This window comes from Eulemur rufifrons, chromosome 6 (genome assembly GCF_041146395.1).
Source record: "Eulemur rufifrons isolate Redbay chromosome 6, OSU_ERuf_1, whole genome shotgun sequence".
NCBI lineage: Eukaryota > Metazoa > Chordata > Mammalia > Primates > Lemuridae > Eulemur > Eulemur rufifrons.
Window position 1 is genome coordinate 12,049,057 of NC_090988.1, and position 72,089 is coordinate 12,121,145.

General features: G+C 38.0%; 2 protein-coding genes and 1 pseudogene across 2 annotated transcripts; all 3 read right to left on the bottom strand.

Annotated features, from left to right (window-relative positions):
* Positions 1-14,087: 14,087 nt before the first annotated feature.
* Positions 14,088-15,011, bottom strand: OR8D4 (olfactory receptor family 8 subfamily D member 4). The gene is given in 3 exon segments (XM_069470458.1): positions 14,088-14,143; positions 14,146-14,237; positions 14,239-15,011. Coding segments are annotated over 3 exon segments (921 nt in total).
* A 15,472-nt stretch (positions 15,012-30,483) lies between these two features.
* Positions 30,484-31,425, bottom strand: LOC138383735 (olfactory receptor 6M1-like). The gene has a single exon (XM_069468776.1). The coding sequence runs from the start codon at positions 31,423-31,425 to the stop codon at positions 30,484-30,486; it is 942 nt and encodes a 313-aa protein (XP_069324877.1).
* A 9,446-nt stretch (positions 31,426-40,871) lies between these two features.
* Positions 40,872-43,135, bottom strand: LOC138383736 (olfactory receptor 10D1B-like; annotated as a pseudogene).
* Between the last annotated feature and the right edge of the window lie 28,954 nt (positions 43,136-72,089).

Consider the following 72,089-nt stretch of genomic DNA (forward strand, 5'->3'; position numbering starts at 1 on the left):
ATTCTAGTACCATGATACATATATACCTGAATTGAAAAATTTAATAAATGAATGACACACATGGTGGGAGCCGTGTTTCTCACTGTTCAAGTTTGAGTTTACAGACAAGCAAGAGAAGATGCTAGAATGACCCATATTATAACGGAATAGAGCTGGCGACATCAATGTAAACTGATGTCTACCTTGATATAGATAAAATGGTAACATATTGAAATATTTATAGTTATATGTATACACATGGGTAAGTATGTATGCATATATTTCCTTGCTTTGCTAGCTGAAAGTACCTGGAAACAGTGAAATTCCAGGTGTGCAAAGAGCACTCCTAGCATTCATATTTTGGTTCCCAATACATACTCTAATAAAAGAAACCAGGTCTCCTTGGAAGAATAGCTGATTCTAGGGCTAAGGCAGAAAATATACAGGATGAGCCTAGAGCAAGTCACAATAACAGAAAATAAGGAAGTGTTCAAAAAACTAATGGGATATTCCAAAAGGACACAGGAATCACCGAAAGAGCTCCAATGGCCAAAGCTGAAGCAATTTGTGCAATGAAACAAATTAGCATTGGATTATAACCCATAGCATAAAATAAAAATCCATGATGTAAATAAATGATTGAATAATAAATAAGTGGGGGAGAATAGACTAATCTCCCTTACAGAAGAATTCCAAGTAGTTTAGATAGCCCTGTCCTCAAGGAGGTGAAGCAAATTCTCACTCCTTAAGTGCAAAGTGCACATAATGTTTCTTCAAAGAGTGTATTATGGGAAGTGGGGAAAAGATAGTAAATTTCCACTGTAGAAACCTGACAAACGCTACCTCGTCCAGGTAAATTGCAATAACATCAGTAATCATGTTGTGTTGGTAATATGTACCCTTGATATACGTGACATTTATATGACATATATATGATAGTATATCATAACAAAGTAAAATTTATCTCATAAATCAAGAATGGTTTAACACTAAAATGCAAATGATGGAAATTACAATAATAGAAAAAAGGAGGAAATTGTGTGATCACTTCAACTGATATAGAAAAAAAGCACTTGATAAAATTTAACATCTATTCATAATAATTAGGAATAGAAAGACATATCTCAATCCAATAAAAGGTACCTACAAACAACCTTATGTCTACCTTATACTTAATGGTGAAATATGGAATACTTTCTCCTAGTTCATAAACAAAGAAGTAATGGCTCCTTTTACCAAAATCAAAGAAATGAAATATGTAAAGGTTGGTAGGAAAGAAACTAAATTGTCTCTATTCACAAACAACATAATTATTAATGGATAAAATCCTAAACAACAAAAAATTTACCATTATAACTAATAAATAAATTTAGTGGGGTCATATAAAACACAGTCAACATTTTTAAAAGATATTTAAGTACCTTGATATTAGAAGCAGACACCTGAAAAATGGGATTCTAATAGTTTTCACTTAACAATATTCAGGAATGAAACTAACAAAAGACTTGCAGGACCACTACAATGAAAACTACAAAACATTGCTGAAAGACATTAAAAAGACCTAAATAAATGCAGAAATGCTATAGATTTTTAAGGTTAGACATAATAATTAATTATAATGATAGCTAAGTATTGAATATAAATATTGTTCTAAGCACTATGCTAAGATTATATATTTTTACATATATATTATAATATCATTTATGCCTCATAAGTTATAAGATAGATACTATTATTACCCCAATTTTATAGATATCAAAAATTGAGAGACAGAGAATCTGAGTAAGTTGGCTTAGAATCTGCCCCAGGAGATACAAACTTGGACCCAGGTTTATTCACTCTGCTTTGGGCCAGTGTTTCCAAAAGCAAAGGACAAGGATCGCTAGTGGATCACTTGATTATTTAAATGCTATATAAAAATTATTTTTATTGAATATCTGTATTATTGTATATTTGAAAAACATTAGTTACTATATTAAATTAATCATTTTAGAGGAATTAGTGCTTAAGACAAATCTAAAGTGAATAGTCCCATTGAAGTCCACTACAACCAGTACACAAAAATTACACGTGAGACACTTGGGCTTGTTTAGAAATGTTCTAAAATAACTGTCCAGAAATATGGAAGGTATACATCATAGGTCTGAGATCTTTATAGTCCTTGGGCTTCAGACAGGCTTTAAGTTTCTAAGTATGCCTCCCCTTGAAATTTCACAGGAGAAAATGGACAGCCCAAGGAAAAGATTTCTACTTACTGATATTTGGAGGTTCATGTAAAACTGAATCACCATCCTATCATTCAAAAGTGAAGCTTATTGGGGAGAACGCCAACCAAATTCACAGAGCTTCCAATCAGCTTTTCAGTATCTCATTTAGAATATAAACAGAGAGCCAAGGATCACTACTTGGGGAAACCTCCAATAAGAGAGAGCAAAATAAAAAAGCTGAAAAAGAAAATTTTGAGGAAATAGAGATAATGCAGCAAGAAAAAGGAAACTTCAAAAACGTATAATATCCTCAGAGAGAGTCAAGAAGAAATAATATCTAAAAATCAAGAACTGAATGTTATGAAAAATATCAATATTCTAACAAAGGCCTCTTGAACACTAAAAAATTGATAGCCATAATAAAAATTTCCATAGGAAGGTTAGAAAATAAAGTCAAGAAAATGTCCCAGAAATTTAGTGGAAAATAATAAAAGGAAAGATATGACAGAAAAGGTACAAAAATCATAGAATCAAATTAGGAAGCCCAATATCTGATTAATAGGAGTCTGGCAAGAGAGTATAGAACAGAGAATATAGAGGGAAAGAAATTGTTTTTACATGACACAATGAAAAAACAGAACTAAAGGAAAAAGATCTCTAGGTTGAAAGGGTACTCCAAATATTAGTACAATGAATGGAGAAAGATTCACTAAGTCATATCTCCATAAAAATTTGGAACACTTGGACTAAAGTAAAGACTCTTAAGATATCTAAAGGCAAAAAATACAGGAGCCTTGAAAAGAAATAAGAATTAGAAAGACTTTGGACTACTTCACAGCAACACTGGATGCTAGATCAATGGAGAATTACCTTTGACATTCTAATAGAAAATGACCTTCATTCTGAAATTCTAGAATTGGCCAAAATGTTATTTGAAGTGCAAGGTAGAAAAAAGACATTTCAGTCACTCAAAGTCTCAGAAAAATTTTCAAGAACCTACTAACACATGTGTTCCAGCAAAATGGAGTGACCCCCCCCCCAAAAAAAGGGGAAAATATAGTATATAAGAAAATGACTCCAATTCAAGAACATCCACTGAGTAGGCCTTGGGACCCAGGATTGCACCTGGGGTGTTGTTCAAAAGTGTTTCACTATAAAAAATGATAGGCTAACAAGGAGATGGATATATTAACTAGCTTCATATAATTATTCTACATTGTATAAATATGCCAAAGCCTTGTATTATATTCCATAAGTGTATACAATTATGATTTATTAAAATAATAATTGCGTTAAAAAGATAAGCCAAAAAAAAGTCCAGTAAGTAGGAGAGTCCATTATATTTCCAAATGCAGCATGCAAGACTCATCAAAAACCTAGGCCTGCCCTGGAGAAGGTGACATCTCATCAGAAAATCTAGATTCTCAGAAGTGCCAAACAGGGAAGTACAATCCAGATGGTTGATTGTGTATGTGTACCTGGCAATCAACAGCTCTTAGACTGCATCAACAGTGTTAAAAGAAAATCGTTTGTTAAAAACAGGGAACTGTGAGAGGAGCATAATCGTAAAATTGACTGACATACTACTACAACTGTACTTCTTAAGAAACAGAAGGGATAGAGCTTAGGTCCCCAACATGCACCTGCCCACCCGCCCGAGGACCAGTATTGGTCCTGGCATGTTAGAGACCAGCCGCAGAGCTCCCCCGCCGCCCCATCCCCCACCCTGTCCAGGGAAAACCTTGGGAAATGGGGGAGGGGGCAGGAGCAGTCCAGGAGGAGGTGAGCAGTGGGCAAGTGAATGAAGCTTCATCTGTATTTACAGCCACTGCCCGCTCCCCACCACTGGCAGTTGACATCATGCCTGAGCTCTGTTCCACCCCGACCCCCCATCTGTGGGAAAATTGTCTTCCATGAAACCGGTCCCTGGTGCCAAAAAGGTTGGGGACCGCTGAGATAGAGAACTGTAACAAAAGCTTTTGCGTTTATTAATAACCAAATATGGAGGTCATCCCTCAGACTGCAGTCTTTTCCTCTATACTCTCCAGGTGTTGGGAGTGTGGGAGAAGTGACTACTTCACAACAGTTGCAGTGAAGCAACACTTAGGAGAGAATATTCCATCTATTTCTCATGCTAAGCAGAATACACAGTTAGTAAAGAATTGTAAAAATTATCCCCCAAAAGAGTCTTTACCACATTTGGACAGCTTCTGCTGGATTGTGGAAACCACTTATATCACACTGAAAGAAACATTTTTCTCACTTTACATTCCATGATATATAAAGTATAATGAGTCTGTCAAATGCCAATGTTCAAAAGACTACGTTTATTCATAAAATTTACAGGAGCTCATCAAGCAATAGTATGGGCAATGAACATACTGTTTCTTGACAGCCAATCATGCTGAAATTTCTTTTCGGCTGATAAGGCAGGTCTCAAGCACTTGGGTATCTTCTACTCTCGAGGGAGACTGTAATACTCTACCCACAGTTGACTTTACCATGAACAATGAATCAAGACTTTTTAAAATTTTTTCTCTGGTGTGGTAAGTTGTATTTCTCAAGGAATTTTCCCATGTCATCTCAATTGTCAAATTTATTGACATAAAGTTGTGTATAATACACTCATTATTCTTTTAATGTCTGTAGCATTCTTTTTGGTAAGCCAGAAGTGTTAAGGAAAAATGAGTAAGTCCACCTGTGAAGGCTAATATTTCTCTTGCTTGATAAACAGAATGAGCTGATTTGGCAAGACAGGTTTCCCATAACATTAATATTCATCCATTTAAATAAAAATGGTGAACCCAAATGGAAGATAAAGTAAATAAAGTGCTGGCAAAATATTAAGCAAGAAAATGCTCAGAGAAGAAGTAATTGGAATAATATTAATTAACAGATGAAATAGGATTAATTACATATATTTTATCAACAGATATTGATAAAATATATTGTCTGACAAGAAGATCTAACAGTCTTGGAGACTTATGATCCTAACCATATAGCTTCAAACTATATAAAGAAAGGTGCATTAGAATTACAAGAAAAAATAAATAAGCCTAGGTGTCAGAAACTACCATATATTATAATACATAAACAAAAAACAAGGGTATGGAGAATTTGAATAACACAGCCAACTTGAACTAATAAATACATAAAACAATGTACTTCCTAAAACAGAAAGTAATTTTTTTTTCAAATATCTATGTGTTTTCCCCCCAAATTGCCATGTGGCATGTCACAGAAAAATTTGAATAAATTCTAAGTGGCAGAATTTATGCTATACCATTGGAAATTAGGAGTGAAAAAGTATACAAATAAATCATCCACTAAAAAATTTTAAAATATCTTTTAACTCTTCAGTTTAAAAAATTCAATTGTAAACTTAAAATATATTTAGAAAATAGCAGTGAACATACTATGTATCAAAATTTGCAGAAAGTAGAAAAACAGTAAGACAAAAATTAATCCATTAATTTGTGAATTGATTTTCATGAAAGCAGAGCCCTAATGATCCAATCACCTCTTAAAGGCCCTACCTCTGATTGTTCCAGTCTATAGCTGAGTTTGCTGAGGACCAGCGTATTTTTGGCAAATAATTAGACTGGCTTCCTGAAAAACCGCTTATCAGTAGTGATCCAAGTCTACAGCCCAGGCCTTTTGATTCCTAGGGTTTTTCCAAAAGAAACCTAGCATGTTCCTTCATGGGATTGTTTTAACAACATGAGTTTTCAGAGCCATGATTTTTCAAAAAATAATTAAGCCTGGCTTTTACCATGATATATATCTGAGAACAGGTTTCTGCCAATGGAATACTCTTATCTCATTGCAAGGACAAGACTGCCTAGTATAAGACTTAGAAAATTATTAATGTTTTATGCCACCTGTTTGATTCCTGCCTGTCTCCCACCTGCCCCAGTGAAATTCCTCTGCTAATGGCTCCAGAAGATCCCTTCAGCTCTATATTCAGACTCTTCTATGTCCAATCTTATTTCTGATCACCTCTGACTTACTGCCTATTTATCTCAGATATCCAGTTTAACCCGTCCCCCCTTCCCAAGAGAATATAACATAGAAAGGTCTTCCCCAACATATCTGCCAAGTGAATTTCAGTTTCTTCATGCATAACTTTCTGACCCTAGAATGCATAGCCTTTCTTGGCTAAATATGCAGCCCTACAAGCATCTCATTTAAACAGAGTCAGAGCAGCATAAACGGCATGTAGGGGCAGTATATGTTACATGCTTCAAAATCCCCTCTCTAATTGCCTAATCAATTTATAATAATATTTCAAACTGATGGACAAAAATAGCTACCACTTTATATAATATCTTCATGTAGCTTAATTCTTCATCAAATCATTATTCGAACATTTACCCCTTCCACCAGCCTCTAAAATCTTAAAGGTAGAGACTATGTCTTATTAATGTTTCTAACCTAGAATCTTAAATTCACATGACACATAATAGGAAATCAATAAATATTTGTTAAATTAATGAATTATGGAATTTCTGGCCTTGGTGGCTGGCCACGAGTGAAGTATTTGGACATGTTCTCTTCTTGTGACCTCTCCCATGCACCACCCATTTAGACAATAAGTCTTGCTTCCCCATGTCTGAGCTGAGTCACGCAAATCAACTGCATTCATTAATTAATCTTTAATAAGGTATTACTGAAAGGTTGTCCAGGATTTAATCCAACATTTCATTCAATCAGTCATCTAACCAGGTTCATCCCTAACATTTGCAGGCCCATGGCATGAGTACAAATGGAGATTAACATGGATATATAAATATTTAGTTATAACTCAAACTAAAAAACTGTTAGTGAAATATATTCTTGGTCAATTGATGAATATGCCTGCATAATGGCTCAGAAGGACAGATTTGATTATCAAATTCTTGGTCACCTAGGAGCTCTGCTCTGGAATATAACAAAATGGAAAGGAACAACTCAATCTTGCTTGCTTTCTCTTCACCCCAGCTCCATCCTGCACATAGGGGGCCTCTATTATCTGTGTGTGTGCACCCCAGTGTGCATATTCAAGCTCTGTCTCCTGCCCCATCACCCAGAAAATAGCAGCCATTCCTTGGCTAACCCTCAGGCATAGGAGGATACACACTTACATTGCCATGCATCTTTGAAAATGCAGTCCTGGAGAAGACCCTGGAAGTGGGGTCAGGACCATTTGGGCAAGGTCTCTAGTACTAGAAGCATGGCTTAGGATGTTGGTGGGGCTTGAGGGGGGTCCAGATGGCCACTTCATCTTGGCCCCTCTGATGCCTTGCCCCAAGAAGGGAAGTGGTTAGAGAAGGGTCCTGGGCAAGAGTCCTCTTGACCTGGATCTAAAGGTGATACTGTATCCAATAAACAGAGTGTTTACTTTACACAAAACTATGTTTTCTATTATATTTTTACAGCAAATATATTTTAATGACACTTGAAGAAAAATTAAAAGATATATTAAAAGAATAATGAAAAATGAAATACCAGAAAAGTTGCAGGAGATAGAAAACTCCTGGAAAAGTTAGCTGGAAAGCATTTACTATTTGCTTATATTCTACCTGAATGAAACACTTCGGTTCCAATCAGAATAATTTAAGTTTGTGCTGCCCAGTGCAGTAGTCCCTAGCCACATGTGAGAACACATAATGGGAAAAGGACAGTGTCTTGAATAAATGGTGTTGGGAAAATCAAATATCCACAGGCAGAAGAATGAAATTGGACCTTTATTGCACACCGTACACAAAAAACAACTCAAAATGGATTAAAGACATAAATGTAAGATGAAAGATGCTGTAAAACTACTGAAAGAAAAAAATGGAGAAAAATTACATGACATTGGTCTGGGCAATAATTTCTTGACCCCAAAAACTCAGGGAACAAAAGCAAACATAGACACATTGGATTACATCAAACTAAAAAGGTTCTGCAAAGCAAAGGAAGCAAATGAATGAAGAGACAACCTGTGGATTGGGAGAAAATATTTGTAATCCATACATCTGATAAGGGTTAATATCTAAAATATATAAATAACTCAACCTAATTAGCAAGAAAACAGATAACCTGATTTTAAAATGGGCAAAGGACCTGAATAGATACTTCTCAAAAGAAGACATTATGGCCAACAGACATATGAAAAAATGCTCAACATCGCTTATAATCAAAGAACTGCAAATCAAAACCCCAATGATTTCACCTTACACCTGTCAGAATGGCTATTTATTAAAAAGACAAAAGATAATCAAGGTTGACAAGGATATGGAGAAAAGGGAACCCTTGTACACTGTTAGTAAGAACTTAAATTAGTACAGCCATTATGGGAAACTGTATTGAGTTTCCTCAAAACACCAAAAATAGAATTACTGTATGATACAGCAACTATACTTCTGTACATACATTCAAAGGATTTTAAATCAGTATGTCAAAGAGATATCTACACTTCTATGTTCATTGTTCATTGTAGCACTATTTGCAATAGCCAAGGTGTGGAAACAACCTAAGTGTCCACCAATGGATAAATGTATAAAAAAAATGTGAGACACACACACACACACGCATATACACAATGGGATACTATTCAGCCTTCAAGAAAAAGGAAATTCTGTCATTTTCAAAAACATGAATGAACCTGTAAAACATTATGTTAAAAGAAATAAGCCAGACACAGATAGACAAATACTGCACGTTCTCACTTATATGTGGAATCTAAAACAATTGAATTTATAGAAGCAAAGAGTAGAAAAATGGTTACCAGAAGCTGGGGGAATGGGGGCAGGTAGATGTTGGTCAAAAGATACAAAGGTTCAGTTAAACAAAAGAAATTAATTTCATGAGATCTGTTGCACAGCATTGTGACTACGGTTAACAATAGTGTATTATATGCATATATCATAACATCACTTTGTACTCCATAAATATGAACAGTTATAAATTTGTCAATTTAAAATATTTTTTAAATTCGCTTAAATTTATAGATCAGTTTTTTAAGTTGCACTGGCCATATTCCAAGTGCTCTCAGTAGCCCTGTGTGACCAGGGGCTACTATCTTGGACAGCACAGATGTAAAACATTTCCACCATCACAGAAAGTTCTTTAGAATCACACTGGAAAAAATCAAGCTCCAGTTCAATAATCTTCAAGGTTAGTTGTGTTACAATGATTTGATGTCACTTTGAATTCTCTGTCAATGTCTCCCTCACAACAAACAGTTATTTGGAAAATCATAACATGATTCAAATAATCTTGTGCCTGATATGAAACATTTTGTAAGATCAACCATAAAACCTTGAATTACAGAGCAAGATGTCCTGTCTCAGCCACCAGAAAATACACTAATTTGGATTCAAGCTCCTTCAAATAGTCTCACAAAATCCTATGCTCATGGGAACTACATCAGAAGACTTGAATTCTCATTCTGGCTTTGCACTAAAATATATGTGACCTTCGGAATTTCATTGAATCTCTCTCAACTTTAGTTTTCCTGTTTGTAAAATGAAAATGATAAAAAAAAATGCACAATTTGCCTCAATGAGATATTTTTAGTATCAAATAATGCAAGATATGTAAAAATAGTTACACAAAGCATGATGTTTTTCCAACCTCTGTCAGGGTTTAAGCAGATTCACTGTTACAAATGAGACTAAAACAGGACAGAGTTTAGTCTATTTCATCATCCTGGAAACCTTTGTTAGATTTAAGGGAACTTTCACAGTAATATGTCTTCTCACTAAAAACATAAATGTAGATTTCATATTTTTAACTAACATACTGGGTTTTTATTCAATATACACTTTAAGGTATAATTCTGTATATACATGTGGGAATTTTCTATTTTCTCTAATTCAGTAATCATTTATTCTCAGAATATTTTGTGTAAAGCAGAGAGTACTAGCAACTATAAGAATAATAACTTAAGAGTTCTACCTTCCTGGATCTTATTATAGATGAAAAGATAAGGAAAATCAGTTTGTTAAATTAAGAATAAAATAAAACATTGAGAATAAATTTAAAATATGATAAATGTCTTTAAAAGATTAAAAATACAGTGCTACTGGGAGGAAGAAATGCCTTCCTATTGGATGCCTGAGGACTATGAGACCTCAAAGGCAAGATGTTTCCTTCATCTCAGCATCTCTATGCTGGGCACCTAGTAGGTGCTCAATAACCATAACATTTACTAACTCTACAGAAGCAAGCTTTCATAGAGAAGGTAGCATATGCTTTGGAACCTTGCACCATCTATACAGACCCTGGCTTTGGCACCCATTAACAGTGAATACCTGGAAACAGTCTCTAATTGTTCTGAATCTAATCTATACAATGTGGGGAATGGTGCCTACCTTGCAGTTTTCAAACGAAGAAAAGAATACTTACCAGTAGGGTTGGTTTAAGTATAAAAATAAGACAATACATAAAAAGAATTTAGTCTGGTGCCCAAATGTACTAATATCTTGAATATAGATATAAATGGTGGCTCTATCCTGAAATTTGGAAAGGATTTTTAACTGTCATAAACAGGATGGGACAGAGATGGTGCATTTTATAGGGAAGGGACAAAGTAATAAAATATGGGGAGATGTGGACAGTACAAGATATGTCTAAGTAAAGTCAAAAGGTCCAGTTTGAAATAGAAGTGATAGTGAGATATAATACTGGGAAAGTAGGAGAGAGGGCAGATTATGGCCTCAACTTTAACTGTCATATTAAGGAGTTCCTATTTTAGAGAAGGTTTCTGAGCAGGGAAGTGAGGAAATCAAACCTAGGCTTCAGTACTGCCCACCGGGGGCATCTGAACATTCAATTTAAGTAACGATTTAAAATTTTGGAATTTTCCTTTAGCTAGAGGAATTACAGATGCTTAAATCTTTTGTTTAATTAGTCTATTTAAGTGAACATGTATTTCAATATAAAGAGGAAGCCCTTAGTCTAGTTTTAAATCTTATTCCTCATCCTAAAATGAAGAGTTCATATTAGGAAAAATGATCTTAAACTCTATTATAGTAAAGTCAAGGCCCAGAGAAGTAAATGACATACCAAGTTCTCAAGGTCAGTTAGCACAGCCAGGACGAAACTTCACACTGTGTTCTTTCAACGTATAATATCAGGCTCAAACACTGCCAAATAAATGAGAAAAACCTTAAGAAATACATGAAATAGTTGTGGTTCACTCACCTGGAGCTTCTCTTTTAAGATATTCCTGTAGCAATCATAAATTTATAAATGCATGTCAACATATATTTAAGACTTCAAAGATTCCACCGGGCCCTTGAGAGGGACTTGAGGAGTTGAAGTTGGTGAGTTCTAGTGCCAAAAGATCATTAACAGAGCAGGAGGTAAATACCAGGCCTGGGCTAGGTGAACCTCTGAGCTCTCTAAAGCCAAGTGTCACTGGGGAGCACACCCAGGACCAGGGCCTAAAAGGGCAATGACCCAAGTAAGATTCCCCTGTAGGATAAATTAACTGCTCTCCCTCATCACAACATCACAGCCCCATAATTCAAAGATTAAATTTTTAATTAACTCCAAATTTTTTTATAACCATACCAAACTATTACTATATGGATTAAAGATTTAAATTCAAAAGGATGCACTGAGAAAGAAAGAATCCAGCCAACCACTTCAAACCTACACCTCAATTTGACTTTATTGCTCTCTACTAATTGCTTTTTGCATAATTGTTCTTACTGAAGATTTAAAAGGTTATTTAAATAGTGTATATTTGATCTATATTAATATGGTAAATTATATGCTGAAAAATCATTAAATTTGTTGATGCCTTAGACACATTCCTCAGAGATATGTAAATTCTACTGGATGCTTTGTAGGTATTGATTTTGAGAAAATTTATACAGTTTAGATGTATGTGAGATATCCAGTCTCACTACACTCTTGCCACCAATAAATATTGTCAATTTTTACATCAGTTTCAATTGAGTCTTCTAAAAATCTAATTTTAATATGCATTTTTAATTATTATTAAGAATAAACATTTCTTTTGCCTTTCAAAAATTCTTCCATGGGTTTCATATTGGTAGCAATCTTTTTTCTGTTTTTTCCTCAGATGTCCCATATATTTGTTTTTGCAGCGTTTGTTTATCTAATTTGTGAGTTATTTATATCAAAAATAGTAGCTCTATTTACATAGAAATAAACACATATTACATGTACATAAGTATATATAAATAGGTATATGTGCATTTAAATGTATGTGTTGATATGTCTATTTTTAGTTTATATACATTGTTATGTTTTTAATTGTTAGCACTCAAGAACCACTTTTTTCTTTAAAATATTATTCCATAATTTTTTTTTTATGTTTATAAAGGCCTCATCAATTGTAATACTTGTCCTATATCACCTAGATTTTATTCTAATTTTTTCCCTTATTATTTACTTTTCCATTTAAATTTATTAATAATCTGGGATTTGCTTAAGAGCTAACCTTTTATTTAAAAAAAAAAGCCAAATTTCCAAACTCTGTTTTTGTGTAATTTAGCCTTTCACCTTTGGTTTGAGATGTTTTAAGATGATCTACTAAGTTTTTCTGCAAACATAAAGATTTGTTTCAAGAATATTGATTTGATTCCATTGACAATTCTGTCAATTCTCCTACGAATATGACCTAGCTTGAGCAGGGGGGCAAAATGGTGGATGAGGAAACCCACCACCTAGAGTGTCTCTGCAAGAAAGATAGAATTTAGAAGAAAGTGGAAAAAAAATAAACAGGCAGACAAACATAGATTAGATGAGGATCAGAAGGAAGGGTGCCGAAAACTACAGGAGACTTGGCAGGAAGAAGTTGCTGAGGAGAACTGGAAGGAGAAAGGCCCTCGAGAGGCTTGGAGACCAGCAACAAGGGTAGGTGGAGCGGTCAAATTTCCACTGCTGGTGGGCTGCTGAGCTGCTGAAGAGACCTGCTAACACCATCCCAGAGATGGCTGCCTCTAGTGAGCGGTGAGCCTCTTGCAGACAGGGCACCACCAGGTAAGTTCATATCACTTTAACTTAAGTTGTTATAAATTTGGGATGCTAATTGTAATCCCATTGTAACCACTAAGAAAATATCTAAAAGTATATATACGAAAGAAAATTAAAATAATTAAAAAATGAGCACTGTGATAAATCAACACACAAAAAAGCAGTAATCAGAGAAATGAGATGCTTAAAAAGTATAAGTCCTACAGAAATAAAATTGAAAAATGACAGATGTCCTTTCTTCTTAGTAATTACTTTAAATATAAATAAATTAAATTGTCTAATCAAAAGGCAGATATTGGTAGAATGAATTAAAAAATACTTAACTACAGAGTATTCACAAGAGACTCAATCACAAAAAGTTTGAAATGTAATGAATGGAAGGATATTCTCCATGCAAATACTAACCAATTTATATCCATAAATGCCTACATCCAAAGGACAGAAAGATCACAAATAAACAATCTAATGAATTGTCTCAAAGAACTGGAAAAGGATGAGGAAACCAACCCCAAATCCAACACAAGAAAAGAAATAACAAAACTCAGAGCAGAACTAAATGAAATTGATAATAAAAATAACTATACAGAAGATTAATAAAACAAAAAGTTGGTTCTTTGAAAAAATAATCAAAATTGACACACCTCTTGCTAGATTAAGAAGCAGCAAAGAAAGGAATTTGTACTCCCATAATATGCTAAAATTAAAAAATTAAAAAAATTGATGTTCAATGGTATTAAACTTTAAATTTAAACATTTAATTTTCACTTTCATGCATATTGTTTTACATTTTATTAATTTTATATGTGTATATCTAAATTACTAAATACATCACATAAGATGTATATTAATTGAGTCAAGGACCAAATACGTACATACAAACATAATTATGAATACATAGATACATCTTAATAAACAGCATATTTATTATGGAGATATTTTTCTTCTTAAAAGTTTCACCAGTGCATTTTTCACTTCCTTGTCCTGAGACTGTATATCAGGGGATTCAACATGGGAATCACAGTGGTGTAAAATACTGAGGACACTTTCTCCTGGGTGAGTGAACTTCCGATCTCCAATGGACATTAGAGATCCATAAAATATAAGAACAGTAGTCAGGTGGGAGCTGCAGGTGCTAAAGGCTTTGGACCTGCCCTCTTTAGAGTGGATGCGGAGGATACTGGTGAGGATAAAAGCATATGAAATGATGATTGTTAGGCTGGTGGCTACCATGTTAAATCCACCAATGACAAAAATCAAAAGCTCATTAATATAAGTGCTGGAACAGGAGAGTTTAATAAGGGGGACGATGTCACAGAAATAATGTTTAATGATGTTTGATTCACAGAAAGACAACCTTAATATACAACCTCCATGGATCAAAGCATTGGTGAAAAATACTGAGAAGACAGCAGCCACCAGCAGGGAACAGACCCTGGGGGACATGATGACATTGTAGAGCAGTGGGCTGCAGATGGCCACATAGTGATCGTAAGCCATGGCTGCCAACATGTAGCACTCAGAAATGACAAAAACACAGGAAAAAAACAGCTGAGTCATGCATCCAGAATAAGAGATAGATTTATCTCTGCATAAAAACCCTGCCAGCATTTGGGGGGTAATGACAGAGGAATAGCAGAAATCTAGAAACGATACACTACTGAGAAGGTAGCACATGGGGGTGTGAAGGTGAGGACTCAGCCTAATTATGGAGATCATGCCAAGGTTTCCCATCACAGTAACTATATAAATCCCTAAGAAGAGCCAGAAAAGGGGCATCTGAAGCTCTGGTTGTTCAGTTAATCCTGAAAGAAGAAACTCAGTCACTGTGGAGTGATTTCTAATGCCCATTCTCCTCTGAGAAACCTGTAGAGAGGAGAGAGAGAGAGAGAGAGAGTTAGTTAAATTAGACTGCAGGATCCCAGTTTACCTCCCATTCCTCATAGCCCAGGTGTTTCTAGCTATGAAAACACTGATCTTGTGTTATGAAAACCAAAATGCCAGCACATAGACAAAGTGGAGTTGGTAAGCATCTACCTACCCACCCATGGATTTTAGGAAGCATATAAATACACTTCTCCATTCTCCTCCCGTGTCTCAAATTCTTTTACAAAGGTCAAAACCTTTCACTCCAGACTTATAGATTAGTGCTAAAGACCGTGCGGGAGGTTTTCTAAAGCAAATCAGTTAAAGAGGTGCATAAACAAGATGCTGGGGCTGTGAAAATACTTTTGCTAATGACACATTTGCCCACGGCTGACCCTGCCTACAAAATTTCCTATAGAGAAGGTATCTGATGTTAAGGTCAATGATTATTTTCTACAACAAGGTTTCCAAGGGTGTTCAGCAGAATATTAACTCCAGAGAGATGTTAAAAGGCATTACATGAAATAAGTAGCCGAGGATCGTATGATTTCAGACATGCTGAATTACACAGAGTTAAATAGTTTTCTTAACTGAAGGATGTTCTCTTAGAGGACTACATAACATACAATATTTACCAAACTTATTTGATGATAGATAAACTGCACACATCTTTTTAAAACATATTGTAGCACTAGTGTGGTGCAGAACATAATTTAGGACTATGTTTTCATTTGTGTGTTTGTTCTGTTTTTTATCTAATCATAAGTTGATTTCCAAGGAGGAAGTTTCTTCTTTACACTTCAGTAAAGCTGGGAGAATGGCAGATCTCCCAAAACTGTTTCTGCCTTCTGAATCTCTGATCGTCCTCTGGACTAAGTCTGCTCCTCTCACCAAGCTTGAGTACAAAATAATAATGCACCTGTGCTGCCACTATTGGCAATGCCAACAGCCCAGATGTTTGTGATTCTCCACTTGGATGCTCCCATGTACACTTCCTGTCTTACACCCACACCTCTCCTCAGGAGGGAGCAAAAATGGCACACATGCTGGGGTTGTTTGTTCTGGGGCCAACTATAGCCTTATCTCTGAGAAAGTTGAACATTTTCTTTTTTGTAGTGTTGGGCTACTCACAAAGCCCTCTCCAGACTCTCATGTTTGCCCAGAGATTATATAGAGCCCTGGTCAGATGTCTGGGTTAGCATTTTCTCAACCTGTTCAGCCCAGGATCTACCTCTCTCCCTGGCTCTTCAAGAACTTATTTATGTAGGCCAGGCGCGGTGGCTCACGACTGTAATCCTAGTACTTTGGAAGGTCGAGGCAAGATGATCGCTTGAGACCAGCAGTTAGAGACCAGTCTGAGTACGAGCAAGATCCTGTCTCTACAAAAAATAGAAAAATTAACCATGTGTGGTGGCACCTGTCTGTGGTTCTAGCTACTCAGGAGGCTGAGACAGGAGGATTGCTTGAGCCCAGGAGTTTGAGGCTGCAGTGACCTATGATGATACCACTGTATTCTATCCTGGGTGACAGAACAAGATCCTGTCTCAAAATAAAATAAAATAAAAAAATCACCACCACCATCAACAAAAGAACCTGTTTATGTCTTCTTGCTTCCAATGTCTTACTGCCATATTAGGACAAGGCAAATATCCTTTGGTAGCTTGAGTTCCCAGGATACAGGTGTCTCTGTCTTATTTCCCAAATCTTTTCACAGTTTGAAACAAAGAAGCTGCATGACACTGAACAGCTGTCCTCTGAGCAGGTTTCCAAATTCTGTAGAATACATGTATTTTGTATGTTCTCTTCTTCTTTCATCTTAAGCGATGAATATGGGGAATCATATGCAGAACAGCGAACGTCCAGTCACCCCTTGCCTGTTACTAAAATACCCTGGCGTCTTCCTTTTCCATCATAGCTCACCAATTGTCATGCATAAATGTAGTCTAGTCACAGAGATTACAGAAAGAGAAATATCAAATTAATATTCACGGAAACTCATAGGCTCAGTTTTTTGCCTTTAATATTATGGGGCTTTTTAATACATGCTTTATTTTGTCCTAACTGTTACAAACACACTGACCACTCTCTATACATATCTAATTCTCATGCATCTCCCCTAATTCCTGCTGGTTCTCCATCAAAGTAAAATGTCTCCCATCTGCCCATGTTCCTTGTTTTAGTCCAGTGTCCTGCATCCTTCTTCCCTCTACTCAAACCCATTAGGTTCCTATTTCTTATAGTCTCACTTCCTAAAACATTTCTGTGCTCTACTTGATACCCAATGTATCAAGATGACCAGTAGCATCAACGTCACTCAGGGACTTGTTAGAAACGCACACCATCAAGTACTCCCTCATGCCTGCTGAATTAGGAACTACACTTTAACAAGACCTCTACACGATTTCTGTGCGCATTAAAGTCTGGAGCCACTATTTTAGGTTACCTCTCCTAGATCTGGATGAATCTGTCTTGTTTCCCCCTCTGAACCTCTTCTTCTGCTCCTTTCTGTGCTGGAAAGCATTACATGATCATGTAAAGATTATCTTTGAAAACATCTTAAGTAAAGCCTCTATCTCTATTCTCAGGTGAAGAATAGAAACTGTACAATTTAACATTTCAGTATTTTGCCACCTATATGTGAACTTAGAGATCCCATGGCGGTGTAACATGTATGTCGAATAGCTTATTGCAACAAATTGTATTATGTTCTTGTGTTGGCAAGTGGAACTGTTATACAAATTACATCTTAATCCACATAAAAATGAGCAGTGACATGGCAGCATCTACTATATTTAACCAGCTTCTAAATAGTAAGCTCGACTAGGATAGAGATAAAATTTTGTTTGATTGTGTATCTGACCACTTTCTAAAATAATCTACTACATTGACTCAGACTTGATTCAGGTGTCATGTATTTTTAGCAATTTAAAAGCATTAAAAGGTGTTTTCAAACATTTCAATGTGTCACTTAGGATTATTAAAATTATGATTATTGAACGTTTTACGAAGGTAAAGTTTAGCTCAACATTGCCCAAGAGAAATATAATGCAGCCACACATGAAATTAAAAATGCCCTAGGAGCCCATTTTTCCAAAAGTAAAAACAAAAAATAAATTTTGATAATATATTTTATTTAACTTGTTAATTAAATAAAAGGTATGATTAAATACCTCAGTGTCCATGGAGGATTGGTTCCAGGACCCCAACAGATACCAAAATCCCTGGATGCTCAAGTCCCTTATATAAAATGGCATAGTATTTGCATGTAACCTAAGCACATCCTCCCATATACTTTAAATCATCTCTAGATTACTTGTGAAACCTAATATAACGAACATGGTATATAAATAGTTGTTATATTGTTTAGGGAATAGTGATAAGGAAAAGAGTCTGTATATTTTTAGTACACATGCAGCCATTCTTTTTTTTATCAATATTTTCAACTACAATTGGTTGAATCCACAAATATGGAACCAATGGATACAAAGAGTCATCTGTATTAATATATCCCAAACATTATCATTTCAACATGTAAACTATGTAAGAAAATCTAATGAGATATTTTAAATTCTTTTTTTAAAAGAATTTGAAATCCATAGTGTATTTCATACTTAACACCACATTTCAAATCAAACTAGACACATTTCAAATGCTCAGTAGCCGGTAGCTACTCAGTAGCTTTGTGTCCTGAAGGACGGGCCAGGTGGTGCCAAGAGGAGCCCGCTAGGCCAACCAGCCTAGCAGGTGTCAGCCTGTCCAGCCTGTCCAGGCCTGGGGCAGTGCTGAGGCAATGAGGCGCCCTCGCATTTGGGCGAACTTGGCCAGAACTTGGCAGAAGAGCGCACGGTGCGCAGGCAGGCGGCAGGGCTCCCCAGAGTGCTGCGTGGCGGCTGGCGCCCAAGCAGGTGTAGCCGCTGCCGCCAGAGCTGCAGCCCCAGCAGTGCGGGGTGGTCGTCTTCGTCGTCGCCATGGCCTGCTGGACGTCGACCAAGAGGAGGAAGTCCGCGGTGGGTGAGTGCTCGCCCACCCTAGTTTGTTGGGTGAGGCCCTGCCGGGCTTGCAGGGAGCCCGGCGGTGGATTCAGGCCGGCCAAGGGGTGCGCCCTGTCCGGCCTGGGCTCAAGGTGTTACCCTGGCGGGCCGGCGCCATCCAGGCTTAACTGCTGCTGCTGGGCTCCAGAGCCTGTGCCGGTTGGAGCCATCTCCCTCCTGGGAGCGCCCTTGGGGATGTCATCTTTGGTTTCGGGACTCTGGCTCAGAGTTCAGCTGGGCTTCAGGACCCTAATCGCGCGCCCAGAGCCTGAGCTCCAGCGCTAGGCAGGGTGGAAACCTCAAGGGAGGGAGCGCGCCTGACGCCCCGGGGGGACCTCGCGCTGCCATCCGCCTCCCGGGACCAGACCTGGAGCTGGCCTGCAGTTTCATTCAGGTTGTCTGTTTGCTCTCGTGGCAGTATCTTTGGCAGGGCAGAAGCTTTTTAATTTCATCAGGTGCCATTTCTTTATTGTTGTTGCTGTGATTGCCTTTGGGGTCTTCTTCATAAATTCTTTGCTTAGGCCAATGTCTCTAAGAGTTTCTCCCACATTGTCTTCTAGACAAGGATTTTCTTTTTTTTTTTTTTCCTTGTAATTATCTTTTATATTCTTATTTCAGTATATTGTGGGGGTACAAAAGTTTAGGTTACATATATTGCTCTTCGCCCCCACCCGCCTGAGTCAGAGCTTCAAACGTGTCCATCCCCTATACAGTGCATATCACACTCATTACGTATGTATACACCTATCCCCTCCCCCACCCACATCTCCCCGACACCAGATCAATGTTATTCCTAAATGTGCTCTTAGGTGATGATCAGTGAAACCAATTTGATGGTTTTTACATGTGGTGCCTATTTTACCATTCTTGGGATACTTCCCTTAGTAGAACGGATTCCAACTCTATTCGGGAAAATATGAGAGGTGCTATATCACCATTGTTTCTCATAGCTGAGCAGTACTTCATGGTACACATATACCACATTTTATTAACCCGCTCATGGATTGATGGACACTTGGTTTGTTTGCACATCTTTGCAATTGTGAATTGTGCTGGTATAAACATTTGGGTGCAGATGTCTTTTTTATAGTATGTCTTTTGTTCTTTTCAGTAGATGCCCAATAATGGGATTGCTGCATCAAATGGTAGGTTTACTTGTATCTGTTTAAGGTATCTCCATATTGCTTTCCACAGAGGTTGCGCTAGTTTGCAATCCCACCAACAGTGTATGAGTGTTCGTGTCTCACTGCATCCACATCAGTGTTTATTGTTATGGGACTTGTGGATAAAGGCCATTATCATTGGCTTTAAGTGTTATCTCATTGTGGTTTTGATTTGCATTTGCCTGATGATTAGAGGTGTTGAGCATTTTTTCACGTTTGACCATTCTTCTGTGTTCTTTTGAAAATTTTCTACTCATGTCCTTTTCCCACTTTTTGATAGGGTTGTTGGATTTTTTTCTTGCTGATTTTCCTGAGTTCTCAATGGATTCTAGTTATCAGTCATTTATCGGATGTGTAGCATGTGAACATTTTTTCTCACTGTGTAGGTTGTCTGTTTGCTCTCGTGACAGTTTCTTTGGCTGTGCAGAAGCTTTTTAATTTCATCAGGTGCCGTTTATTTGTTTTTGTTGTTGCTGTGATTGCCTTGGGGGTCTTCTTCATAAATTCTTTGCCTAAGCCAATGTCTGTAAGAGTCTTTCCTACATTTTCTTCTAGAATTCTGATTGTATCACGCCTAAGGTTTAAGTCTGTTATCCACCGTGATTTGATTTTTGTGAGAGGTGAAAGCTGTGTGTCCTGTTTCAGTCTTCTACATGTGGCTAACCAATTCTCCCAGCACCATTTATTGAATAGGGATTTTTGTCCCCAGAGTATATTCTTTCCTGCTTTGTCAAAAATTAGATGGCTATATGAGGATGGTTTTATATTTGGATTTTCTGTTGTGTTCCACTGGTCTGTGTCCCTGTACTTGTGCCAATACCAGGCTGTTTTAAGAACCACGGCCTTGTAGTATAGTTTGAGGTCTGGCAAATTAATACCTCCCATTTTGTTTTTGTTGCTTAAAATTGCTTTTGCTATACGGGGTCTTCTCTGATTCCATACAAAGTGTATAATTATTTTCTCTACGTCTGTGAAGAATGATGTTGGTAATTTAATAGGGATTACATTGAATCTGTAGATCACTTTGGGTAGTATAGACATTTTAAAAATGTTGATTCTTCCAATCCACGAGCATGGTATATTTTTCCATCTATTTGCAAGTTCTGCTATTTCTTTTCTCAGTGTTTCATAGTTTTCCTTATAGAGGTCCTTTACCTCTTTAGTTAGGTATATACCTAGACATTTTATTTTCTTTGTTGCTATTTTGAAGGGTATTGAGTCTTTAATTTGGTTTTCCGATTGACTGTTATTGGCATATATAAATTCCTCTGATTTGTGTATATTAATTTTGTAGCCTGAGACTTTGCTATATTCGTTAATCAATTCCAGGAGTCTCATGGTTGAATCCTGGGGTTTTTCCAGATATAACATCATATCATCAGCAAAAAGTGAGAGTTTGATCTCTTCCTTCCCTATTTGGACTCCCTTGATTTTGCTCTCTTGCCTGATAGCTCTCGCAAGGACTTCCAATACTATGTTGAAAAGTAATGGGGACAGTGGGCAGCCCTGTCTGGTTCCAGTTCTAAGTGGGAGTGCTTTCAATTTTTCCCCATTCAGAATGATGTTGGCTGTGGGTTTGTCATATATGGCTCGTATCATTTTTAGGTAGGTTCCATCTACGCCTATTTTGTTAAGCGTTTTTATCATAAAAGGGTGTTGAATTTTGTCAAATGCTTTTTCTGCATCTAATGAGAGTATCATATGGTTTTTGTTTTTGCTTCTCTTTATGTGGTGAATTACATTTATAGATTTACATATGTTGAACCACCCCTGCATCTCTGGGATGAAGCCCACTTGGTCGTGGTGGATTATTTTTTTGGTAAGTACTTGGATTCAATTTGCTAGTATTTTATTGAAAATTTTTGCATCTATATTCATGAGAGAAATTGGTCTGTAGTTCTCTATTTTTGTTGCGTCCTTTCCAGGTTTTGGTATCAATGTTATATTGGCTTGGTAGAACGTGTTGGGGAGAATTCCATCCTTCTCAATATTGGAGAATAGTTTATGTAGGATGGGCACCAGTTCTTCTTTGTATGTATGGTAAAATTCAGGTGTGAACCCATCTGGACCAGGACTTTTCTTTTTGGGAAGGTTTTTTTATTGCTGTTTCGATTTCAGTTCTTGATATTGGTCTGTTCAGGTACTCTATTTCTTCCTGGTTGAGCCTGGGAAGACTATGTGTTTCTAAAAATTTGTCCATTTCCTCCACATTCTCCAGTTTGTGTGCATAATGATTTTTGTAGAATTCATAGATGATATCTTGTATCTCTGTAGCATCGGTTGTGATTTCTCCTTTCATGTTCCTAATGGAGGTTATTAGAGATTTTACTTTTGTGTTCTTGGTTAGTCTAGCCAGAGGTGTGTCTATTTTGTTTATCTTTTCAAAGAACCAACTTTTTGTTTTATTAATTTCCCTTATAGTTTCTTTGTTGTCCTTTTCATTTAATTCTGATTTGATCTTAGTTATTTCTCGCCTTCTGCTGGGTTTGGGGTCGTTCTGTTCTTCTTTCTCCGGTTCTTTGAGTCTATTCGTTAGGTTGTCTATTTGCAGGTTTTCTGTCTTTTGGATATAGGCATTTATGGATATGAATTTTCCTCTCAGGACTGCTTTAGCTGCGTCCCATAGATTTTGATAAGTTGTATCTCCATTGTCATTTAATTCAAAGAAACTTGATTTCCATCTTGATTTCTTCCTTTATAGAATAACTATTCAGGAGAAAGTTATTTAGCTTCCATGACTTTGAGTAAGTGAGGGTTTCTGTTTGGGTTCATTGTTACTTTTATTCCGCTGTGATCTGAGAAGATGCATGGTATAATTTCTATTTTTTGAATTTTTTAAGACATGCTTTATGTCCTAGGACATGGTCAATCTTAGAGAATGTCCCGTGAGCTGATGAGAAGAATGTATATTCTGTGGACTTTGGGTAGAATGTCCTATAGATGTCAGCCATGCCCATTTGTTCTAGCATTCTATTTAGGTCCATTATGTCTTTGTTTATTTTCTGTTTGGAGGATCTGTCCTGTACTGTGAGTGGGGTGTTAAAGTCTCCAGCTATTACAGTATTGTTATCTATCATTTGGTTCAGATCTAGTAGGGTTTGCTTTATGAATCTAGGTGCACCTAGGTTGGGTGCATATATATTGAGTATAGTCATGGCTTCTTGTTGAATTGTGCCCTTAACCAGTATGTAGTAACCATCTTTGTCTTTTATTATTTTTGTTGGTTTGAAAGCTAAGTTATTACAAATTAAGATTGCCACACCAGCTTTCTTTTGGTTACCGTTTGCTTGAAATATCGATTTCCATCCTTTTATTTTCAGTCTAAATGCATCTTTGCAGGTTAGGTGAGTTTCTCGAAGACAGCAGAGACTTGGATTGTGTTTTTTTATCCATTGGGCCAGTCTATGTCTCTTGAGCGCGGAATTCAAGCCATTCACATTTATTGAGAAAACTGATAAGTGAGATAGTTTTTTGTTCAGCTTGTTGGGTAGAACTTCATTGCGATGTTTTCTCTCCTGAGCAATTGTGGTATCTGGAATTTGATCTTTAGCTCTTGAGTAGTTTTACATTCATGGATCTTTCATATGCTGATCTGTGTGTAACTCTCTTTTGAGTATTTCTTGGAGGGCTGGTCTCATCTTGGTGAATTCCCTCAACCTTTGTTTATCTGAGAATGTCTTAATTTCTCCTTCGTATAGAAAACTTAGCTTAGCTGGGTACAAGATTCTAGGCTGGGCATTATTCTGTTTCAGAAGCGTGAAAATGGGGCCCAACCTCTTCTTGCTTGTAACGTTTCAGCTGAGAAATCTAGCGTAATTCTGATGGGTTTTCCTTTGTAAGTTACTTGTTTCTTTCTCTTTAAAGCTCGAAGAAGGGACTCTTTAGTGGATATTTTGGTCAGCCTGATGACTACATGGCGTGGTGTTTTCCTATTTGCTATGAATCTCCCAGGGGTCCTTTGAGTTTCTTGAATCTGTATGTCTAGGGTATTAGCAAGCCCTGGAAAATTTTCCTCGATTATGTCTTCAAATAGCTTGTCCAACCCTTGCTTATTATCTTCTTCACCCTCAGGAATGCCAATAACTCTCAAGTTAGGTTTCTTCACATAATCCCACATTTCTTGAAGACTCTGATCATTTCTCTTATTTCTTGGATCTATCTCTGTGACTGACTTATTTAGTTGGAAAGAGTTATCTTCAATATCTGAGATTCTTTCCTCTCTTTGATCCACCCTGCTCTTGAGACTTTCCACAGTGTTTTGTAGCTCTCTGAGTGAATTCTTCATTTCTAGGAGTTCAGTTTGGTTTTTCTTCAATATTTCAATTTCTTTAGTGAATTTTTCCTCCAAATCCTGTATTTTTTTGGTTTCTTTGTGTTGGTTATCCATTGATTCTTGTATATTATTCAGCTTGTTTATAATCTATAATTGGAATTCTTCCTGTGACATGTTGGTGTTTTGAATCTGGTTTGTGTCAAATGGTTGAGAGCTGGTATTTCTCTTTGGGGGTGAGCTTTCCATTTGATTCTTTGTGCTCCCCGTGTTTTTTCGCTGGGCCCTTCCCATCTAGATTTATCGTTGGATCTTTTCTTATAGATTTAGTCTGGTTAACAGCACTCTTTGTACTCTGTTCTTAGGCTGTGAAGCATTCTAGGTATGTTGCTTCCTTTGGCAAGAGGGGGAGACTGTTGTGTATTGTTTAGAGATTTTTCTATTTCAGTTGGGGGACTGCTTCTGATGGGTCCAACCCTAGAGGATTGGAGTGATCCAAGACCGCTTTGGCGAGTTAGGACACTGTGTTGTCTTTCAGAAGGCAGGCAGGGTCGACACTAGTAGTAGACCGAAATTCTCTTTGTTTGTTTGTTTCCCTTTGGTTCTAACTCTATAGGGGTGGTTTCTGTCTCTATCCACAGGAAAGATACTAGCTATGGGGAGTGGACGGTGCCCTCGCTCGCTCAGCGCCCCAGTTGTTGCAGCTCCCACGGGCAAAAGTCTGCCTTGGCCTAATGTCCCGAGGGACCAGGCTCCACATTCTCGCTTCTGGAGAAGTATTCAGTGTTTACACATGGGCGGGGCCCCTATATAAGGTCCATGGACCAGAGGAGGGGGCCATCTAGGCAGCCTCTTGGGACCCTATTGCTCCGCAGTGACTTGGCTGTGGGCCCCAAGATGGCGATTGCACGCCTGCAGATCGCCAGTGCTGGGGGTGACTGCTCAGGTTCTGGTATGTACCAGAGCCAGGGGCCTGGCCAGTTCTGAAGCTCACCGTGGCTCCCCAGCTAGAAGGCAAAAAGAGAGAAGAAAGAAAAAAAGAAAAGAAAAGAAAAAAAGAAAAGAAAGAGAAGAAAAAAAAGAAGAAAAAGAAGAAAACAATATATATATATTAAAAAAAACACACAAAAAACCAAACCAAAAACACCAAAAACACAAACAAAAAAGAACAAAGACAAAACTACACACCACCACACCACACCGCAAAACGGAAAGATACACAAAAATAAAGTATATAGTTCGGGGACTCTATGTTTTTTTTTTTGTTTTTACGCCTTAGAGCAGCTCCGCCCCTTCACGCCCACTCGGCACCTTTTGGGTCCTGAGCGGTTTCGCTGTCGATTTCAAGATGGCACCTGCACACCCGCAGAGCTCCGGGGCTGGTGGGGATCTAGCTTCTGCGTTCAAAAGGCACGGCAGCCAGAGGCCTGGAGGGCAAAGGTGCCTGCTGAGGCTGTCCGGCTCGTGAGCTGCCGCAAAAAAAACCAGAAAAAATACACCAAAAATAAAATATGTAGTTCGGCGACCCTAATTTTTTTTTTCCTTTCTTTTTTTTTTTTTTTTTTTTTACGCCTAAGCGCAGCTCTGCCCCTTCACGCCGAGCGCGGCCCCAGCGGAGATTCCCCTAGGGTCCAAGCTGTTCACCCGTTATTGTCTCCTGCCGAGCGTGCTCATGTATATCTTTCACTCCTGGCGTGGGTTCAGAGACCAGCGGAGGGCACCGGGCAGAGAGAGCCGCTGGGCACCTTATGGCTCCCGAGTCGTTTCGCCTTTGCTTTCAAGATGGCGCCCGCATGCCCGCAGAGCTCCAGGGCTGGAGGGGACCGGTGCCCCAGCAGGCAGAGGCTGCTGCTGCCAGGGGGCTGGTAAGCAAAGACGCCCATTGGGGGCCACCAGCTGGAGAACCACCGAAAAAGGCAGCAAGGAGGTACAACGCAATTCGCCATTCAGGGATCCCCCGGGCTTCTCCACCCTGGTGCAGGTCCCTCCCTCCTCGCCAAGCACGGCCTCAGCTGAGACCCCCCCAGGTTCTAAGCTGTTTTCCCGAAAAAGCCTCCTGTCTGCATTGCCCCACGTCTCCCTCGGTGATTCTGCACTGGCTTGAGGCAGGTCTCTAAATAATTGGGAGTGGAGGTCAGTGAGGAGAGCAAGCCGCTTTCCTAGGAGGCTGCCCCCACCCCGCCTGGGGGTGGGTGTAGCCGACCCGCGCTCCGCTGGCTACTGTCTGCCCCACATTCTGCAGAATTTCGTGATCTTATTTTTCGTTCACCTCAGACCTCACTCGCTCTGTTTTTCCCACATTGATTTTCCGTGGATTCACACTGCTGTTTTTGTGTGGGAGCGGTCCTCTAGCGTTGTGGCAGGTCCGGATCCATGACTTCCTCACCAGGAGCGCGAATCCAGGCAGTCACAACCACTCCGCTATTTTCTTAAAAACAATGCTCCAGGAACATCTTTGGCATATTTCTTTGAGCAAATTTGCAAGTGATTCTCTTCTTCTTGGATGCTAGTGAGGCCCTTCGCGGGCCAGTGCAAAGAAGCCGAGTGCTTGCTGGGCGGCGGGGAGCTCCCTAGGAGCAGGCCTGAGCTCTGGGCAGTGGGGGAGTCGCGAAAAAGATGCCCATTCTTGCCACTTCTATTCAACATAGTACTGGAAGTCCTAGCCAGAGTAATTAGATGAGAGAAAGAAATAAAAGGCTTCCAAATCAGAAAGGAAGAAGTTAAATTTTTAATCAAGAGTCTGTGGTCTGTTTGCAGATGACATGATCTTTTATATGGAAAACCCTAAAGACTCCACCCAAAAACTGTTAGAGCTAATAAAAAATTAGTAAAGTTGCAGGATGCAAAATCAAACATTTGAAAATCAGTAATGTTTCTATACACCAACAATACACTATCCAAAAAAAAAAAAAAATTAAGCAGACAATCCCATTTACCATAGCAATGAAAAAATACTTGGGAATAAATTTAACCAAAGAGGTATAAGACCTGTACACTGAAAACTATAAAACATTGATGAAAGAAGTTGAAGAAGACAGAAATGAATGAAAAGGTATCTCATATTCATGAATTGGAAGCACAAAGATTGTTAAAATGCTCATACTACCCAAAGCAATCTACAAATTCAATGTAATCCCTACCAAAATTCCAATGAAATTTTTCACAGAAAGAGAAAAAAATCAAAAATTTGTATGGAACCACTGACGACTCTGAAGAGCCAAAGCAATCTTCTTGAGGAAAAAAAAAAAACAAAAAACTGGAAGCATCATGATCCTTGACTTCAAAATATATTACTACTACAATCCTATCGTAATCAAAACAGCATCGTACTGACATAAAAATAGACTTACAGACCAATGGAACAGAATAGAGAGCCTAGAATTAAAGCCATGCATTTATGGTCAATTGACTTTCAACAAAGATGCCAAGAACACACAACGGGGATAGGGCAGCCTCTTTGGTAAATGGTATTGGAAAAAGTATATATCCACATGCAGAAGAATTAAATTGAACCCTTATCTTACACCATATGCTAAAATCAATTTGAAGTAGATTAAATATTTAAACATAAGACCTGAAACTGTAAAATTCCTAGAAGGAAATATAGGGAAAAGCAACTTCAATTTGGTCTGAGCAATGATTTTTTAGATATGACATCAGAAGCACAAGCAACGAAAGGAAAATTGGACAAGTGCAATTTCATCAAACTAAAAAGCTTCTTCCCAACCAAGAAACAGTCAAGGGAGGGAAGAGAAAACCTATAGATTGGGTGAAAATATTTGCAAACTGTACATTTGATAAGGGTTTAATATCTAAAATATATCAGGGACTCAAACATTCAACAGTAAAAAAACAAATAACTCAATTAAAACATGATTAAAGGACTCGAATAGACATTTATCCAAAGAAGATATACAAATCGTTGACAGTTATATGAAAAGGTGCTCGACATTACTAATCATCAGAGAAATACAAGTCAAAAACCACAATAAGATCACCTTATGGTTGCTAGAATGGCTATTACCAAAAAGAGAAGAGATGAAAAGTGTTGGTGAGGATATGGAGAAAAGAGAGACCTGGTATACTGATGGTATAAATTTAATTTGGTACAACCATTATGGAAAACAGTATGGATGTTCCTCAAAAAATTAAAAATAGAATTGCCATATGATCCAGCAATCCCACAATACCCAAGATATGGAAACAAACTAAGAGTCCATCAACGGATAAATTGATAATATAATGTGGTATGTAAATACAATGTAATATTACTCAGCTTTAAACAAGAAGAAGATCCTGATTTTGCAACAAGATAGGTGAAACTGGGGAGTCTTATGCTAAGAGCAATAAGCCAGCACACAATGACAAATACCACATGATCTTACTTATGTGGCATCTAAAAATTTTAAACTTACAAAAACACAAGAGTAGAATGGTGGTTGCCAGGGCCTGGGAGTTAGTTAAATGAGGAGCTGTTGGTTAAAGGGTACAAAGTTTCAGTTATGCAGGATGAATAAGTTGTGAAGATCTAATGTACAACGTGGTGACTATAGTTAATAATATTGCATTTTGTACTTGAAATTTGCTAAGAAAGTAGATTTTAAGTGTTCTCATCACACACACACAGGTATAAATGGTAACTGTGAGCTGATGCATATGCTAATTAGCTTGACTGTGGCAATCATTTCACAGTGTATATTATAGCAAAACATCACATTGTGCATCTAAACTATATACAATTTTTATTTGTCAATCATACCACGATAGAGTTGGAAAAAAATAACTGGGAAAAGCACAGCAAAAATTCTTATTTTATATCCTTATTTTTGTGTGTGCATTACCATACCTCTTAATTTACTTAATTGTCCTTTATCTTTTCATCATTACATTTGTGTATGACAGTACAGTGTGCATCAGTGTCCACAGTCCCAGTAAATTTTCTTTACCACCCCCAGGCCAGTTTACCTATGCCCATGCAGACTGGCTCTGTTCTCCTGCTGTATTTCGTGCCAAGAGACCCTGGCCCTCTCATCATTCACATTCATAATCCTCCCCTTTACCTCACACCATTTTGATCAGCACTTTATCTCCACATATTGTAGATTCCTCTTTTTTATGTTCAGTCTTTGAAAGCATATCAAAGCTAGTATAAATTGAGCAAATCTATTATGGCCCTGTTATAGTTTGAGGAGTTGGTGGAGCATTGGGACCACTTATAATGAACCATTCAAATTTTAGTAGATATGCCATCAATCTCTGCTTTTTCATGCCATTTTTAATTAACAAAGATTTAAGAGTCCTCCCTTGATAGTTGTCTAATTTTAGCCTTTTTTATTTATAGGGCTGACTTGTTCCAAAAGGTGCAATTCTTTCAGGCTGCCTATTGGAAATAGAATCCTGTATTACTTTTGGAATTTTAAAATATGTATCAACACTTTATAAGTTTGCCACATATTTTCTCCAATACAGGAGTAGGAATGTGACCATTAAGAGAATGTTCTATTCACGTTTTCTCTGGACACTTCCCTCAGTTTATGTTTTCAAATTGATGACTTCAAAAGTGTTTGCCTTTAATTATATGTGGCTCCATTTCTTAAACTGTCTTAGTTAAGCCTACAACAACAACAACAAAAAGTACAAAAACTTTCCCCCTTTAAAAACTAAAGTTCAGATAGGCTAAGTGTTGCCTGATAAAAACACAATAAAGCCAGACTTAAAATTCAGATTTTCTTACTTCACTTCACTATTTGTCCTTAATGATATTGTGTGTGTGCACGGTGGTCCAAGAATAGAGTTCAGAAAGTGTTATTTTTTTTCTCTCTGAATTATCTCCTCTGAACCATAGTCAACTATGATACTTTGTCTCTGAGGTGGCACAAAGCCTATTCATACTTTCCCATAGATCTTTGATTTTCTGGTCTTGAAACATGTCCTTCTCCATGCTGTCAAAGAGTTGAAAATACCTGTTCTAAGCAACAAGCTTTGTTTAAGTTTCAAGTTATCCTGTGCAACAAGGACATAATTTTGTTGATTGCTTCCCTCAAGACTTCCTTTACCTTTTCATTTCTTAAACTATAAATGAAGGGATTCAGAAGAGGGGTCACCATTGTGGTGAGGACAGCTGTCACCTTGTCAAACTTCAGTGTGTGACTCTGGCTGGGCCTCACGTACATGAAGATGTTGCTCCCGTAGGCAATGGAAACAACGGTGATGTGAGAAGCACAGGTGGAAAAGGCCTTCTGACGTCCTTGAGCTGAGGGGATGTGCAAGATGGTAGAAATGATGTAGGTGTAGGACACAATGGTGAGCACCAGTGAGGTCAGGAGGACGAGAGAAGATAAGAGGAAGTTTATCATCTGGATGAAATGAGTGTCTGTACAGGCTGCCTGTAGCAGAGGAGCAATGTCACAGAAGAAGTGACTAATTTCCTTATAACAGAAAGGCAATCTGGACACCACAACAATTGGGCACAACACAGACAGGAAGGCTCCCACCCAGCAGCCCAGGACCAGCAGAAGGCAGACTCTGCTGTTCATGATGATAGTATAGCGCAGAGGGTTACAGATGGCCACGTAGCGGTCAAAGGACATCACTGCCAAGAGGATAAACTCCACCGTCCCAAAGAAAAAAAAGAAGTATATTTGGGTGATGCAGCCAGCAAAGGATATGGTCTTTCTTTCCTCTAGGAGACAAGCTAACAGCTTTGGAGTAACTGAAGTAGTGTAAAAAATGTCCAAAAATGATAAATTACTGAGGAAGAAGTACATTGGGGTTTGGAGGCTATTATCAGCCCATATTAGGGAAATGATGACAATATTTCCTGCTAGAGTCAGCATGTAAGTGAACAAGAGGACCACAAAAAGGGCAGTCTGAAGTTTCTGAAGAACAGGAAAGGCAGTCAGGGTAAATTCAGTCAGCATGGTCTGATTTTGCATGTCCATTGCAGGCAATGCTTAGTGGGCAGCAAATCTCTGAACAAATAACAAAATAATAGAGATGAAAGTCAGCTTAAGGAAGTTTCCAACTCCTAATATCTGTCATAAGAGTGAAGTAGAAGAAGCTTTGTGTGAGGAGTCAAGAGTGATTTGTTCACAATCTTCCTCTGACCCTGAAAATTTTACCTTGGGTAAATGATATTACTTCTTCCAACTTCACTGTTCTCATATTTAAAGTTTTTGGTTGAACATAATTGTGTCCATGGTCCCTCCAGTTCTAGTCTTTATGATTTAATCTCTTTTATGCAATGCTCCTTCCTGTCTCTTCTGCTCTTCCTGACCTACTGTTTCACCAGGTAAGTTCTGTGCCTAAGAAGAGAGACAAACTTAACTGAGAATACATTAGGAAAATGGAGAAAGAGAAAATTAATAAAACTTGAGTTGCTTTTCTCAAAGTTATTTCAACTTTGAAGGTAACTTCTAAATCAAAGACCAGGAACTATGAAAAGTGGCCCAGACAGTCACATGAGAGAGAACCTATATTTGTTTCTACTCTCTTTTGTTATTGGTGCTATGTGTTGAGTATTAATATAGTATGCAGTTGCACACACATTATTTTGATAAAATAGCAATGTTTTCCCTAAACCTATATAGTTTTGTTTTTACTTTATATAATGATATAGAAGTTTTTATGTCTATACTATTACAGAATAAGTAGGTCCATGATATATAATTAATAATTTGCATAACTTATTTTATATAGTTTGAAAAAGTCTTTATGGGAAAATGATTAGTGGATTTGTTTTGTTTTTGTTGTTGTTCCTTTACATGTTCCATCTGTGGCAGCATCCAGGATAATAACAAAACTTTCCCCTCTCATTCCCCAACTGAGTCTTACAAGTTCTCTCAAATAGTTCTCTTGTACTTTGCATTCTTTTGAGCCATTTGAAGAGAAGGTTATTAACATCAGTGCAAAACTTGGATGCTGATACATGTGTTAGAAACACTCAAATCTCTGAATACTGCTCAACTTTGCTGACCATCTTCTATTGCATGTCTATATATTTCAATTGAAGCAGTGTCCTTTGGTGTATTATTCTGTGACTTCCCCTAGTTTCAGTTAAAATGGCAAATGTATGAACCAGGAACTAGGCAATTTCTTGCCTTGGAGCCCACCAAATTCCCATTCAAAGGAGGTCATTTTCCTGAGCCTCTCTATCTGGGAAAAGTGAGCACCAGCAGCTAGTTTATTTTTATTATTATTTTAATTTATTCATTTTTTGGTCAACCAGTAGTTTTTTAGCATATGCCATGCATCATCCAAAGTTTCAGTGATGGAGCTATATCAATGGAAAATAAAAAATACAAAGCAAAAACAAAACAACATCCACAACAGAAAACTTCCCCTACGAAGCCTATAATGTAGTTAAGGGAGATGGTTAAATAAATAAGTAAAATAAATGCTATGAGCTTGACTGTGATAAGTCTCACAGCTAAGACTTTTTTTTCTAAACAGATTTTTCATCTGAAAATTTAGCTATGACTTTTTCTGGTTCCTGTAGTTGCCTCTTTATTTTTATTTACCACTCATTCATCTCATGAATCAAGGTATCCTAATTATTTTAGTAACAGGGCTTTTGTCTTCATCTTCTCTGTTCTAGACAAGGAAATACTGGTTTCTTAGAATTATTTAACATTTCTGGTTGTTGGTAAGTGAACTCCTTTACAAATGCATAGTGGCATTTGTTCATCTAAGAGTAACTTTCAAATGCAGTTGGAGTGGAGTAACTTGACTTGCTGTTAAATTTAGCAACAGGGCTCTTTTTACTTCCTTGACATCCTTGATCCTGGTTTCTACATCTGTAAAAGAAGGATATTGATCGTCTCCATATTTCTTCTCAGTCTAAAAATTTCTTTTGTTTTCTTTGAGGTCAAAAATTCTATCTTTTAATTCCCCATTATTTGAGCACAAGAGGTATTCATTTTTTTCTAAAAAAATAAATCCGAATTGGGGAAGTGTCTTCATTCAACATAGGGTTTCAGCTGTAACCTACACTTTCTTGGCATGTTTTACTTTTTCTAGTTGTTATTTGGGATCTACGTAGTTTTGGAAAGCTGATTGCTGCAATATTAATGCTGGGCTTGGGAAGGGACTCAAACACCAAAATGCCTAATAGAGCAGATCTTTCATGGTTTAGAGATGGGAGGGTAACAAGAAAGGGAACGTCTAGGATAAGAGAGAGACATTTACAATAGCAGGGTGCATTATTTTATTTCTTCCGTAATTTTTCAAATTGTTACAAGGTAGGCTGTTTAATCATCTTTTAAATTATCAAAGAATTTCAAAAGGTCATGTCTACTGAAATACGGTGTTTATACCAGTAGGAACTTTTTTTCTACAAATACTCTAATATTCTCTCCCTTCCTTACTGCTCCTGTGCCCAGATAATAAACTTCCAAACTATTTGCTACTGCACAAGGGTACTATTATGTCTGATTAGACAAGTAATAATGTTATTGAGGTCTAACATGAAAATAGAATAGAACACACTATGTAGACAAGTCGAATCGCTTTAGAATTCCATGCATTTCCCCCTTCCTCTCTTCTTCCCTGGTAACACTGGAAATGAACAGGTGTCTTATGGCAGAATAATGTGGATCCTCATGCAGCTGTCTATCTTCTGTCCCATTGTTCCTTCCATTTGTCTAGTTAGTTGCTTTGCAACATTGTTAATGTCCTATATTTTCTTCTTGCCTCTGTAGTCTTTTAGGTCCATAGTAGGAGCTTGATTCCCCTCTGGTATTGTAGGAGTTGGACAATTTGGGATCTTCAGAAGCATTATGCCATTTTTTAACATCAAAATCTGGGATAGTCAAAAACACATAGAATTGCTATTTGCCATGTTTGTGTTAAAAATTTTATCAGGATGGGGAAAAATGATATTGAGAGCTTTTTATTTTGCTGTATTTGGGTCAAATATAGTCCTCTGAGAAGGACTAAAGACGTACCATTACTGTCCCTAGTGGAGTCTCTTAACCTCATGAAAATGAACAAAACAAAACAAAACAAAACAAAAACAACTGACCTTTTTTTAGATGATCTCAGGGCTTCATCATGTCTAGGAAGAAAGGCCCTGGGCCCTCTAGACTACAGCAATCTATGTGTAACAGTTTAATTGTCACCTTGCCAAATTAAGGCTTTCATTTTTAGGGGCATTTTTTTCTCATCAGCATTTCTGTGAATCCTTAGAAAATTGAATAAATTGCACAGTTCAAGATTCAAGGATTAGGAAAATGTGGCATAATGGACAAAGTATCGCAGGATTTAGAATCAGAGAACCTGTGTTGAATTATTTGTTTGGTCACTTGTAGCTTTGTGATCTTTTAATAAGGGCCTTAAGCATCCTGAGTCGTATCTTTCTCATCTCTATGGTAGGGACAATCATGAGGCCAGACTCAGGGTCCTATGACAGTGCCACCAAAGTGATTAATACCTAGCTGATTTTCAATAAATGTTTGTTAAGAACATCGTGTTGGGGAAGGGTGAATAGAAATGGAGTAAGATGTGGTGGCAGTTGGGGGTTGGAGATAATTTCAGATCTTTGCTGCTATCAGGAAAATGTGAAAAAAATTAATTATCACTGAAGTATATTAAAAGCATTTAATTACATACTTAAATTTATAACATTTGACATCTGCTCTCACTAAAATTTTTAACAGATCAGTAATTGCACTTTAATTTATAAAATACACATGTAAACAAATTTAGGTAAAACAGACTGTTTAACATATAATATAGACCATTTCCTAAAAAAAGTGTACTTACATCACACTGATTGTAGAACAAATTGGTATTTTCTTCATTCACGTACGTTATGAAAGTTGAACTTGGAGTATTTTTTTCCTGCTGTATACCATCCACTATTCTTGAAAAGTTTTTATTACTCCAATTTTGAGTTCTATATAAATCTGTCTTATCTAAGACTCTTTACCATATCATACTTAATCTCCTTTCAAAACTACACCCAGAGGTTATTCAATTTTTCCTTAAATACTTCTTCTTCCCTTTATTAAAAGACTATCTTTTTGTAATCCCTGATTACTTTTTTCAGTTCTTTCTCTTTCTTTGTCCCACTGAAGAAGTCAAAGTCTTGACTTAGAATAAATCCCAGTATTATACTATCATTTAACCCTCAACACTTCCAGTATGTCTTAATCTCAGAACACTGTTCTGAGTTTCAAGCAATATACATTCTGGATGACATTTTTGTCAAGAGGGGCAGGATGGTTAGGTTTGGTGATGAATCAAGAACTAAGATACAACTGAATTAAGCGTAGGCCCTCTCCCTTTTATTTTAGATCCCTGGTAACTTCTCAACTCTCAGATTTTCTTTTCACTTGTACGAATGTGATTTCCACTCTATTCATTCACTTTCTATTTCTTTAGTGGATCCAACCAGAAAATTGGAATTTTTAAAAACCATAGAATTTCAGGTTAGAAAAGAACTTAAAAGGTTTAAGAGCCAACCTGATTCTAAAATAGTCTGCAACATCTTCAACAAGTTGTTGTCCAGTGATGTTAACCTCCCCATTCCTGAAGAATCTCATTTTACTTTAATAGTCCTGATTGCTAGAAAAATTTGTATTTGTATTCACTGAAATATCTCTTTAAAGCTTCATGATTTTTTAGACAATCCTGTTTATTCACCGGCCTTGTTGTGAATTGATTGTAGATGTATCCACCTTATTTGCTTTCTCCTGAATATAATATGACCTTGCCTAAGTCAAACTGATTGCAATTGTAATCTCTAAGAATGTTTTTTTGTTAACCATTAGAGATTTGGTTGAATGGCTCTTGGGACTATTGCATAAAAAAATTAATTATTATTGTAATCAAAGAATGTTAGAATTGAAGTAACTAATCACAATTACAAAGTTAAGGTCTTCTGGAAGACTCTCTTGGGTGCTCTATTTTGTTTAAAGAAAACTTGAGAGACTTGTTTCAAAGCCTCAGGGAAACAGAAACTTGGAAAACTTAAAAAAAAAAAACTGAAGTCTGGTAGACCTATACCTCCAAGTTTGTTCTTTTTACTTAAGATTCCTTTGGCTATACGAGGTCTTCTCTGGTTCCATACAAAGCATAGAATTATTTTTTCTAGATCTGTAAAGAATGATGATGGTACTTTGATAGGGATTGCATTAATTCTGTAGATCACTTTAGGTAATGTAGACATTTTAACAATGTTGATTCTACCAATCCATGAACAAGACAGATTTTTTTCATCTGTTTACATCTTCTACAATTTCTTTTCTTAGTGTTTCATAGTTCTCCCTGTATATGTGTCTCACATCTTTCGTTAAATATTTTCCTAGATATTTAATTTTGTTTGAGGCTATTGTAAAAGGTATTGCATTTTTGATTTGCATTTCAGCTTGACTGTTACTGGTATATATGAATGCCTCTGATTTGTGTGTATTGATTTTGTATCCTGAGACTTTACTGAATTCATTTATCAATTCCAGGAGTCTCTTGGTTGAATTCTTCGGGTTTTCTAGATATAATATCATATCATCGGCAAAGAGTGAGAGTTTGATCTCATCTGCCCCCATTTGGACGTCCTTAATTCCCCTCTCTTGTTGAGGGGAATTATTCACTATGTTGAATAGAGGTGGAGATTGTGGGCAATCTTGTCTGGTTCCAGTTCTAAGTGGGAATGGTTTCAGTTTTTCCCCATTCAGTATGATATTGGCCATGAGTTTATCATAAATGGATCTTAAACTAAGGTATAAGCTGCTCTTTGAACCAAGATGATTTACATATATGTATATGTCTCTGTATATATTTTAAAATCCATTTTATTGAGGTTTCATTTATATACAATAGGCAATTTTAACCATATAATTTGTTGAATTTTGAAAAGTGCCTTTAATCATATAACCACCATCATCATCACAACAATGGTTTACATATTTCCATACCTTGAAAAGTTTCCTTGCACTCCTTTGTAGTAAATGCTTTTCTTTCTCCACCTCATCCTCTACAATCATAGATATGCTTTCTGTCACAGTAATTTTGAATTTTCTACAATTTTATATAAGTGGAATCCTATAACATGTAGTGTTTTCTGAGTGACTTCTTTCCCTTAATGTGATGCTTCGAGATTAATCCAAGTGTTTCAGGTATTAGTAGTTTCCTCCTTTGTATACTGAGAGTTACGAATTGTATAGATTGTATGGATATACCACAGTTTGTTTATGTTTTCACAAGACAATGGACACTTGAGTTTTAAGTTTTGGCTATTGTAAATAAAACTTTTATGAGCACTTGGGTTTATGTTTTTGGGTGAATATTTGTTTTTCTTTCTCTTGGATACATTCCTAGGAGTAGAATTAGTATGTTGTATGGTAAGTGTATATTTAGCTGTATAATAAATTGTTAAATTGTGTCCCCCGAAGTCTTTGCATCTTTTTCATTCCTGCCACCAATGTATGAAAGTCCTCTAGTTGCACATTCTTGCCAACACTTGGTATTGTTAGTCTTTTTTATTTTGGTCATTTTAGTACATGTATAGTGGAATCATCTAATTTTATTTTCACTTTGCATTTTTTAATGAAAAATGGCATTGATGATCTTTTCATGCATTTATTTTGTATTTGTACATTATCATTGTTGAAGTATCTTTTAAAACATTTTGACCAACTTTTAAAAATTGCATCAGATTATTTGTTTTCTTATTGAGTTGTAAATGTTTCAAAATATATTTCAGATGCAGCCTGATTATCAGACACGTTTTACAAGTGTTTTCTCTAAATATGTGTCTTTTTTCATTTTCTGAAAATTTTCTTAGCTATGATTCCACTGAAAAGCATTGTTATTTCATTATATTGATGACATAAGGTTGATATCTCAATGTGAAGATAAAATGAGGACTGAGTTACAAATGGTGTTTTTTTTGTTTTTTTGTTTTTTTGTTTTAAATCCAACCAAGTTTGTGTTTATTGCTTGTTCTTTTTTTTTTTTATTTCATCTTATTGTTATGGGGGATACAGAATTGCAGGTTACATACGTTGCCCACGTACCGCCTTTCCCCCCAAATCAGAGCTCCAGGCATGTCTGTTCCCCAGATAGTGCGCATTGCACACATCATGTAGGTATATATCCCTCCCTTCCCCATCCCCCCTTCCCGAGTCAGCACCTTCAAGCGTTACCATTCCCCAAACGGTGCGCAATGCACTCATTGTGTAGGCATACACCCATCCCCTCCCCCACCCCCACCTCAGTCTGATATCCGATTGGTGTCGTTCCCAGATGTGTATTTAGGTGATGATCAGCGAAACCAATTTTCTGGTGAGTACATGTGATGCTTGTTTTTCCATTCTTGGGATACTTCACTTAATATAATGGGTTCCAACTCTCTCCAGGAGAACCATAGAGATGAATGGGACATGATTAAATTAAAAAGCTTCTGCACAGCCAAAGAAACAGTCTCGAGAATAAACAGACCACCTACAGAATGGGAAAAAAGTTTTGCATACTACACATCAGATAAAGGACTGATAACAAGAATCTATTTAGAACTCAGGAAAATCAGCAAGAAAAAATCAAACAACCCTATCAAAAAGTGGGAAAATGACATGAATAGAAACTTCTCAAAAGAAGATATAACAATGGATAACAAACATAATGAAAAAATGCTCAACATCCCTAATCATCAGAGAAATGCAAATCAAAACCACAATGAGATATCACTTAACCCCAGTGAGAATGGCCTTTATCAAAAAAACCCAAAACAACACATGTTGGCGTGGATGTGGAGAGACAGGAACACTCATACACTGCTGGTGGGACTGCAAACTAGTGCAACCCCTGTGGAAAGCATTATGGAGGTATCTTAAAAAGATTGAAGTAGACCTGCCATTTGATCCAGCAATCCCATTATTGGGCATATACCCAAAGGAAAAAAGGTCATTCTGTAACAAAGACACATGTACCCGAATGTTTATAGCAGCACAATTCACAATAGCAAAGATGTGGAAACAACCCAAATGTCCATCAACACATGATTGGATTATTAAGCTGTGGTATATGTATACCATGGAATATTACTCAGCTATAAGAAATAATGAAGATACAAATGGTGGTTAATCATATGACTAGGGAAGGAGTGGCTGATTAACCTGGCTGAAGTATAGAACCCAGTAAGGCAATAAAATTCTGAGAATTGCTTGGGCCAGAGCCACTAGAGATATTCTTCAAGAAACTATGAAATAAGTGATTGTTTCTGACAGCTCCAATGTCAACACAAGAGGCAAAAAGATTGAAGGGTTGTTTGGTTTCTGGGGAAATTGCACTACATCTGAGAATTTTGTTAGTCTCTATTAACAAAATTAGCAGGAAAAAAAACCTAAATTTGATTGGGGCTGTAATTAACAGCATTTTGTATTGTTGCTCCACAGAGCCACTTGAGTCCTTTGGCACTCTGCAATCCGTTTGCTCAAACAATATTAGAAACATCAGCAGTATACACTTAAACAGACCAAAACTTTACAAAGGCCTATGGCTGTCACCTAGAGATAATGACTTCAATGTTGGACTTGAATTACGTGAGGCTGCCTTCAGGTTTACTCTCTTTGATAGGTAATTGTTGATCATCAGTTAAAATTATGTATTGGCTTTAATTGAAACTTCTATTACAGCGACATCTAAAATTATTTTGAGAACTCATGGTTTTTATAGGAACAATATTCCAATAGAGACATAAGTGCCCAAGGACGTTACTTAATCAAATAGAAATGATATGTTACAAAAATATGCAATGAGGGGACCACTGTGGGTAGCGTTGAATATATGAACAGGTGGTTTCTATTGCTTTAAGCTCTACTTTGGATAGCCCTGATGAGTTATCTAACTCCAAAACTAAATAGAACCCTCCTTCTGATCAGTTATCAGAGGATGCCAGATAAGCAACATGGTTTACAGATAGTTCAAGGGTGGAAGATGAACATTCTATCTGGAAGGTAATTACATTGAACCTGGTTGATGGCTTTCTTAGGGTGTCATTATTATAGAATATTACTGAGCCAAGAGTTAAAGTAATATTTTAGACAAAATGTAAAATATAGAATGATAAATAATAGGGTGCACTGTTTCTCACTAATTTAGCATTCCAATAATTACCATATTATTTCCCCTATTACCATAAGTGAACTAAGACAAAATATAATAATCAGTGTAATAATGCTCTTCTCTCAGCTTGAATGATTACTTTTGTAAAAGTAACAATACTGTTGACCAAAAAAGTAAAAAATTGCAAATTGAGAGATTGAAACCATTATTTCTGACTGATTATTTATTCTTTCAATCAATTTGATGTAGAACAAATCAACAGGGTCCAGGGAGAGCAGGGAATAAACAGAATAGGCCTTGACCCCATGAACATGCTTTTGAAAACCCCCTTCACGATCCTCCCAATGCCATGTCACTGGCCATCTTCTTCATTTCACTTTCAGTGTGCATGTTATAGGTTTCAACTTGGGATGTTCCCATGCTGGCTTTGCTCTCTGCAGGCACTATAGGTAAAGGAAAACAAATAAGTGAAATTCAGATTAGGTACTGGTTCTGTAACACATTCAGAAAGGATCAACAAGAAATAACTGGAAAATACAGGGATATTTGCCAGAAATTTTGGAGGGAAACAGAGAAGCCTTCAAAGAAATCAGAATCCAGCTGGAGTTGGATCTTAGATATCAAACTCTTTTAGTAAACAGAGAAGCCAAGAACACACAACAATGACAGCTTGGACCTAATACTTTCCCCTGGTTGTGCAGAGCAAGACAATGCCAAGTGCAAACTTTCTAACACAGAATCATAGCACAGTCACTACTCCATGGATTCCCCCACCTACCTTCTGTCTTGACTCACATGCTGCCTGTTCACAGCCAGGGACTGTTTCCAGCTCTAAGCCCAATGGGCAGGGTTTAGAAGTGACATAGCACATGTACCTCTGGTTTGCCTGTAGGAGACCTGCCTCAGGTACTGGGTAGAAGTCTTTCTCTTTATAACATTTTATGATATAGAAGTAACAGGATACCATTTGAAGCCATGGGGATGCACTTCTCCCACTTTTTCAACAACTCTGAGAACAATAAGATGAGGGTTTATCCAATGCAGGCATTTGAAGACACAATAATGCAGAAGAGGAAGAAGTTCCAGTGTGGGGTGGGGAGAGGAGGAGAGGATGGAGGAGGATGAAGAAAATTAAGAAGGAGAACCAGAAGGTCCATGGGAGGAGTCCCATCCCTCCATCTTGAGCACTACCTTGTCCTCAAGAGAGCGCAGTCCAGAGTCAGAAAAACAGTCCGAGAGTCTTCATTTTGCCATTCGGTCCTTCAGAGTCCTTGGACAAGTTACATTAACTCTTTGAGTCTTAGTCCCCACGTTGTAAAATGGAGATAATAATACCTGTGTTCTCAAGCTCAAAAATATTTGTGAGAATAAAAATGTTTCCCAACCTACAAAGTGTGGTAGAAGTGTAAGCTACTCATGTGTCTGTACAACTGCTCAGGAAGGAAGAGCAGTTGATGTAATACTTTCCTCAGCAATGATTTCAGCCCTTTAATCCTCAGGCTGTAGATCAATAGGTCAGCATGGGGGTGACCAGGTTATTCAGGGTCTGAACAGCTGCGTGCAGACAGGGGCTTGGGGTTGGCCTCTGGTATATGAGGACCACTAGCAGGTGGAAAAGCAGGATGGCAGTGAGGTTGGCACTACAGGTGGAGAAAGCAGCGTCAGCCCTTGGCAGAGCAGACCTGCAGCATGGAACAGATGATGTGACTACAGGAGGAAAGATTAAGAAGAAAAGAGCCGAGGGGCATGAGGCCCATGTTGATGAACCCCACCATCTTCAGGGCTGACATGTCTGCAGAAGGCAGCTTCAGCATCATTGGAATATCAAGAAGTAATAGTCCACCTCATTGGGGCCACTCTGGGGCAATTGGAAGGTCAGAGTGGTGAGAAATGTCCCAAGGGGAGGATGGTGCTCACTCTGTGGCTCATGATGATGGTGTAGTGTAGATGGTGACATATGGCAACAAAGAAGTTGTAGGCCATCACTGAGTACAGGAAACTCTCAGTATAGCCCAGGAAATGGTGAAAGAAGAGCTGGGACCTGCAACCTGCATAGCAGATGGTGTGGCTGTTCCCTGAGAGGTAGAGCAGCATCTTGGGGGATCTCACAGAAAGGAAAACTATGTGAAAATAGACAGCTTGCACAGGAAGAGGTATATGGGAGTGTGATGCTGAGTGGAGACAAAGCCAGTAGGATGGGCAAGTCCACACAAGGGTGAAAATGTAGAAGGACAAAACAAAACCAAAAGCATCATCTCCAGACCCTCTATGTGCAGGATGCCCAGCAGGATAAACTGAGTCACCACCCAGAGCTTTCTCAGAGCTGTGAGAATGTTCAACCTGGAAACCCTCGAAACTCAAGACACCAAAGTCTAAATACCAGAATAAAGTTATCAAGCTTTTTGCTGATGACTGCACTGGCTGGGTTTTCAATAACCAACAACCTACTTTCTTTTGAAGAGGAAAAGTGAGATCATTATAAAAATATCAGGCAATAAGAAGTTTCCGTTTCAGAATCATGGTCTGTTCAAGTGACGAAAGGAATGTTTTATAAAGACAGATGTTTTCTATAGCAAGATTGAAAGTTTAGAGACATTCAAAGCCATCTCAGGTTAAAAAAGTTTTCATCATGGATGTATTCTGTTTGAGCATATTTATATTTTAAACACCCATGTCTTTATGTAACAAACTCCCATATTTTATGAAATGTTTTTTAAGTAGGTAAAAAAATGCTACTAATCCTTGGAAGACTAGGATATCTTGAGCAACCATTTTCTTTTTCTCACATTTATTTTTCCTGAAGCCTTTGCAAATGACTCCATCTCTAGTGAGAAAAAACAAATCAACAAATACAGCCAATGAAAAAACCTGACATCATGCTACCCAGCGTTCTTTAATCACTATTTTCTCCACTCTGGGTGCATGAATTGGCTGGTTCCTGGAATGATTCTGTGAGGACACGTGACTGTAAAATGCCACAGAAATGGCCCCTAGCTTAGATTTAGAGAAAAGTCTCACATGATTTTCTTCATTACTAGACATGCTTTTCTTCTTAATGCTTTGATTAGTAGCATCTTTCTTGGCTGCTTATTAAAATGTGGATGGTTTCTCTGTACAACTTCCTCTCTCTCCCCATCCCCTATTCCTCATTCATGACATCCTGGTCCTCTCAAGACACTAATCTCACAGACTATTCACATAAGACATGCTTCCTCTACAGAGGATGTTTTCTCTGGTCCTCTGCAAGTACCTCTAAAACCACAGGACAGGACCAATCCCATGGCTTAACAAGGATAACCTCTAAGTACTTAAGTAACAAATATTTTTTGGCATAAAATTTTTGTAAAATCATTTCAATAAAGGTAATTATTATTTCTTCTTGCCATAAGTATTAACAATAATTATCCTTATGCTACCTCTCCCAGGTATCTTATACAAAGGGGTCATAATAATTATTATCTTTAGGTTATTATTGTCTCATTTCCTGTTCTTGTGGACATCAGTTTCTTATCATGTTTTTTTTTTTCCAGCTCATTAAAGGGGTACAAAAGTTCAGGTTATATATATTGCCCATGCCCCCCATCCCCCCGAGTCTGAGCTTCAAGCGTGTCCATTCCCTAGACAGTGCACATCGCACTCATCATGTAGGTATGCACCCATCCCCTCCCCCCACCGCCATCCCCCCCAGTCAGAATTTCAAGCGTGACCATTCCCCAGGCAGTGCCCATCGCACTCATCAAGTAGGTATACACCCATCCCTTCCCCCAGCCCCCACCTCTGTCCGATACCCAATTGGTGTTATTCCCAAATGTGCACTTAGGTGATGATCAGGGAAACCAGTTTGCTGGTGAGTACATGTGGTGCTTATTTTTCCATTCTTGGGATACTTCACTTAATAGAATGGGTTCCAACTCTCTCCAGGAGAACCAAAGAGATGCCATATCGCCATTATTTCTAATAGCTGAATAATGTTCCATGGTATACATATACCACATTTTGCTAATCCACTCATGAACTGATGGGCATTTGGGTTGTTTCCACATCTTTGCAATTGTGAATTGTGCTGCTATAAACATGCGGGTGCAGGTGTCTTTTTTATAGAATGACTTTTGTTCCTTTGGGTAGATGCCCAATAATGGAATTGCTGGACTGAATGGTAGGTCTACTTGAATCTGTTTAAGGTATCTCCACATTGCTTTCCACAGGGGTCGCACTAGTTTACAGTCCCACCAGCAGTGTAAGTGTGTTCCTGTCTCTCCGCATCCACACCAACATGTATTGTTTTGGGACTTTTTGATAAAGGCCGTTCTCACTGGAGTTAAGTGATATCTCATTGTGGTTTTGATTTGCATTTCCCTGATGATTAGAGATGTTGAACATTTTTTCATATGTTTCTTAGCCATTTTTATATCTTCTTTTGAAAAATTTCTATTCATGTCCTTTGCCCACTTTTTGATAGGGTTGTTCGATTTTTTCTTACTGATTTTCCTGAGTTCTAAATAGATTCTTGTTATCAGTCCTTTATCTGATGTGTAGTATGTGAAAATTTTTCCCATTCTGTAGGTTGTCTGTTTACTCTCATGACTGTTTCTTTGGCTGTGCAGAAGCTTTTTAATTTGATCAGGCCCCATTTATTTATTTTCGTTGTTGCTGTGATTGCCTTAGGAGTCTTCTTCATAAATTCTTTGCCTAGGCCAATGTCTATAAGAGTCTTTCCTACGTTTTCTTCTAGAATTCTAATAGTTTCCGACCTAAGGTTGAAGTCTGTTTTCCACCATGATTTGATTTTTGTGAGAGGTGAAAGCTGTGTGTCCTGTTTTAGTCTTCTTCATGTGGCTATCCAGTTTTCCCAGCACCATTTATTAAATAAGGAATCTTTTCCCCAGAGTATGTTTTTGTCTGCTTTGTCAAAGATTAGATGGCTACATGAAGATGGTTTTATATTTGGATTTTCTGTTCTGTTCCACTGGTCTGTGTCCCTGCACTTGTGCCAATATCAAGCAGTTTTTATAATCACAGCCTCGTAGTATAGTTTGAAGTCTGGCAAATTAATACCTCTCATTTTGTTTTTGTTGCTTAAAATTACAAAAGCCATCTTATCATGTTTAAATGTCTGTGGTTCAATGTTTGTCCCCAACATCACAGACAACTGTAGGCCCTGAGTTTGGGCTGGCCACAGAATCCACAGTTGAAGAGCTGGCTGAGGCTCCTCCACAAGGCAGAGAATCAGAGGAGCTGTGGCCACCATGCTCTACTTCCTCCTGTGACTTCACGCACAGCTTGAGTTTGCTTTCCACCGGGCTGAATTTGGAGCTACAGAGTCTGTCTGAGTCCTGGCAGGGAGAACTACAGCACTGGGCTGACAGCACAGCTCCCAGTCCCTCCGCTGTCCTTAAGGGAATGTCATTCTGTTCCTCTTGCCGTGAGTTTTCTTCTAGAACACCAGAAACATTTGGAGGTGGCTCCAAGTGTCCTTCCACAGGACCTGTCTTCTTTTCCTCTGGTCTGGCTGCCTTTGCCTTCTTTTTGAGGGATCAGTTTTTCATGCTGGCCACACCATTTCTCAACCATGTGGTGGGATGAAGAGTTACAGAATGTGTTTATGAAAGCCACTCTTTGGTGTCCTTTTTTGTATAAGCCGGGAAGCTGCTGGCCTGCCCTGATGGGGGTCGAGGCATTCCAGAAACAAGGCCAGAACTGCTGCAGTAAGAAGAGAGCCTTTTGTGTTTTCTTTGGCCTGAAAAGTGTGAGCTATTGGAGAGGAGTTTCACTGGGTATAAACATAGAGTGTTCAGAAATCTGAGAAATAGCACTGTCCTAGAGCCCACTGGTGCGCCCGATGGGGAAATACCTGGAGAGGATAAGCTGGGATGGCTACTCCGTGGGCAAAGGATTAATCTTGGGTGTAAAATATTCTCAGTGTTTTGGTTGGTGGCACTACTCTTGTCCACCTCAATCCCCATGACCGAACTCTGATTAAAAAGCTTTTGTCCATCTATTTGCAAAGACTTATATAGTTTGAGATAGTCCTCCTCTTCATGAAAGAGAACAGATTCCTGGAGACTTTTATGCTGCTTCTTTAAACAAATACTCCAGAGAAAGGACAGTTTGCCTCTGCAGTCATTTATATTGTGCTCTGAGCTGTGCTGCTGTTTCCTTGACCTCTTGAAGGCATCTGTTGCCCATGGTGGGAAGTTTCTAGTTGTATCCAAATCAAGCAGCTGTTCCTGCAGTGATTCTGTGAGGACACAGAAATGGCCAATGGCTTGGACTTATGGAAAATTTTCATACAATTTCCTTCCTTACCAGACAAGCTTGTCTTCTTCATGTTTTGATTAGTGGAATTTTTTTTACTTATATCAGTGCTTATGAATAAACTCTGTTTTAAAACTCTCTCTTACCCCCCTGCATGGAGGGGTTAATTGTGCTTCAGATAGTCCTCATCTTTTTGAGACAGAATAGCATCATAGCTGGACTCCACAGCTTTTTCTGATAAAACTCCCTGAGATAGGGAAGCTATGGATCCAGACAGTAGATGCTGGGCTTTCAGCAGCACCAGTTTTGCCTCACATTTTTGCTGCTTCTGCTGCAGCTATGGACAGGTGACGGGGTGTGCCAGACAGGGCCTCGGCGGGATCCCGCAGCAGGACACTTGTGCGCACTGCAACATTGACTGCCTTGGCTTCACAAAGCCGGACCATTTGAGCATCTTCTTATTCAGGATGGTCCACGAGGAAGTCATTGAAGGATGAAGGGTATTCCACCTTCCACCTCTGGTTGGTCAGGGTCACCACTGAACATTGAAACAGAGTCTGTACTTCTTCTCCATTGGCCAAGTTTCTTTGCCACATCACTGCATGGGGGTATAAATGTCCTCATTCAGTTCATTATCCAAGCTTTTCATATGAAGAGGAGTGCCTCAGTTTGAAATGAGAAATATCTGTGAGAAAAAAATCAAACCATGATTAATACTTTTACTTAGTAGAAATACAGCCCATACTGCCTTAGAAACAAACTGTGTTGCTTAGTTTATTTCTGTTTTCCTGTGGAGTATTCAAATTCCTACTCTTTAGAAAGAAAGTATCTTTTACAATCTTGCCAAATGTTAGAACAGAATAAAAGAGGAATCACCTGTTGGGGTATACTAGATTTATCTCAGGTCCTGATGAATGGGCTATGAATTTCTCTTTTACAAAGTTCTTTAATATCCATGATCTTATTTAATAGTTACAATAACCACAAAGACATTATTTTTATCCACATTTCATTAATGAAGATACTGATGTTCAGTGGCGTAGAATAATTGGCCAAAGATGACACAACTAGTACCTGGTGGTGCAGGAATTCGTATTGTGGAAGGCTGTTTGTCTTTCAGTTCAGTGTTTCCCTAACCCCAAGTGATGCAAGTTGTTTTCAAAGCAGCTCATGGCACATTAGAATTTGGGGAAGTTTCTCAGGGACCAGTAAAAGGAAGGAGAGGAAGAAAAAAAAACCAGGTCTGTCTCTACTACGTCTGAACTTTTTATTCCAGTTTCCACCATAGCACATTCTACTATATATATTCGGGATCCTCAAAGTTTCATTTCAAAACAGGTTGAAACCATCACATTATATAGCACACTGCCAACAATAACTTCTTGAAAGCTGGGACCTCATCATGCACGTTTCTGAAGCCTACAGAAATATTATCATGTCCTGACCTATGGGCAGTTCTTCTAAGACAGGATGAGCAGCCTGGGGACCTACTGACCCACAACAGAGGCTCCTTCATGTCAGCTGCCAGGGGCTCCAGGAAAACCTCTGTCCCAGCATCTTCACAGACATATGTCTATTTTTCACCAAAAACAATCCAACTATTGACAATACCTGAGGCATTTCCTCTAGTGCCACATGTCCCCGAAACCTCTCCATATAGCGAAGTGATTTCTTCTCCAAATACCCTGTGGCAATTTTGTGTCATAAATTGCAAGAGCAGGGTGACCTGTACAAAAATAGACAAAAATGAACTGTTAGTTCTCATATAACATGTTAATAAATCACATTTCATGTGTGAACATATATAATATCTCCAAACATGTCATTAACTTCTTGTACTATAGGACTGTGATTTTAAAGTGAGTACTGTATTATTACAACTTCCACCTTTTTAGATGAAGACACTGTGGGTCAGTGTCACGGAATTTGCCCAAGATCATGCATAGGAGAAGGGGGGATGGGGCAGAGAATTGAACCGTGGCTTGCCTAACTCCAACATCTTTTTTGTTTGTTCATTTTACCTCATTTAAATTTTAGAATCTTATTAGCTAATGTCTTCTCACTCTGTGTCTGAAGCCAGTCATTGTGTTTATCCCCCTTAAAGTGAAAAGAGAAGTAAATCAATTGCCATTGCTTCTCTGCTTGACAAATCACTTTCCTATAGTCTACCAGGATAGAATAAAACACCCCATAGTTAGTAAATTCAAATTTATAAGGAAGTGTAGTTAAGTTATTTAAAAAATTATCTTTCAGAATTAATACCTCAAATATAATTTTCAATATGGTGATTCAGTCTCCCAGGGCATACAATGAAACACTTCATTATGTTTTTGTAGATTCTTTTTCTAGTTCTGGGCTGCAGGATGTTTGAGGCCAAAGAACACTTGGAGTGATACATATCACTAAATTAAATGTATCTATCTGATTGGATGAGGAATGTTGCTCAATGTTGTGTAGTAATCCAAATAATCCAAATAGATATTGTAGAAGAACAACATTGGCTCGTGGAAGCTGATTTAATAGCTACAGCCACCTAAAGGTCTACTTCATCATGGGCATTTTCTTCTGATGGCAAGACATGGTTCTTAGACTTGGCTTCTTGTTCCCCAACCTTCTTGGAGGCTTCTGTCCTCCATATTAGAATCTTACATTTAATTGGATCTGCTTTGTTTTGATACAGAAGCATAAAAGACTGTACGTAGGGATTTCGTCCCATTCCCCAGCAAAGTGACAAAACAAATCTAACTGGAGAATAGGATTGTAGCTCAATGAGCCATTCAGGGGCCATATTTACCCAGACCCATGAGAGTACTAGAGCCAGGCAGTATCACAGAGATACACCACTTTTTCTTCATAGGCTCATAGCCATATTCAGACCAGTTTGTAAAAGACCGTTGGATCAATTTGTTTTTGACAAAGTTGGGACTTGTTCACATGACCAAACTTTAGTTGCCCCATAGGCAATGTCGTGAAAACTATGGACTAAAATTTTGGGTAAAGCAGCTTTCATGGCAGTTTGAGTTTTTTTAAAAAGGCCTCTTTAACTTTTTTTTTTTCCTTCACTTTCCAATGAGGAACTGACTGTTCCCAACTGGCCTTGCATTTGTGATAATACAGTTCAATGAGCTCCATCTCAACGCCTGTAACTTAGACCTCATGGCTTTAGCAGGAAAAGATAGACAGTTTAAGAAACTTTGCATTTTAACTCCATAGTGCCAGATCGACCATTTGAGCTCTGAAATCTTCTTGATGTAATTGGCCCATCAGTTCAAACATGTGCACAAGAACAGAACATAGTATGTGGAGACCAGCTGGAGTCCTAGAGAACTTGGCATCTCTTTAAACTTTCTCATAGACAGTACATTTCTATGTCACATACTAATATAGATAAACATTCAATTACAAAGTAAAATTTAAAAGGTTTCAAACAGAAACCGGGAAAAACACATCAGACAAAACAAAAGCCAAAACAAATACCGTACTTTCAAACAGAAATTTATAGAAGGAGACTGGAGAGACATTTTGAAGAATCTTATCTGAAACCGTTACCACAAACAACCTGTTTAGGTTCAAATGGCATGAAAGCCCAAACGGCAGGGACAGAGGATTCCCAGGTCACAACTTTTACATTTACGGATGGAATTGTTATTTACCATATCACACACACAAACACACGCCAGATGGACTGCAGTTCCAACAAATAAGCCTGAGGAGTGCCCAATACAAACAGTCACAGGTCCTACCCTGCTGAGTAGTTGAGGCCTGCAGCCTAAACAGGAACTCCAGAGGAATCTCCCAAATGGAGAGAGGAGTTTTAGGTCCTACTCCCCCAAATGGCTGAGGCTCCCCACCCAGATGGGAATTCCAGAGAACCTCCCCAGAGGGAGAGATGAGTTTCTCTGATGTGCGGTACCTTCAAAGAGCTCTCACCTGTCCAGATGCAAATGCCAAAATCCAAAAGTCAAAGGTCCATTCATCCCTGACAATCAGGAATGCATTTGGGGCTGACAACAGGGAAATTAGTGGGAGAAACCCAACCAAAACCAACCTCTGCAGAAACTCAGTCAGGCAGCTGCCATGGAGGCTTTAAAGTCTCTTCCCACTCCTTGGCCACCAATCCATGAGAAACGGATCCTGGATGAGTCCCCAAGTGGGTAATGAACCCACAAGGGGGGGTGTCGATGTTGCCTGCCACACAGTAAGCCAGTTAGTGGGATAGCGAGGATTGTTAAGGAGGAAAGGATTTATTGCAGTGGACATGTCAACTGGGAGGGAGTTATGAACTGCCTGAGCTGAACCTTCCCAACCAACATGTTTTTTCTAGAGGTGAAATGAATAATGCAGGAGGGGTGTGAGCATCAGTGCATGTTTGGGGTGGAGTGCAGGGCATGCAAGTGCAGTGAGAAATCATGCGAGTACCTAGGTCCTATGATAAAAAATGGCAGATAAGCCCTTCCCATGGTGGGGATTTTAGTATCATAATAAGCTAGGGGTTTATATCTGTGGTTCTTTCAGCCTTGTGCATGGGCTCAGTGGGTCTTTGGGCATGGACTGTGGTGGAGTATTACTTATCTTTTCTTGTCCAAACAGGTGGTGTGAGGCTTTCTAGAAGGTAAAGAAAGTCAAAAGAGAATATGTCAGTGCAACAGAAAGTTACAAAGTTCTGGTCAGTAAATTTGACTGTTCTCTGCCTATTTTCTGCCTATTTTGAGACTGTAGCTGTTAAGCTACCAGGGCTGAGATAAATCCTACTGTCAAGGTTAGGATTTATCAGCTGCCAACCCCAGCCATAATGTGAACATTGAAACTCATTTGAAATATGAGGAAACTAAAAGTATTATTGAGAAAAACTTTTTCTACCTTATGGATCCAGTTACACTATTATTTCCCCTCTTACCCGGTACATGAACTATCAAAAAATTTAATAGTGATTGTAATAATTTTATTCTCTCAGGTTGGATAATTATTTTTGTAAAGGTATAGCCAATATTCTTAACCAAAAAAGAAAAATTGCCAATTGAATGATTGAAAAATATTATTTCTGACTGGTTCCTTATTCACTTAAATCCATTTGATTTAGAATAAACCATCAGGGCCCCTGGAGATCAGGGAATAAACAAAATAGCCCTTGACCCCTGTGGACAGGCCTTTGAAAACCCCCTTCACAATCCTCTCATTGCCATGTCCCTGGCCATTACCTGAGTTTTAGTTTCGCATGCGTATCACAGGTTCCCACGTCGGATGCCCTCATCATAGCGTTGCTCTCCAGAAGCACTGTAGGGAAAGCAAAACTTATAAGTGAAATCCAGAACAGGCATCAGTTTTGTCACACATTCAGAAAGGAGCTAAAATACATGATAACTAGACAATATAGGATGCCTTGCAGAAATTTTGAAGGGGAACAGAGAAAACTTAAAAGAAATCAGAATCCACGTAGGGTTGGGTTTTGGATATCAAACTCTTTTAGTAAACAGAGAAGCCAAGAACACACAACAATGACAGCTTGGACCGAGTACTTTTCCCTGGTTGTGTGAAGCAAGACAAAGCCAAGTCCAGCTTTTCCAACACAGAATCACAGCACAGTCACTACTCTGTGGGTTCCCCCACCTAAATTCTCTTCTGATTCACATGCTGCCTGTTCACAGCCAGGGCCTGTTTCCAGGTCTAAGCCCAATGGGCAGGTTATAGAAGTGACATAGCACAAGTACCTCTGCTTTGCCTGTAAGAGACCTCCCTCAGGAACTACCCAGACGTCCTTCTCTTTACAGCACTTTATAGTATAGCAGTAAAAGAATTCCATTTGAAGCCATGGAGATGCACTTCTTCCACTTTTTCAACAACTCTGAGAACAATAAGATGAGGGTTAATCCAATGCAGGCATTTGAAGACACAGTAATGCAGCCAAGAGGAAGAAGTGCCAGTGTGGGGTGGGGAGAGAAGGAGGGGATGGAGGAGGATGAAGAAAATAAAGAAGGAGAACCAGAAGGTCCATGGGAAGAGTCCCATCCCTCCATCTTGAGCACTATACCTTGTCCTGAAGAGAGCACCGGTCCAGAGTCAGAAAACCAGCCTGAGAGTCTTCATTCTGCCATTTACTTTTTATGTGTCCTTGGACAAGTTACTTTAACTCTTTGAGTCTTAGTCTCCATGCCATAAAATGGAGATAATAATAATACCTGTGTTCTCAAGCTCAAAATATCTGTGAGAATGAAAATGAGGCATGGCTTTATGAGCCTCATCCACTTGAGCAACTTCCTATTCAGGATGCTCCAAGAGGAAGTCGTTGAGTGATAAAAGGTATGCCAGCTGCGCTGGGTCAAGGTTATCGATGTCCATTAACATGGACTGTATGCTTGTCTTCCAGTGCCCAAGGTCCTTTGCCACATCGGGGAATGGAGCATAAACATCCTCATTTAGCTCACATTCCAGGCTCTCTACTGAGGAGGAGTCACTCAGTTCAATGCGAGAAATATCTGTGACAAAATCAAACCATGATTAACACTGTTACTGAGCACAAATACAGCCCATACTGCCTTAGAAACAAATTATGGTACTTAGTTTAATTCTCTTTCATGTAGAGTATTCAAATTCCTTTCTTGAATACACTCTGAAGAAAGAAAGGATCTTTTACCATCTTTCCAAATGTTCGTACAGACTAAGAGAAGAAACACCTGTTGGGGTATACTAGATTTATCTCAGGTCCTGATGAATGGGCTTCCCTTAAGTAAGATTTTCTCAAAGCAATGAACATGTCATAAGGCCAAGAAATGGTGAAAAATATGAAGGAAGTAATGCCAGATATGCCTAGATTCTGGAAAGACTCTGCCTTTTAACATGGATTGCTGGTTGTTATACATAATTAACCTAGTCTTGGGGAAACCATTCACTAACCTTATCAATTTCTCCTTTACAAAGTTCTTCAACACTCATTACTTTATTGAATATTTATAATAACCACAAAGAAATTTTTATCCACATTTCATAAATGAAGATATTAATTTTCAGAGACATAGAATAATTAGCCCAAGAAAACACAACTAGTAACTGGTGGTACAGGAATTCGTATTGTAGAAGGTTTGTTCGTTGTTGAATTTAGCATCTCTCTACCCCAAATGATGTGAGTTGTTTTCAAACCATCTCATAGCACATTAGAATTCTGAAAAATACCTCAGGGACTAGTAAAAGGAGGGAAAGCAAGGGGGGAAAAAAAAAACCAGGCCTGCCTCTACTAGCTCTGGATTTTTTATTCCAGTTTCAACCATAGCACATCCTACTGTATATATTGGGGACCCTCATAAAGTTTTATTTAAAAAAACGGTTAAAACCATCATACCATTGCATGCTGTCACCAATAACTTCATTATATACATTTCTCAGCTCTACCACAATATGATGGTGCCGTGACCCATTATCAGGCCTTTTAGGAGAGGATCGGAAGCCCTGGGCTCTACTGACCCAGGACAGAGGCTCCCTTCACCTCAGCTGCCAGAGGCTCCAGGAAAACCATTGCCTCAGCAGCTTCACAAACATATGTCTATTTTTCACAGAAAACAATCCAATTATTGGCAATACCTGAGGCATTTTTTCTAGCGCAATGTGTCCCTGAAGATTCTCCGTACAGGGACATGACTTCTTCTCCAAACACTGTTTGACATTTCTGAAGCATGAATTGAAACAGCAGCGTAACCTATACAAAGATAGACAAACATGAGGTGCCAGTTCTCAGATCACATGTCTATAAATCCCATTTCATATGTGAATGTATATCGTATCTTCAAACACGCCATTGTCTGCCAGGCACTATAGGAGTGAAGTTTTGAAGTGACTGTTGTGTTATTACCATTTCCACGTTTTTAGATGAGGACACTGTGGGTCAGTGTCACTGAATTTGCCCAAGATTATGCATCCGGCAAGTGGTGGGGCTGAGAATTGCACCTTGGCTTGCCTAACTCCAGTGTCCTTTTTGTTGGTTTTGCCTCATTTAAAGTTTACAATCATACCAGCTGCTTTCTTATCACTCTGCGGTTTAAGTTAGTCATACTGTTTATCCTCTTTAAAGCGAAAGGAGAAGTAAATCAATTGTTATCACTTTCCTTCTTGATAAAACATTTTTGTATAGTCTACCAGGATAGAATAAAACACCCCATAGTTAGTAAACTCTAATTTAGAAGTGTATTGAAGCTATTTAAGAAATTATCTATCAGAATTAATACGTCAAATTCCATTTTCAAAATGGTGATGCAGTCCCCCAGGGCAGACAAGAAAACATTCCTTACCTTTCTTGCCAATTCATTTTCTGGTTCTCGGCCACAGGAAGTAGCAGGCCAAAGAATTGTGGGAGCGACACATGCTGCCAGGTTCGATGAGTCCATCTGATTCAATGCAGAATTTTTCTCAATATTGTATAGTAAGGCGAATAGATAGTTTAAAAGCACGACATTTGCTCTTGGAAGCTTCTTTAAGAGCCTAAAGACAGAAAAATGCACTCTTTACACAAGACATTTTTTTTTTTAAACTTGTAAAGACAGGGAACTCTAACTTTGCATAAAGAAGAGGGCAAATCAAGACCCTAACTCAGATACACAAGCTTCACTTAACGTGTACCGAGCAAAGTGAGGATGCCTGCAGAGGAGAATATAAGGACTTGGGGTTTATTTTTTTGTATATTTCTACACTGTCTTCACAACCCGATGAAAATGTGAAAGAATGCAGGAAAAGTACCATTAAAAAATAACAACCTTTCTGAAATATTTCCCTGAAATTGGTAGAATGTGTTTAAACTTAGGCAAATCCTGTAACAATTCAGAATAATCTCAACCAAAACCCACAAAAACCTTTCTGATAAAATTAAACAGCAATTAAATTGTAAGTTCTCCTTTATTTCCACGTAGCAACTCAGGAATGTTGTCTCTCGGTGAGAACTCAAATCTCCACTATAAATCCTTCCAGGTCCTTTCTGAGAGTTCATGCTCTGCTCCACCATCTTCTCAGGTTGATTTTGTCCCAAATCTCGCCTCATTGGTTTCACTTTCACATATAAGTCAAACTTATAGTAGTATGTTTTCTACTGTTCTCATTTGGTAATTGATAAGTGATTTTTAAGTGATTATTCACCAAAAATTACTATTACTACTATCCAAAAAACATGTATAAGCTGATGTGCATGATTGTTGCTGTTTTCTACAAGAATCTACAACTTGGTGATAACAAGGTAGTGTGACTCCTGATGCACAAATAGCAGAAAAGCCTTTCTTCACTGTAATAGACTGACAATGAGTACAGTTTTTGTAAGGGTAAGTTATGAAGGACTTTGAAATAAACCAAAATAGTGCTGGGTGTATTCAATGGAAAATAAGACATCTAGAAAATTCTTCTGGGTTATTATGGGGTCCCTAAGTGTTTTCACAAGGACTATTTTATAACTTTGTAAGTTGTAGATAACTGATAGCAGTGTACATAACTCTTGGCTAAAGACTTGAACATTCTGGCTGGTGGAGAGACAACTGATTTATCTGCACCCTTGCCCTGGTAGAAAAGGCCAGTTTTGTATCTTTTTGTAAAATAATTTTCAGTATTTCTGGCTCAACTTGATTGAACACAAAAGTTGTGGTCATTTGAAATCTACAAAGATGGCTGTAGCATCCTCTTGGTTCCCTTACTAACAATTTAAAGAAAATCTTTCACATGTGTTTATTTTATATTTGCATGACAGTCATAATGTTACCTTTTTACAAAAAAACAGGCTTTAGCAACTTGGAGGATGGATAGATAATGTTTTGAACAATGAGCAAACAAATAAATATAAACTTTGATGCTATCTGAATAGCTTCCACCAAACTATAATGAAATGGAGGTAGTATTATTATGTCACCTGGTTTAGTTTCTGGTATATTCCACAGGTATGGTATGTTACACATATCAGTGATGTTTATCAATAGCAGTATGTAGATAATTCACATTTAAAAGTTACTCAAGAAATAACTACTAAACAAGCATATGCAAATAAATGCTTTTTGGTTCTTGAGTTCTTAGCGAAATCAAAGCATTTCTTTTTGTTAATGGACATTTCTTTCCTAGTGTATTATACTGCAAGAAATACCCAGGCATGGGGATGATGAGTTCTCCAAGCATTTTCCCTGTGCATGAGTAGAAACAGTGCATACTCTGTAATCAGACTGACTTTGCAACTCCCCTTTTCTTTGACACTTCTCAAGGAGTTAACTGATTCTCTGCTGTGCTCCCATAGGACTCTCTAGATATCTCTTTTATAGCACTGATTCTACTGCATTATCATGGTAATTCTTGGTTTATCTGTCCTTACTCTATCACACTGAATAGCTCCAGTAGAGGAAATGGGTCATTTTCTCTGTATGATTTCAGTTCCTGAAGGAATCATATGAGGAGTTATCTGGTTACTTAAATATTTACCAAAATTAAGATCATAAAGTGTAGACTGGGCCTACAGTATTAGCTAGTGAACTACTGATTTACATCTCCTATTAATTCAGATATTCAGAAGGTGTACCATGTTCAAGTATTCCATGTTAATACGATTAGGAAGAAAACAATAACTGACGAGCTAGCATAAATCCATTTTTAAACTGGTCCCTATGAATATGACTTTGATTTTTAATGGACAAACTTTTAGTTTTTAAAGGTTTTAGAAAGGGTTTTTGAGACATAACAAAATAGAATAATTACCTTTGAATTTTATTTATTTTATCTTCATCCTTTCTTTTATCCATGACACTGACCCACTCATCATAAAGATCAGACAACAAAATGCTTCCAGGAATTTCTTTTAGAAAATCCTTACATAGATGAAAAAATATATTTTAAATCATTATTCTCATGCCAAGTATGTATTAGAAAAACCAGAAAGAAAATATGTTGTTGAAAAGTTCAGTTAAGCCCTCCCTTCCATGAACTTCACAGAGCTCTGTGCCAGTTCACCACAGACTGGGGACAGAGAAACATAGGCTTTGATTTTTTTTTTTCTAACAAAAGCCATTGGGGTAACCAAAGTCTGGATTATGGTGGGAAGGATAAAGGACAACCCACTTGGGTGGAACCTCCGGGTCTGGCAGGAAGCCATTCTAAGTCCTCTTTTCCCCTTCCCTTAAATGGCCAGCTCAAGGAAATGCACCCAGGTATCTGTGAGGCTCATCATCTCATAATCATTCATTCCATCCTTGTATAAGTGCTTATTCATAGGTACCAAGCACTTCTTGAGGTTCTAGGGAGACAGAAGTGATATTCCAATGCTATTGGTGCACAATTGCATCAAGAGCTATTTAGAATTTTCCCCAGTATTCCATATAGAAGGGTTGTCATTTATTTGGGGAGATAAAGTATTCTGGGTATAAGCTGAGATCTGGGGGCTTGGGGCAGCACCGCCATGTCTGACATACAGTAAGGAACGTGTCCACAGTACATTGTCCTTTCTCGGATACCCTATTCTGCTGAGACTACTGGTGAGACCAGGTGTGCTGAAACCAAACCATGCCACAAACCAGGATATGACTCAGGGCATTGGCTATTTTGCTTTTGTTTATAAAAACTTTAGAGTAAACTAAATTTGTTCCTAGTCTTAGAAAGTTAATTCTAGGCCACCTCTCACTGTAGCTTTTGGCATGGCATTAGCACCACCAAGCTTTTACTCTGCTCTCCCATTAAGCAAACATTAGGCAAAGGAAACTCAATTTCACATCAAAGTACTATACCTATAGTTGGCTACCTTCTTTAAATTTCCTGCTTATAACATACAGAAAGGTGAAAGTCTACAACTCCATAATTTTAAGTTTTGCTGGAACACTGAAACAATAACTTTATTTGTGCTCTTTATAGATGGCAACACGCAACTTGTTACTTATGTATCGTGTTCATTTCACTAATATGAAAGCTGTGATAACTTATTGTTATATTTAGCTAATTACATAGGCATCGTTCCCACTTGCTTATGAGTGCCTCCACCGTATGGACAGTCCTTCACTATTTTTGTACACATCAATACCAAGCAAGGTTGCATCCGTAGCAGAGGTCATCATTAAGCTACAGCTAGTGTCATATGGCCAAACATTAATGTGGGACAAGAGAAGGCCAATCAACTACAAGTGAGTTTAGGCAATTTTAAGAACCTCTTTCTCATCATGTCACTCTCTTACCATACTTTGTTTCTTTTTAGAGTAGTTAATGAGGAGGAAGATGATTGATTCAAAGTCTTTCTCTGTTCTATCATATCTTCTTGTAGAAATGTACCTGGATAGTTGTGAATCAGGTTCATCATCACAAAAGTTACCTGTCCTAGGGCAAAGCTATTGAGGTTTCATAATTCCAAACTAAGTTTAGCTGTTGCACCCACTTTAAAAGTCAGATTGAGAAGAGGCAAAAATCTGTTATTTCAAAATCGGATAGTGATAATAGCTCCTTTAAAATCTGAGTGGAAGACATACTTCTGATCTATCTTGAAGCAAAACATCATTAAATCTTAAAGCTACACTGCAAAGATAACTTAGTTACAACTCAGTGAACTCTCCCACAGCTGGAATAACAGGTTATGAAATACAACCACCATCACAGATGAATAGGCCGTGAGAGCTGTAGCTCTGAATTATCATCACCAACTCATGGCACTTAACTGAAAGTCTCTTCCCCTCCAAAACAGAACCTAGGCCATCAGCAGAACTCCCAAATTCACTGGAGTTGAGATTCCACAGAATTAAATATGAACTTTTCCTCAAAGGTCAGGGGCATCAAAGTTATGGTATCTCAAGCAATTTTTGCCCAATTACACGGTGAAGAGTAAAACTTATATGTAAGCAAAACCAACAGAAGTGAAAAAGTCAAGGAAATCTTAAATGCCATTTAAAAACAGACTTGACAATAAGATATAAACAACAAAAAAAAAAGGAAACAAACAGAAGCTCACAAAGTTTGGTAAAAAATATGTTCCTTCTTGTAACCACTGGAAGAAATGGGACTAAAACACAGTTATATGACAAAACTTCAATTACTTCAATTACTTGGAACCCATAACCAGACTCTTCAATCATCAGACCAGTTTTCATCTTCTGTTTTCAGACAAATAATATTTCTGCAATTTGAAACAGAATGCAGCTCTTCTAAAACGATGCTTCTTTGTGGTAGCCTCAAAAATTTAGCATAAAATTTTAAGAAGTGTAGTGCTATGAAGACTAGCAGAGTAGGAAAATGTTTTCTGAGACAGCCGTTCCCTTCTTAAATTAAGAGATGGAAGAAAAACTAATTACATGAAAAATAAAAGATCCATCATATATATATATATATATATATATCCTGGCATATATAATTTAGTACTATAGTATGTATATATTTATTGTATTTCAGGATTGCAGAATAAATACAAACCCTGTGCAAAACAGATTAGATGACCCTAGCTCAAACTCTCCCACTTTCTTGAGTGATATAGAATTGCAAAATTCTATAGCAGGGTTTGTTGAAGAGCAGACATGGACCATGTACCAAGAAACACGTGATAGTACATAAAGTCATGAAGTAAGCTTCTGGCCACTCAGCTGGAGTAGAGGTATGCAAGATTCACTGTCATCATGCTTTTATTCATTTGGCTTTTATGCTTCAGGCCCTGAGATGAAGGCTAGGTCCCTGTCTCTACACCTGGCTCTGGTCTATTCCAGTCATTTGGGAGATGAGAGCCTAAGGCGGTTCTGCAGAAGAGATTTCCAGGGTCAAAACCTCTGCTTAAGGCTGATTTTGACTCTAGCTTCTCCAAAACTGTAGGGCATTTCCAAGAATGTGGGGTAGAAAACATTTTAGAACTCTATAACCTTGTAAGGGTAGATGGAGCTTAAAGAACCATGGTTGAAGCATAAGAACTATAAAGAAAGTGAAACGTGTTAAAGGTAAAAGAAAACCTAGATGTCAAATTCATTCCTCCTCAACTTTTAAAGTAAAACAAGTTGGGGATCAAGGGAAGGAATATCGGTAGCATGATGATTATGTAAACTAAAGAATTTTCAGCAGTCTCAGCAAATTTTTGTTTTAGTTGTAAGGCAAATGTATTTTATTATCGTAAACTTCTGTAATTATTTTCGAAAGTTTAATAAGTGTTTGTTTTTGAAAACTTTGCCTTCATTATGAAGGTAGTGGGACAGTGAGGAAATCATCGTAAGCAGGAGGTTTGTTTTGGTAAACATCTATGAGAGTGTGTGTGTTTTGATTATTTTAAATTTTAATTAAATTTTATCTTTCACATGGAGTTTCTGAAGTGAAGATGAGATTAGCGTGTGAGGAAAGCTATGTCATTTCAGTGGTGGTGGCTTTTAAAGTCCAATGTTGATTTGCAAAATGTTTTTTAACACTATTTCAATTCTAAATCTATTATAGGTCATTGTAGACAGAAATAATGCTCACAATTAAAAAAATGATCTTGCTTGACAGCTACACATGCTGTGGATAAAGGAAGAACTTTGCCTACCATTAGGATGGACGCCAGGACAAAGGCGTTTTCCCAGTACAGTTGGACTGGTACTCCAGATTCAAGTTTCTCTTTCAGTTCTCGGCAGTGTTCCCTGTCTGCTGGCACAAAGAAGATGCCTTCCTTCACAGGGCCTTTTTCATTGAGAAATAACAGAATATCCTATGGGAAAGCAAAGGGAAAAAACCAAAATGGCACTTCACACATACAAACAAGGGAACATGTACTTGCCCTCTCTGGCTGCCAGAGGCTAGGATGTGCTAGTGCAGAAGCACTGAAGGATTGGAGCTGGATGGATGGCCAGAAGATTAAAGTCAATTTTTATGGAGAGCAGAATGGTGGTTCCCAAGGTGTAGAGGTGTTGGTAGGGTTGGGGAGATTTTGGTGAAAGGATACAAAATTTCAGTTAGACAGGAGAATTAAGTTCAGGTGATCTAATGTATACGAAGCAAACTACAGTTCACAACAATGCACTGTGTTTCAAAAAGTTGCTAACAGAGTATTTTAAGTGTTTTCTAATTTTGCTTTTTTTCTATTTTTACATCCTCTGCTTGCAGTATAAGAGCAGGATGGGTTTTGGAGACAATGCAATCCATGGGATTTGAAACCTAGTTATGCTATGTATTTACTGTGTAACCTTGAATAAAGTTTTGAGGCTTTAAAAAATTTGTCAAGAAGAGATGATATGATATTAGCTACCCCTGAAATTTGTTGTGAAGGATGACCCCTAGTGGCTGGCCTGGTGCCTGGCACGCACAGGTGCACAACATAGCATGAAATGCCATACGTGTACCATAGTGCTTAGAGGATACTGATTAAATGCTGCTTAGAAGTCATGAATATATCAGTTGCAGGGAATGCAAACTGAGTGGATTTGATCTGACCCATTCTATATGCAAAAGAAGAATAAGTGCCAGAGACTATGTCTTTATGCTTAACACCTTAACTACAAATAAAATAAATCTTAAAACTTAAATATAAGATTCATTAGTCTCTGACACTAAAGTGATAGAAGAAGACTTTCAGAACAATGCAGTGTTCAAGAAAGGATTTCTGAGGGATAATGAAGATTCTGTGTCTACAGAGAAAACCCTAATTTATCAGGGCAGGCTTATGTGGCTCTTCCTTGTAATCAGTAGACTAGATTATCTCTTCTTACTAAGCCTTCCTTCTGATTCTGCAATACTATGTTAGGTTTTTATAGTTTGAAGGAACCAGGGGTGTCTATAGTTTTTCCATTTGGGGACAGATCTATCTCCTAGAGCTCTCCCTTCCCACATCTCCTTTCCCATTAGTTTAGAGGACAAAATAAGCCTTACCATGATGGGTTTTGGCAGATTGTCGTTTTTGCAAATGTGTTTCAAGGACACTCCAAAAAGTCTGGTCTCAAGTGGATGTCCTACTTGAGCACCTTCATTACAGTGCTCCAAGTCACAGTCATTTTTCTTTAAGTCATTGGGCTTCTTGAGGATATCGACAGCCATCTTTAAAATAGAGGCCATGCTTCTCCTTCCCTGGCCAGCTGTCTTTCCCGTATTGACACAGGGGGCATCGGCAACCTCCTGTGTGTCATTCTCACAGTTTCTTTCCACAGCGAGTCCAAGGAGTTGCACTGCCACGGGAGGGGGTGTTGGCAGTGAAGCAAGTGAGTTGTCCTGGTCAGTGCCAGACCTCCAGCAACACACTGAGTTGAGGACACTTCTTCTCTTTGCAGATGTCTTCCCATGTGACTCTAACAAAGGAGTAGAATGATTAGCAAAAATAGTTTAATTCATTTTCACCTTATTTCTACAATTTCCATTTTACAATATGTTCCTTACGATGCCTCAAAGAGAAAAAATATTTATAGATGTCTTTTGTCATTGAGAATTCAGACTACATTTCATGATGATATTTTATAAATGAAAGAAGCTCAATGAAGGACAAATCAAATATTTGAGTTGTCTTATCCATTTTTGGGACGTCATCGATCTGTTTGAGTTTTGGTAGTAAATTTTTAAAGGTGAAAGAAAGGCTTCCTTTTTGACCATAACAACTTAAAGCAAAAAAGTGTTGCACACCAACACACATATTTTCCCATTTTAAAGTTGAGAATATGCATACAAAAGAGTTAGAATTTGATCATAATTAAATAGTGGGAAAAATAGAGAAGAGAGGATGGAAGGGCAGGATGAAGGGAAGGGGAAGTAGGAGGAAGAGAAGGACAATATGAGTTGGAGGAGGATGAACAGAAAGAGGCAGAAGAACAGGAAGGAGGACAGGATTTATCTCTATTAAATGTTCCCTAGAAATAAACAATATTTTATTACCTGATGTCCCACTGTGCTATTAAGAGATGAGACAGGAAGCTGATATCGATCAAATTTTTCTTTTCCTTCCTAATGCAAACACCTTCATGTTTCTTTTCGGTTCCTGACTTTAAAAAGCATGTTTAAGGTAGCATGGATGGACACAAACATGAGTGAGACCTGCCCTTGCGAATGAAGTTTATAATTTAACAGAAATGAGACCTCTCATAGTGGGGATAAAAACAAGCATAGTAAGCAATAAAATGTCATAAGGGAGAGAAAAAGCACCTAAGACATATAGAGGAAAGTAAATCACATCTATCCAGCAGTAGGGAGGGGTGTGATCTTGGAGGTGCTGACATTTGATTTGTATTTGGAAGGAATAAGATTTCAACAGATAGAGCATAGTATCTTGCATATAGTAAGCACTCAATAAATCACTATTCAACTACAATTGAAAAAGTGAAGGGATTTTAGTAGAAAAAGACAGCATGAACAAAAGAGGCAGAAGTAAGAAATGTCAACAGTAAGATACACTATGATATCATAGTGTAAGAATGCTTTTGGTATCATCTGTGTCTAATTTTAACATGAAAGTTAAGAGATTTGAGAGTTAAGAGCCCACGTATTGATACATAAAAAGCTCTTTGAGGTTTCAATTCTAAAAGTGGATGACCCTGCCTCTTCCTTCCAACACACGCACATGGGTAACAACTGTGCACTCTGGAGAAACAAACCAAAATAAACCTACCAGAAGGCACTGAAGAGTAAGCAAAACAAGGTACAAGTGGAGGTATAAGTCTGACACCTGCAGGAAGGGAATGGCATAGCACCGGGTGAGTTTTACATTCTTAGAACATTTAGCCTGAAGGCAGGTGCCATGGTAGTAGTGGGTGACTGAAATTCAGAGAGAAACCTGTACTTTTGCTGGCTTGAACAACTAGAGAACCAAGACAGAGGTACCCACAGCAGCTGGAAAGTGAGAGGGGATCCGAGAAGGGAGAAAACCTGATAGTGGGAACCGCAAACAGTGTGTACATTCTGCCCAAATCTCTGGCTGACCCCTGAAGCTTGCATTTGTGGGGCAGATTCAAAAGAGCCTGCAATTCAGGTTAATGCAACCAGGATCTGAGGAGCCATAATGCCCAGGTAGTGCCCACTCATGGTTGGACCCCATTTTCTCCAGTGAGAGTGCGTGGGAATTAGTCATTAAACTCTGAGTGTGTGGCATTGTTCTTTGTGACACCCAACAAAGCTACCCAGCCAGGATGTTTAGCTCAAACATTCCCTGATGATGAAACATGGCAGGAGAGGAGCTTTTCAAGGAGGTCAGCGGTCAGTGGTGTCAAAGGCTAATTTCAAAGAAGTCTTCCATATTGTTTGGCTATAACATATCTTAGCATTTTATTTCCTCAGAATAACCTACTTAAACCAAATATTAAAAAGGCAAAGTTGTGGGAGGATAAGCAAGTAAGCAACATTTTACCAAACGGTGGTAAAACCATCACCTGCACTTCACTTCCTGGGATATAGTAAGTACATCATCACGTACACGCCCGCCAGACACACTCAGGTGTGTAAAGGTCTTTGGCTCTGGGGACAGTAGTCTGGGTGGACTCCTGGTTCAGATAGTTACCTGGGCAAGTTGCTTACCCTCTATCCCATCTTTAAAATAAAAAAAGAAATTGCTTCTTCCTCAGAGGCCTACTGAGAATTATGTACGAAAATGTGTGAAAACTACTAGTTTGCCCAGGCCATAGATCACAGGGATCTTGATTAAAGCTGCCAAGATACCAATCTCCTCCTCACAAAGAGGGCTCCTCTCTGCATCCACTCTCCACTGGGTGCCACACCCTTCAGGGGGTCTGCAGGCATGAAGGAATAGGAATAGCCTGCTTACCTCAGGCACTTTCTTCCTGTCCTGACATTCCCAACCTCTGCCACTGTAAAAAACAGAAAACTAAACCCTTTCTTAAATCCAACAAGGGGTCCTTATATGTCTAACAATGTCAATCTGTGCAAATGTTTCTTTCATATGTACATTAATATGTGTGTTAAGTACTTGTACTCAGTCTTGTTTACTCACATTTAACCTAATTTCATTATTTCTACAACTATCATATTTATTTGATTTATTTAGCTTTAATTCACTTCTTCAAAGGAATGCTCTATCAGCAAATTCTATATCAGCTACAGTATGAGTGTTGACAGAGGATAAAGTAGAATCGAGTCTTTTACTTTATCATAAATCATACCACTTTCAGTGGTAGCCATGTCTTTTGTTATACACAGCATTCAATCTGAGAGTTCATGTTTACTCTGGGACTGAGAAAAGAACTCATTAATGTTTACTTTCTTGCATAGCTTGTAATGCATCTCTCTTAATTTCTAATGTCAAAAGCTGATGAAAAACATGCTATTATTATTAAAAAAAATGAGTGATGTAAATGTAAAGCTAACTAAATTCATGTAAATCTGGATTTCCCGAATAACTGTGGTACAATTCAGACTAGTGTTTTCTTCATGTTCAAATAAGGGAAGTGAATATTAAAGAGTACAATTCTTAAGTCTTTGTGCTTATATAGTAATAATCAGAAGAACAAAAAGCTTTAATTAGAAATTCTATTCTGGCCACATATCTCCCCAAATAAAGAATACCTCCCCTGTAGTCAGAGTAAGAAACACATAGGGGAGAACACTGGAATGACAGGGAAAACAGGTAGAAGAAAAAGACGGTTTTATATCTGAATTCTCTGTCCTATTCCATTGGTCTATGTCTCCACTTTTGCACCAATATGATGCTGTTTTAGTTAGTACAGCCTTGTAGCATACTTGAAGTCTAGGAATTTGATACCTCCAAATTTGTTCTGATGGTGTAAGATTGCTTTGGCTATTCTGGCTCTTTCCTTGTTTCAGAAAAGCCATAGAATTATTTTTTCTCAATCTGTGAAATATGATTTTCACATTTAGATGGGAATTACATTGAATCTCTACATCACTTTGGGTAGTATGGAAATTTTAACAATGTTGATTCTATCAGTCCATGAGCATGATATATTTTTCTGTTTGTCTGTGTCATCTGTGATTTCTTTCCTCAGTGTTTCACTGATCTCTTTGTGGACATCTTTCACCTCCTTATGCAGGTATATTCCTAGGTATTTTATTTTTTTTGTAGCCATTGTGAATGCTACTGAGTCTTTGATTTGAGTCTCAGCTTGAATGTTATTGGTGTATAGGAATGCTACTGATTTGTGTACATTTATTTTGTAACATAAAACTTTGCTGAATTTGTTTATTCTAGAAGTCTCTTGGTGAAGTTCTTTGGATTTTGTAGATAAAAGATTATATTGTGAGCAAAAAGCAATAGTTTGACTTCCTCTTTGCTGATTTGGATACATTTTATTTCTTTCTCTTGCCTGATTGCTCCAGCTAGGACCATCCACATACAGGCAATTGCTCTTTGACAAAGCAGACAACAATATGTCCAGGGGAAAAGATTCCCTATTCAGTAAATGGTGCTGGAAAAATTGGATAGCCACATGCAGAACAATGACACAGGATCCGTATCTCTCACCACTCAAAAAACTAATTCAAGATGGATAAAAGCCTTAAATATGAGGCTGGAAATCATAACAATTGTAAAAGAAAATATAGGAAAACCTCTTCTGTATATCAGCCTAGGCAAAGAATTTATGACTAAGACCCAAATGAAAATTGCAGCAACAATAAAAATAAATAAAGGGGACTTAGCTAAATTAAAAGGCTTCTGCAAAGCTAAGAAAATAATCAACAGGGCAAATAGATAACCTACAGAATGAGAGAAAATATAAGCAAGCTATGCATCAGATAAAGGGTAAATAACCAGAATCTACAAAAACCTCAAGCAAATCAGCAAGAAAAAACAAACAACGCCATTAAGAAATGGGCAAAAGACATGAACAGAGGCTTTTCAAAACAAGATAGACAAATAGCCAGTAAATATAAGGAAAAAAAACGCTCAATATCACTAATCATTAGGGAAATGCAAATCAAAACCACAATGAGATATTACCTTAACCCTATTGGAATGGCTTTTATTAAAAAGGAGAAAAACTGTTTTTGCTGGCATGGATGCAGAGAGAAAGGAACACTTATACACTGTTGGTGGGCCTGCAAATTAAAATTCCTCAAAGAACTAAAAGTAGACCTGCCGTTTGATTCAGAAGTCCCACTACTGGGCATTTACTCAAAGGAGAGTCATTTTACCAAAAAGACACCTGCATATTGCAGCACAACTCAAAGATGTGGAATCAACCCTAGTGCCCATCCAGTCTTGAGTGAAGTAACAAAATGTGGTACATGTATCCCATGGGATACTGCTCAGCCATTAGGAAAAATGGATTAACAGCTTGTGCAATAATTTGGATGGAACTGGTGACCATTATCCTAAGTGAAGTATCTCAAGAATGGAAAAATGAACACCATATGTACTTGCTATCAAATTAGAACTAACTGATGAGCACACATGTGCACAGACGGAAGTAAAACTCAGTGAAATCAATCAGGGTGGAGGGGGAGGAGGGGATGGGTGAAAACCTACCCAGTGGGTACAGTGAACCCTATCAGGGTGATGAGCACACTTAGAACACTGATTCAAGCATCACAAAATCTATCTTTGTAACCAAAATATTAGTTACCTTTAATATTTTGAAATAATAAAAAAGGAAAAAAGAATTCTCAAAATACTAATAAAAAAGAAAACGATGCTTCTCATATTTTACTATCTATCACAAAAGATCAGTTCAGGCTGGAACTCCAAGCACTACTTCAGAGCACGCTCAGAAACATCCCACGTAAGTCTAGAACTCTTCCACTTTTGTTCTAGGGGTGACTATGTCATTCAGTCTTTCCTTTACTTTCTGATTTGTTCTATACACTGTACTAAGCCCTAGGATTAGTTCCCAGGCCTTAAGAAGCTCATAGTCTAAAGATATGTGTAAATATGTAAAGAAATAAACATGACACAATTTGTTACATGTTAGACTAGAGAAATGTGTAAAGTGTTCTGACAAGCTGCCTGAAGGAACAAAGATTTCCTAGAAGAGTCATGTGAGTTGGGCCTTGAGGACACATCTTTGAACATTTAGATCTTGATCTCCCAATTTACACTAGAGCTGTCTCACTCTGGACTAATCACCCCCCAGAATGAGTTAAGGTGATCTAAGTCTCACAGGTGGCCTATTGCTATTCTGTTTCCACTGTAAGACTATTTATTAGGATGTCTTCTCCACACTGAAGCAGAAATTTAGAAAACAATTTGGGGATGTCTATGCTTACCTATGGTTATGATGGGTCGCGGGGATAATTTCCTTAAGCTAACTAGAGAAAGCCCCTCTAAGAAACAGATATATTGAGTGTTGAATGTCTAATTGTGGCTTATCTTATTCAGGTGGTTTAAAAAGAAAATATTAATTGTTCTCAGCCAATACTTTAATAGAAATTATCTGTTGTTCTCAGCCAATACACTAATACAAATTGTCTCCCTCTTTTATGTTCCTGCTAACACTGGAAACAAGATATGGTTTTCTACATAGGGAAACATGGCAAATATACACCTTCCTAGGAGTACGTAATTTAAGAATTTCTGAATTCTGAGGATTTTATTTTGTATTTGTTAAATTTTTTTTTTTTAATATACAGGATGTTGCTATGCTGCCCCGGCTGGTCTTGAACTCCTGGACCCAAGTGATCCTCTTGTATCAGCATCCCAAAGTTTTAGGATTACAGGTGTGGGCCACTGTGCCCAGCCCTGGACTTAAAAATAGGTAGGCCACAAACAAATTGTGATAGACTCTGACAAGTGGCACTTGGTAAACAGGGTCAAATTATACATTTCTAATATATGAAGAAAAAGAAGTATTAACTCATTTTTCTCTTTCAAAAGTCAGGTTAATATTTTTATGTATGCAACAAGGGTAGGGGAAAAAGAGTGAAGAGATTCCTGTTCTTATACTGATTTTCTTGTAAGGGGGTCTTTCTCTTAATTTTGGTTTGTGTTAGGAATGCTTTGGTGCACAGCAGGTGGGAAAGGTGACAAAATTATGGACTTTAATAACACTACATCTTGATATTCACATGGTCACATTTTTTTTCACAATAGGCTACGAGAATACTGAGAACAATCTTCCATAGTGGGCTTCTGCCTTCAAATTAAAAGATCAAGGGAAGAAACAGAAGTAGTAGGGATGTGGACAGCAAGACAAATAATAACTATGTAACACGGTGTCTGAAGTGAGTTAGTGCTAACATGTCCACATAATAGGCCAGCTAGGTCTAGTGACAAGAGCAGAGATTTAAAGTTAGAAGGCCTATGCTGTTCTGACATTTATTATATGCTTTGTGATGCCTCATACAGTCTGAGACTGCTAATCTATAAAATGAGATGATAATGCAAACTTCCTTCAATGTTTTGAGGCTTAAAAGAAAGTATTATTTAAACTGTTAAATTCTCTGTTAATTCTATGAAATTACTTGATGACATTATGAGGAGTGTCATCATTCAGCAGACAATTCCATTTTTAGAATTCCTAGACTCTTTGTAGTTGTTTAGTCTTTCTAGATGCCTTTTGGCTTTTTTTCCTCTAATCAAAGCACTGCAAAGATGCACCATGGAAAGGCATGCACACAAGTCAAATGAGATGGTTCTGTTACTCGTGTGAACTGTGATAAATCTGGTTGAGCACTGACACTGTAGCTGCAATGCTTTTAATTAGCTGTGCATTCTCATCATTTAAAAAGAGGGCAGCAAACCATGCTCCCTGGGCCAAACCTGGCCTGCCACTGCCTTGGATAACCAGTGAGTTAAGAATGATTTTCGCATCTTTAAAAAGGTTGAAAAATCAAAATAATATTTAGTGACACATAAAAATTATATGAAATTCAAATTTTACTGCCTAGAACAGTTTTACTGGAACACAGTCACAGGCAGTCCTTTAGGTATTGTTGATGGCTGCTTTCTCCTCACACTGAATTACAGAGTTGAGAAGCTGTGACAGAGACAGTATGTGGCACTCTCCTTGTTTGCACTGCTGCTTGGGTGCTACAAATTGTGGTGACCCTGTAATATTTTGACAGTGCTTCCAGTGCCATGTGTATCATGATACTGCAGCATCTTATTTTTTTTGTCTAAAAAAGACACTTGCACTAGAATGTTTATAGCAGCACAGTTCACAATTGCAAAGATGTGGAAACAACCCAAGTGCCCCTCAGTACATGGGTGAATTAATAAAATGTGGTATATGTACACCATGGAGTACTACTCAGCCCCAAAAAGCAATGGTGATATAGCACCTCTTGTTATTATCCTGGATGGAGCTGCAGCTCTTTCTACTATATGAAGTATCACAAGAATGGAAAAACAAGCACCACCTGTACTCACCGTCACAGTGGTATTAATTGATCAACACTCATGTTCACATATGGTAATAACATTCATCTGGTGTAGGGCACGTGGGAGAGGGGAGGAGGGGATGGGTATATTCACACCTATCGGGTGTTGTTGAGCCTAAGAATACTGAGTTATAGAAATGCCCCCTGTATTTCTGGAGGCAAGATTTGATTTCAGAAGTCAAATAAGGCTTTGCCTTAAAGAAAAAATAAATGTGTTAGTTCAAAAGCTGCCTCGTCTCAGGAGGGTCTCAGGAGGGAGTCTCCTTGGTCAGTAATAGCTACACTTCAAAGAGACAGCTGTAAACTGGGCCTATGGTTCTCACCTGTTTTGAAAGACAAGGCAGGCCTCCCTTAGAACCAAAAGGTTGCCAGAGCTGACAGGAAAAGACCCCTGGAGATGAGAGCTAATCAGATAGATATGCTAATGCCCAAGCCAGGCCCAGATGGAGTCATGCGATTAAAGTGAGCCATGAGGTTGAAGTGATTAACACAAAGCACAGCCCATGTTGACTTCTGGGATCATCTCTGTCTCCAAGAACACAATCACCGGAGCCAAGATGTCTCTGTTTGTTGCTAAAGTAGTAGCCTTATCATAAAACTTAGAAGTTTGCCCCAAGAAGATTTTATAACTCATTGTTCTCCTAGTTAGAGTTAGTTAAAGGATCTGTAGTAGCCTTTTAGGAGACTTTGACCCTAAAGCAAACTGCCTGTTAGTATGTAAATGCAACGGGAGCCTGTATCTACCCTATATAATACCTGTGTGGAGTTTCAGTCGGGGATATATTTTATGCGGGTAGAAATATATCTATCCGGATACCCTCCTTATGTCTATTTTCATAAACCTTTACTTTATAAACTATATCTTTGGCTCTGTGTATTATTGCCAGTATTTTATTTTTTATTTCTGTTTCCTACTATTTTTTTCATCCTTTGTGATGACCCCTGCCTGAGAGACCTGTTGGGAAGAAAAAACCTCTTTGCAGGGAGCATAGCTAACTCCTCGCAGGGTGTGGTGCGCACTGTCTGGGGGCATGGACAGGCTTGAAGATCTGACTCAGGAAGGACAAAGGCAATATATGGAACCTAAACTCTG

Coding starts and splice junctions, on each gene's coding strand:
- LOC138383735 (XM_069468776.1), bottom strand. CDS start 31,425: ATGCAAAATCAGACCATGCTGACTGAATTTACCCTGACTGCCTTTCCT.